Source organism: Vanessa atalanta, chromosome 12 (assembly GCF_905147765.1).
Source record: "Vanessa atalanta chromosome 12, ilVanAtal1.2, whole genome shotgun sequence".
Taxonomy (NCBI): domain Eukaryota; kingdom Metazoa; phylum Arthropoda; class Insecta; order Lepidoptera; family Nymphalidae; genus Vanessa; species Vanessa atalanta.
In genome coordinates this window covers 4,340,097-4,412,185 of record NC_061882.1, presented here as the reverse complement: position 1 = coordinate 4,412,185, position 72,089 = coordinate 4,340,097, and the positions used below count along the sequence as shown (strand labels likewise).

The following is a 72,089-nucleotide window of genomic DNA, read 5'->3' as shown; positions in this document are numbered from 1 at the left end:
TAGAAAGATATAACGATATTTTGATTACATTCAAATAATACAAATTTATTTGAATTCTAGCAACGTAATAAATTACAACCATTAAAAATTGTTCGTTATCATTTTCGGGTGACAATTGATAACACAGCCTCACTCGTTCATCAATTGTAAAGAGATGAATGTCACGTCAACTGTGAAAATGATAAATGTTTACTAATTACCTATTTGTCGAAAATCGTATAATTTATTGAATATTTCATTAGTCTTGAATTGGAAATCACTTTAAATATTTAAAGAAACACTTTATGATAATGGCCTACCACAATTTGTAAATGGTAAGTGGTCACCACTGCCCATAGACATTGGTATTATAAGTAATCTTAATCATTCCCCATATCACCAACCACCACCACCTTTACACATTTTTTTTAAATTATGTCTTAGCTATATTATTAAATATATATATAAAATTACTTACTTAACAAATCATGGGAGAAAGGTATAATTTGGATTGAGCTACAAATATTTGGATCATTAGTGCCCTTCAGATTAATATATTGTTGATAACAGAAGTCGAACAGACCATTCGATGCTAATCAAAAATAGCATGCTGCTTCAATTTATTATAGCTATTAAATTTACCTTTAAACGTTATTCTAAACCTTTGTAAAGCGTCATAATAATATTATTAATTCAGGGAGAACGTTTATCTCCAGTGGAAGAGCCCTCATCCGTTACGTCTGACCTTTATCATCGTGTTGGCCCTAACTTAATATAACCTACCCGACGTATACTCCATATATTGAACATCGAAATAACCATACAATAAAATTTAAGAGCCAAATATAATATTTATTTGAGATTCCATGCAGAATTAATAACGCTTTTCGAAGATAAAAAAATGCTTATCTTAGTTTATACTCGAAAGTTCTAAAGCCTATAACCTTATAAACTTTGTTTAGCGAGTGTTTAGTTAATGATTTTTTCTATTTTCGCCAACAACGATTTGACACCCGAAAGAAGACAGTATTATTTTACCAAACAGTTTTCTCTAAACGGTGTTTAGAGAAAATAACATTCATATAATTTTTTTTTTTAATTAAGTGATAATAGCAGTATCTTAATATCATTTAACATTTTAGAATTAAATTTCGTTTGAGCATAGTTTTATGAGAAGAAAAGATTTTGAAACCATACTATATACTAGTATTAATATGTATAAATCTCTCATCAACATCTATTTTCGGAATATTGTTATATATTTTGATTAAAGACTCTGTTGATACGAACGTCAGTTACAATTTTTTTATTTTTTTTATTTTGGCTTTTGTTTGTGCCAAGAGAGCACAGATTATTTCGCCAATGTCACGTGCGACAGTTACAATTTAAAAAAAATATATATATTGGAAATTATAGGGACTGCCAATAGAAATGAAAACAGAAGTTTTAGTATTAAAATTTTAAATTTCCTAATGTTTTAATTAAAATCATTAACATCACTCGGGTTTTCAAATCTGTTCCATCATTTACAGTACAATATTTCAGTAGGTACAAGTTCATGACAAAATATGAATACAATTTAATTGACTAACCTAACCTAACAATTAAAATACAATCCCATTATTTATGGATACTGGATAGTATTTGTATTGACATAAATGTCAATTGTACTTGATTTTTAACGTTATTTTCATTGTTTGCGTCATTGTCATCATTAATATACCCTACTCGACGTATACTTAAGACTTTTTGTACTTTATATTATGAAATTGTCTTCCAAAAAATATACAATTGGCTTATGGTAACTAAAGTAAGAAATGAAAATATTTTTTTCAAAACTATGTAAGTATCGCGTAAAAAACGCATCGATTGCTGTTTTATATTTGTAGTACAATCATTGGACATATTTAAATTGTATCATTTAGAAATTCTATTATTTCTTTCACAACCGTCTGAAGACATCCTTAGAATCAAGGATATAAACAAATATGTAAAATGTCGATTCAAAAGTCCTTATAAAAGCCTACATGAGTAAAGTATATTTTGATTTTAAAATAAGCCTAATTCCATAACAAGATTTTTTCGAAACAAAACCACTATTAAAATCAAATGATATAAAGTTATAGTTATAATCATTTTCCAAAGAAATAGCAAAGTACATATTTTATTTTTCACAATTTAAATTAATAACTAATGATTTCGAATTATTAATTGTTTAAATAATTTTTTTTTAATGAAATGTTCTTTTTTTTATAATTTTTAAGATTTTAATAATTTAAGGTCATGGACTATAATTTTGCACTAATAAACATATTTTAAGCTGTGTAATGTGTTGAACATTAGTTTTAAATTATTGTTAGATGTTACGATATACAATTATGTTTTATCACGGTAGTAAGAAAAAGTCCCAGCGACTCTGAAATAGGTACTACATATTTTAAATTATTAGAAAAAAAATATATAATTTTCAAACGGCAAACTATATACGAAGGCTTAAAATAACTTTCTGTTATTTATTTTTCATCTTAAAAATATTGGTATATTTATTGTGTACTCACTATGGTACTACACAGTGATTCTACAATTAAATTAAACAATTCAAATAACAATCAAACGAAAACATAAAATACCTAATGTTTCACAATACGTCAGATGTATCTATAGCTACAGAGAGACTGTTATTAAGCATGTCGGTGACGCGAACACACGATATTTCACCCATACAAAAAGCGTCTAACGCGCATAGCAGACGGCCGCCGCGCATGCGCCCGTCTTGAGCATGTCGGTGACGCAAAGCTATAAGATTTTCCTCTACCAAAAAGTGCCCAACGCGGCTATAGAAGCTTACACTTCAAAAATGTAACACGTTTTTTGCCTAAGCTGTTGACCGTTGATGGGTTCCGTTTGTCTGAAACAAATCCTGGGTGCAAAGTCAAGTCATAGTAACCATTAAAATGAATTGCCCTAGGATCTGAACTGGCATGAAACTTCAACTCCGTAAGTTAAGAGAAAGTGTTTTCCATTTTGGTTTACAAGATTTGAACTAAACAAACAAACACTACAAATTAAATAAAAGCTACGCTTTATCTCTGGCTCCGATAGCTTCAACTCTGAGAATCGAACTAGCAACTTTTTTGAAAAAATAATATTAATGATTTTTCGATCGTGAAAGTCGTAATAAATAATATATTAAAATAAATTAAACATAAAGTAAATAATATAATACAAAAGAAATTATTCAATAAATAAATTAATATATATTATAAATAATTACTGATGAAATTTTAATTTAAAATTTTCTCTCTCAAAAATTATAATAATTATATACTGATAACATCAATATGTAGTTTGTTACACCAAATATCGGCCGAAGACAGAAGTTTACGGACGTAACTCTTTTTATATTCGTACTATGTACTAAAGATTTCGTTACTTTAGATTAAGCCAGTTTCGCTTCACATACAACATTACGTGGTTACACGCCATTAGCAGAGATTCGGAGTTTCATTTTGTCTTAAATTCATGGGCTATAAAAGAGGAAATTTCATTATACGAATCGTTCTCCTGAATGAGCGATAAACACATTGTGGAACGTCTGAAACTTTACTAGGAATAAGTATGTCAACTCTTGAAATATTTAACATAACAGTATACGTACATATTACACGAATTGCAGAAACTCTTTTTATAATTTACATTTACATTTGCATAGACAAATTCATCAAATACTTAAATGGGTCAAATAGCCTAGACGTGTAAGTGATTACCTCTATCCGTAGACACTAGAAATGTCAGGTATATTAAATATTCCTTACACGGTCATTGAACAATATGTCATGACCGTCGTCTCTATAATTAAAGGGTTTTACTCATCCTTTAGACAGACTAACGGCATTACAAAGTATTGTTATATGCAATAAAAGTACATTACAGAGCTGAGAGGGCACAATAATTAAAACATGTTTTCATACGCTTATTTTTTGTTTATGATAAAGGAAAATATCGTAAGGAACCTGTTAATCCACAAGCCGCATTGAATCAGTGTGGTGTAACCAGCTCCACAACTTCTCCTCGAGAGAGGGGGGGCATTACTCAACAATAGGACATTTCCAGTTAGTTAATACTATATAAGAACTTACAGTCAATCTATACTAATATTTTAAATGCGAAAGTAACTTTGAGTATCTGTTAAGCTTCCACGGCCAAATCACAGAATCGAATTTCATTAAATTTGCTATCAAACAAATTTAAACCCCATAAGATATAGGAAACTTTTTTAACTAACCAAATGACCAACCCCTAAAACGCGAGCGAAGTCGCAGGCAACACCTAGTAATATATACAAAAAACTATACAACATCTGTCACTATACAGTTTTTATTGTATTATATTTTTTACAACTAAATACTTAGACTAGAATATAAAAATGATGTTAATTCGACCTTCGTATATATCTCGAAGGCCATATTGCTTTCAGAGATAAACGTATATGCTGACCCAGGCTCTAAACCTTGTTAGCCTGTAGCTTATGTTAGCCATCGGATTAAATAAACAGTCACATTAATATTTATGATATAGATTATCCTTAACGGGTATACAAACAAACTGAAAAAAATACTATATCATATAAAACTAGTTGCCGCCTGCGGCCTCGCTCGTGTTTTAGGAATCGTCACGTCTTGTGTTAGGGATAAAAAGGAGCTTATGTTCTTCCTTGGAGTTCAAGCTTGCTTCATACCAAACGTCATTAAATTGTGAATGAGCAATAGACAGATATGTAAAGATTATATTATTTGTTCTTGTTATAATTATCATTACATAGTATAAAACAAAGTCGCTTACTGCTGTCTATATAAATGGATTTTAATGCAGGTTTTTTTTTTATAGATAGATTGATTCAAGAGGAAGGTTTATGTTTACACGCACAATATAGTAGAAAAATATTGAATATATTAGAGGTTTCTAAAAGGATGTCGTAAATATATGTAATAACAATAATAAATGTATTGGTGACGTCACACGATAACGACGCCTTACTCACATTATCTATGTGAAAGACGAGCAGCATTTGCTTTGAAAGCAGAGTCCGTTGAACGACCGAGCTTAACGTGCCTCCCGTTCACAAGCTGTGAATATGTGTTGAAGGGTCTATTGCTGGAATTCTTAAATTAGGCAATTTGATATTGTATATGAAAAGATTAACTAATGAGTTTCTTGCCGGTTTTTCTCGATGGAATTTAAATTTCGAACCGGTGGCAGCTTACATTGAAAAAAAATATACGTATTACGTAAACGAGTATTCGTTACTCTTATTCGTGTCTACCCACTGATAACATATATTGGAACTGACATAATTCCTAATTCAATACTTAATTAATAACCCTTATTATTTATGATAAATGTTTCACAAATCTTGAAATAAATATCATAAATGTAACGCCCTTGTATCAATAATAAAATAGATCAATGTTTTAATTTCCAGCAAAGACGTTAACTCTACGGTCGTTTTATATAAAGATACTTATTAGCCAACATTACAACCCAAATAACACCTACCTCTAACAGCTTAATCTAACAAATGATTTAATTACATTAAATTAATTAGTTTCGGTAGAATGTTAACTTGGTACAATGAAGTCGATTTGGTCTTAGACTAACTTCAGCTACTAACCTTTCCTACCGCAAACAAATGTACCTAATTTAGTATAGGCCTGTTTAGTTTAATTTCTTGAATGAGGCACTTTAAATATTTAAACTAAAATAAAATAAATATATTCATTAAATAATTCTGAAAAAACTTCATGCACATATTTCATACGTGATATTTTTTATGCTTTACAAAGGTGTTCGATTTAAGCTTATAAAAAAAAATACTTTAATTCTAACCGCTCATTGAGCTCAAATCTAACTTAACAGTTTCAATAAATTTTTTTTTTATTAAAATTTTAATTACAACTTCAGTATTACACGATCATATATATAGATAAGATGACTTTTGAAGCTTATTTAATCAATTCAAGAAGTAGTAAAGCTACTTTAGTCTTACTATAAATTATACAAACACATCTATAAAATTAAAAGTATTTATTTAATTTCACTGAGTAAATGTACACTATCAGTGCATCGCAATGCAAGATTTACCACACTATGGCTGTGGGTGTGATCGAATTTAATTGGCGGTAAGTTAGACCAATCAACTATTCAATTTAAGCTTGATAAAATAATAGTAACAGTAGTGACGTTTACTTCATATTGAAATAAAAAAAAAAACTTTAATTGTAAATACAAGTTTGCATCCACTTCTTAGTATAAGATTTTTCTTTTATGTTATATATAACTCTGACTGTTAGAAACAGTCTATAGCAGTGGTGAGTAAATATTAATAAATGATTAATATTTATCGCCAATGTTATTCTTAACACAGGCTATTTAATTAACCTAGCTAGGATAGCCATAGCCAGTACCTGATTTATATTTCGTTTGATGACCATGTCATTATACACTAAGATCTATATTGTTCTTATTTTTTATCTCGCTGGAAAAACGCCTTATGCGTTTCTTCCACGTGGAAGGTGGGGGTATGTGGGACTCGTAGGTGCCCTGAACTCCGAGTGAGTCCCGGTACACTGGAATACCCACTAAAAACCCGCGGTACCCTCTCCATCTCTTCGGCGGGCGTCACGGGATAGCTTTCGCATGGTACCGTGTCGTATGACGTATATTGTCCTAGATTAACCATGATTTTTCATAAAGTTTTTTTGAGGGAATATATTATTTATTATTAAATAAATATTTAATTAAGGTTGGTGGGACATAAACTTTGTGAACTATGATATTATATCGCTTGTGCCTGTAGCTCAGAGTAGCTACAGGCTCAAGCTATATTTATTAAGCTTATCATACTGCAAATTGGAACACAATTGGAACTAATTTCAGTAATGCTGGTAGGCGGTAGAATATATCATGATAAGGTGGTACATGCTCAGACGGGCTTGTATTATATAAGTAAAATAACTAACAATGGCCGTCAGCAATTGGTTTATCACAACAACAAACTTGCGTTCATTGTTTTGTGCGTAATCAAATATCTCTAGTAATTGAATTTCTAATTTTCATCTGTGTCAACTTCAAATAAAATCAACATCATTCGAACACTGTATTAGACATCATAATATTTTCGTATAATTTCTGATCTTTTCTTCCTGGAAGAAATTTTAATGTATTTTAAATTTCCATTAATAATAACTCCTAGAGAAGTTTTCGTCATAATTAAATAACAAAATATAGAGATTGATTTTTTTTCCATACATATGTCTATTTGGACATTAAATTTTCATGGTACTTAAATAATACACAACTTGCATTTGCTTACATAAAATATATATTTTTATGATTATCAAACTTCGTGCTTGATTTCATAACTAAAAGAATCTGAAAATTTTAATGAAAAAAGTTTAAATGATCTCGGCCGAAAATCTTCAGCCCTTTGGATTAAAGTCTGATAGATTTATATAAGAATAATTACTTTAGGAGGCAGTCCTAATTACTTTACCAGTGTTGTCGTATTGGAAAAAGTTAGTAAATAATTAACATATCTGAGGGCGACTGAAAACTCATCGATGTGTTCTAGTAAATAATCTGATCCAAATGAACTTGTAAACTACTTCTGAACGAAGACTCTTCAGTTCCATTATATAAAATTCCATACCGTTAGATTGTGTGTAAAAAATAAAACGGTATTTCAAGTCTATTCAGCTACATCTGACCTAAAATACGAAATTTGTTTACGCTAATTGTAAAGACTCGGTTATAATAGATTACAATCAATTCCTAACGAAACTTGCTTATCGGTTCTGTTTTTCTTGAGATAATTGCACTATCAACCTCAATTCAACATCGATTCGATCACAAGGAACCTGAAAAGCAGGTATTTTTCAAAAGCAACGAGAAGTTAAAAGTTGACATAATTACAATTCTAGTCCCTCTAAATTCAAATATAGTCGTGTCAAATTGGCGTCCCATCATTTTGTTGAAGTAAGGGATTGGAGATTTTTTACTGTGCACTCTCTGGTATAAATAACTTCAAAATAGAGTATCTAGAGTTCAGTCTCAAGGATTGCCTACTGTCGAATTGGTTTAGAAGGACAATAGTATTTTACAACTAACCGTGTCACCCATGTGTCCCATCGGAGATATAATTCAGACACCCAAAATCATTTCTTAAATATTTCAGTTTTTGGGTAACCTGAATTGTCCATACTAACATTTTGCCTCGATTACGACACGTTATCATTTTCAAACATCACCAATTTCACCAAGAACAGAATCAGTGTTTATGCATTTGTTTATGAATATATTTTATTACTAACTTTCTAACATCCATACAAATATTTTATCCTAAGTTTCGTCCTCATTTATTTATTTATCTCTTAGGTTATGTTTTTTTTTAAAGTTTTAACAACTATTTTTAAGTCATTTACATAAAACTTAAATCCTTAAGGAAATTTTGTGTAAAATTACAAGTTTGGGCTATGCGTTGAATGTTTGTCAGTAAATTGAGTCGTGAGTAACTCTATAGTTACTCACGACTCAGTTTTAACTCTATGAGTTATAATGGTATAATGCGTTCATCTGATGATAATGAACTAACTTTGATTAGTCGTTCTGCGTAATCCCGCAGTGGTTCATTATTCAAAATGAAGTGTTTTTCAATATATCAGTACAAATCGTTTTAGAGAAGCCCTCATTCTATCCATATATTGTCGTAACGGATAAGTAGTTTGCTAAAAACTAGGTGAACTTGATAATCATATTTCATTAAAGAATAGGAATTAGTGAAATATAATTATCTACATATATTCTATAATATATATAATAAATTGTGTCAAAATGAACTCTTTATAAGTAGAAGGCACATTTGAAATTCATCTGATAATTTCTCTGTAATAAGTTACTAGTCGATATTTTTTAAAACGTATAATAATTTAAAATAAATGAAATGGACTGACTAGGCCATATTATATTTTTATGTATTCAGTTATACCTTGCGACATGAAGACAAAGAAACTTATCAAACAGAATCAGTAACTCTATTTACGCAAGCTTACATTATTTAACCAAAACGGCGCCAATTTGTAACTTAGTTAATGATTTATTCATGAACAATGTTTTACCTTGTTACTTGGTACAAGTGAATTAAAGCTAATACCTTAATTTTGGTCAATGAATTTTGTTTGGTACTGAATTTAAAACAATGGTTTGTTCAAATATGATATATTATTAAAAAAATATATTTAGTATTGCATTCAAAAATTAAGTATACGACGTATGAAGGTTATTTTGAAGTCTCAGCCTTTTATGATAGTCGAAAAGTAAATTCTTGATATTAAGACGTATTATAGTATCTTCGCGTTTTGTGTCAAGCGCACTTAATATAAACGCCGAGTATGTGCTATCATTACAGTATGTTATTTACTGCACTGCAATAAGTTAGCAAACTGGGTCAAAATAACTGTTTATCATGTATCTATATTTTACCCATTCCCTCAGTAATCTAATAACTAAATAATTGAGTCCGGTCAGTCACCTCGTCGCAAAGTACTCACCGGAGTGTATTCCTGCAAACTTATAGAACTGATTGAACGAATCTATTGCATAGCTTTCCTTCGGAAATAGTGTAATGCCTAATCTAGTGTCATTTCTGAGAATGTCATATTCAGAAGGAGATTGCAGAGCAGGATTGGTGAAAGAAACTGATCGGCGTCTAGGAAGCCTACGACCTCAAGTGAAGAGAAAAGAGAGAGAAAGATAGAGAGAAACAGAGAGAGAAGGAGAAGAAGAGATAGAACGGGTATGCACTCGTACACATCATCACATACTTGTGGTTACAATGACATTAAAAAAATGTCAATCTAAATTATACAAGATACACGTTACGTCTGTGGAGATACATAATTATATTAGCAAAAACTAGGATATTTTTGAAGTCGACCGCTATGGCTAAGATCCAGTACCCACTAAAATGACTAATGATTACAATTTTTATATTTATATAATGAAAGTCGCAACCAAAATTTTCCATAATTATTATCGTTTATATGCATATAAGCGCCTCAACAACAAATTTGTTTGACGGACTCCAATCCACTAGCAAGTCTTCTCGGTATTTTTTTTTTATTTTATTGTAGTATAAACAAGGGTCCAAATAAATAGTATATATATTATAATAGTATATATAAATAGAAAGAGTGACTGATGATGAAAAACGATTTTAATACATTTTTTTTATGGCATCGGTTGGTGGACGTGCATATGGGCCAACTGATGGTAAGTGGTCACCACCGCCCCTATTCAAAGGCGCTGTAAGAAATATTAACCGTTCCTTGCATCACCTATGCGTCACCAACCATGAGAACTAAGATATTATGTCCCTTGTGCCTGTGATTACACTAGCTCACTCACCCTTCCAACCGAAACCTTCTAACCGGAACACAAAAATACAGAGTACTGTTATTTGGCGGTAGAATATGTAATGAGTGGGTGGTACCTACCCAGACGGGCTTGCACAAAGCGCTACCACCAAGTAAAATAGACTTTAATTCTTAATCTATTCATGATAAATCACACAAAATACCCACTGGCCGTATTGGCCAGAGTAACACAATTTATATAATAATAGTAGTAATATATTACGTGTAATATTAATATTTTTCCAATAATTAAATAGTAAATAACATCACGGTAATGCTTGCCTCGAGACAAAGGTAATTAATTAAACGTGATGTTCACAGTACACGTGTGATAAGTAAGCGAAAGGCGATAAATATTCCACCGCTGAGTAGAAGCTTATCTTGTGAAGGAGATACGGTGCTCCACTTCTTATTAGATTCAACATGTATAATATAGTGTAGTTATATTTAAAAATTTCTTGAAGAATACAATTATATTATGATGTTTTTCTTTCAGAAAAATAAATTCACTCGGTGATACGGCTTTTTGCAAGCCCAAGCAATACTTAGTAGTGCATTAGTGAGTCAGTAGCATCTTAGCTTCCAAGGATGATGGCGCTGTGGCTATAGAAGGCATGGTTAATATATCTAACAGCGCCAACGTCTACGTGCGGTAGTGACGACTGACGACTATCCATCAGGTAGCCAATCCAATTATAGTAACAAAAATGAATATCAATCATAAATACAATAGGATAAGCACATGTTGGTTTGACGACCTCCGTGGTCGAGTAGTGTGTACACCAGTTTTCATGGGTATGCCACTCTGAGGTCCCGGTTCCCGGTTCGATTCCCGGCCTAGTCGATGTAGAAAAAGTTTATTAGTTTTCTATGTTGTCTTCGGTCTGGGTGTTTGTGGTACCGTCGTTACTTCTGATTTTCCATAACACAAGTGCTTTAGTTACTTACATTGGGATCAGAGTAATGTATCTGATGTTGTCCAATATTTATTTATTTAATTTTAATGCGAGAATATTTTGCTCTTAAAATACCGTTGAATTTTGTCCCAATATGAAATGAAAAAGGAATTGTTCTCATTTGTATTTGTATACTAATCACTTTATTTCACTGGAGACATAAAGTCGTACCTAAAATGCACTCATGTACACATATAAATTGAAGTTCTTGGCTCCACAGCAGTAACCGCAGGTTTTAATTTCGCTTCTTGTGCGCTTAGTTTAGTATTCTAGAGCGCACGTTTAAGAGATCGTATTCTTTAAGATATTGCCCTGGAATCCAATTACATACGAATTAGATTTTAAAAGGACGTTTTAATTTTCATATATATAAAACTTGAACAATGTTTCATTATTTGAAATACTCAGTTTGAATATATTAATTATTAATATTATTTATTATTATAATATTTAATATTTAAAAGATTTGAATCATCATAATAAATATTAAATGAAATGTAAAGCTAATACCGGTTCGAAATCTAGATTCTATCGATGAAACTCACGAAACTTAGTTTTCGCCATTTTTAAATTGTATGTTAATTAAATACAATTAAATTACGGACAATCAACGATAATTAACACAGAGTGATTAAGGGGCCTGTATGGAAACAAGTACATTGGTGGCCATTAGCATCAAGGCATGCTTGCCGACCCATAGGAGCAGAAGCAGGGCTCCAAAATCAAACATATATTTGGTCTGCTTGGAGATCGGGCTTTCTGTAAGCTCGTATACTATATTCAAATATTCTACCGTTCTTTATATTGTCGTGTTCCGGTTTACAGGGTAAGTGAGCCAGTATAACTATAGGAACAAGGGATATGACATTTAAACCAAGGTTGGTGGCGCTTTCACAATGTAATGTATGTTTAAAATTTCTTAGGCGGTGACCACATACCATCTGGTGGCATATTTGCTTGTCCGTATATCTATACTGAAGAAATGTATTCAATTAATTTATTTAAAAAAATAACTGCTGCATGGAAATAATAAAAATAGTGCCCAGTTTACTACTTCAGTACTTCCATTACGAGACTTCCGTTACGAAAAGTGTCAATAGATAAAATTTTGAGCGTGGAATTATCACATTTTACTCTTAATAATCCTAACACACTTTTTAAGTAAGTTTTTTTTTAATTCGTAATAGTATTAACGAAGCAGTTTTTAGGCCACAGTTATTTTCCATGAAGAAAAATATATATAGTGCGTGAAATTAAAACATGCTTGATAATATTTTCATTTCATGTGAATTTGACCGTCCATAGAGTTAGAATCGAATTCTTAATAGATCACATGTCATCAAATGAAACATGAATGTTCAATCACTTGACTATCGATATATTTTTGCTCGAAAGGATCCGTCATTTTTATTAAACCCTCGTTACATCTTTTCAAATGGACCGTTTCAACCTTTATACGAAAAGGTATAATTATATAACGTTTACAAATAAAACAAAGTATGTCATTAAAATTTTTTAAAAAGTTTCTTATTCTATTCGATATTTTTATACGTTTTTCGTGAAAACCACTCAAAACGATTTTGAACCAAAGACGAAAGTAAACATACAACTAACGAAGCTGGAAACCAGTCTCAATAACGAGCGGTGCCGTTCCAGTTGTATTTAGAAAAGAGAATTTTTAAAATTCACCAAAGTTCGACGTATGCATTGTTATGAATAATAATAATATTTCGAAATGAAGATGCCGTATTGTTTAGGTCACATCCATCACTGTCAGACTCCGAGATAACTATTACTTGATATATGGGCTGCGGCGAAGGAAACTATACCCTTGAGGATACATTGAATAGTTTAAACAAGTCTCGAAATTTGCATAAAGTTACATATTGACGAATGTATTACGTAGTTAAAGGACAAGCTATGAATGTTCGATCGGTATAAAATTAAAAATAAATTTACCAAACAATTAATAAAATATTAATTCAACGTACCACTGAATAAAATTGATAATTGTTTTGCTTGAACTTATGGCTAATTTTAATTACATACTGAATGCAAAGGCTACAAATGGCGTATACATTTCATTTTTAAAATATTTAAATAATGAGAGTCATATTCATTTGACCTTCAACCTTTCATAGTATAATTATAAAGTTCCAATGTATAAATCAAAACTAAACTGAATTATAACAAAGAAAATTATAATTTTGTTTTCTTGTTCTTATAAAGAGACAAACAAATTTACCTCTTTGTAATATTAGTATACTTACATCAAATGGGATTGTAATGTAAGTACGTCTTAAATTTATTTGTCTCTATTTATTTGTCAACTCTGTTGCTGTGTGAAACAAAGACAAAAAAAACGAGCACATTTCCTTATTTACAATATTAAAAAAGGTTTGTTAAAAAAAAATTGGAATGAATTTAATGTCGCGAATTTCGAATGTATTCAATAATATTAATTTTACGTGTTAATTTTAAGTACCCGAACGATATTAAAATTTTCATTAAAATATCAATCATATTTACTAGATATATTTGTAAATGCAATTTATTACAAATATTCAAATAAATAAAAAAAAAAAACAAATAAATACCTTCGTTTAAATTTAGTTTTGTTATCAAGCTATTTTTATTTAAAATTTAATTACGACGGTAAATATTTTATCTACACTTTTTAAAAGGCAAACGAAAATCTTCATCTAAATTACGACAAAGATTACAGAGGTGTTAAAATTTTCCCGGGAAAGCGACTTTCCGCATTTCTATTTAAATTTTACTTTAACGTGACTCCGAAATACAAATTTGTGATCAAGGAAGGAATCACCAAAACTTTGTTATTTCAAGTTTTATAAGGCAACCGACGATAAATTTATGTTTTTATTTCGAATATTCTCACAAATACAAAGTCGTAATCGATAGCAATAATGAATTTCATTTACGTTGCTTGAAATCGTTGCATTCTTTCTGAAAGTTTCCTAAGGTTTTTCGTGTTTATCTGAATTATATATTAATACATAAAGCAAAATATTAGATCTTTAAGAAAAAAATAAAATAAAATTAGTAAACAGTTCATATGGGACAGTTAAAGTTTATATGGAGGAATGCAGTACATTAGATGAAATCAATACTTGACACGTGCTTCCATGTGTTTGACAAGCACACACATAATAAGCAATACTTAGTATTATTGAATACCGATTTGAAGGGTGAATAAGCTAGTGTAACTGAGGCACAAGAGATTTTGAAAAAAAATGTTTACTTCTATACCATAAAAAATATAATTTCCTGTAAACCTGTCTTGGATGCCTTTTTAAAAGCATGCTTGAAGCGAGATGCATTTGTTAACAATCATAGCGGGTGTGCTATCCGCACCTGCACCTTTAAAAGGATCCATTACTTTACATACTTAACGAACCATAAAAGCTGTTTAATTATTGTCTATTGTTATATGATTTTAATTAATCACATACTTATATACACAAACAAACATTTAGATACTAACAAGAAGAACGAAACATTTTTTTATTAAAAAAAAATCAAACACTCGTATTCCAAAGTAACCGTATGTTTGATATATTATATCGATAACATGATTAAGTATATCAAAATAGATTACAGATTTAAACTAGTTAATTTGCCCCAATAAGGAAGATTACTAACAAAAGTTTAATTTACTTTTAAATTAAAAGCAAAGCAAGATTTTATCAAAACATAATTCAGGTGACATTTTTATGTTAAGAAAGTTTTCACACTTCATTAGTCTGAACGCTCGTTACGAGGAGTATCAAATTATAAAAAAGTATATTTAACTAGTTCATTGACATCAATGAACTTATTAACAAAATATTCTTTACATTTTAGTATCATTCTTGTAAGCGACTATTAAAGATATGATCAGTCAGATCAGACCAGTCTACCTAGACTCACCCGTAAACTTATGGTCGTAAAAATCTCTCTCTCTCTCTCTCTATTGAACTGAATCCATTAGTTATTAATCTTTCGTAGAGCAATTATACAGCCATAAAAAAACTCTTATTAACTCTATAACATCAGGAATTCCAAACTATTTATTTCCTTTTGCCACATGAATATAAATAAGGAGTAAGCGTTAGGCAAGCAGACAAGTAACTTTTCGGGTACAAAAGTTTAAGCCTGAATATTTTGGTCGTGTTTCTTATTTAATGACTTCTTATTAACATTTGATTTATAACTTTATTTTGATAACAAAGTAAATATTTACTGCGTATTCTTAAACAAATCAGAAAATTATAAAACAGTCACAATAAACGTTTGCATAAATATGTTTAAAAGGATACAGACAGTATTTCATAGTTGTTTTTTTTTTGTTAATAAAATTCGTGAAGTTGGTTTTTAAATATGGAGAATATAGATTGAAATAATACTATTTAGACTTTTATAATTCATTAGCCTATGAAAGCTAATCAAAATGTGTTTGTGCGGCTTTACTAACTATCTTGCTCTATTATCAAATCAACTTCATGATACCATGTTTATATATTGCTAAATAACATTCTTGCATAGTGGTAAGTAAAACAGAATAATATTTGCATTAGCATTATTAGCATTAGCAGCCCGTAAATGTCCCACTGCTGGGATAAAGGCCTCCTCTCCCTTTGAGGAGAAGGTTTGGAGCATATTCCACCACGCTGCTCCAATGCGGGTTGGCGGAATACACATGTGGCAGAATTTCGTTGAAATTAGACACATGGAGGTTTCCTTACGATGTTTTCTTTCACCGCCGAGCACGAGATGAATTATAAACACAAATTAAGCACATGAAATTTCAGTGGTGCTTGCCTGAGTTTGAACCCATCATCATCGGTTAAGATGCACGCGTTCTAACCACTGGGCCATCTCGGCTCTTAATAATATAAAAAAAATATATATTTGAGGTAATTATAAATACCTACTTAATTTACGCTTTACTTAAATACAAATATTTTAAATGCGATAGTAACTCTAGTAGTCTGTTACCTCTTCACACTTAAATCACTGAACCGATTTGAATGAAATTTGCTACGGAGATAATTTAGGTACCGGGAAGGATATAGGGTAATTTTTTTTAATTCAACCCTCGAGGGTATGAAATTCAGGTGAGGGTGATATAACTAAAGTTTATTTTTATTTCGGCGGGTATAGTCGTAGGTTCAGCTAGTACGTTCATAAGGAAAAATTTTAACTTATTAAAAATATCCCACCAAACAAAACCCATAATATTTTACAATAAAAATTATGAAGATTCGTTTCCATAACGACTTGTAATACGCTTGGTACACGTGTGTAATGTTGTATTACGGAGGTTATTACCTGAGCCAGAACCTTTGCAGTCTAATAGCGAAGGAGGCCGTGTATCACGTGCGTTTTATTACTGAATATAAAAACCCTTAGGCAACCTTTTTACTAAGAGGCTTAATAGAACTTTATGTTTTACCCGTTAGTTGTACTAACAAAGTAAACTATTATCATATCATATATAAATATAAGGTCTATAATTGTTTTATAACAATTTAAAACAAAGTATACTTATATTTTATTAATGATTAGGTACATGTGCTACCTGTAATAAATAATAGTTTTATTATAGAGGTAATTTCAATGGTATGTTTATGCGCACAAGGCGATTATTTGTGTCACAGGGTGTAGATTTTGTATCATTGTGTTTTGGTTTGAAGGGTGAATGACCCAATGCAACTATAAGCGCAAAGGTAATTATAATTATATCTTAGATAGTTCAGTGGACGGTATGACGTTGTAGACAGTTTATTACTTCTTACAGTATCTATAGACTTAAGTGCCTACTTAGTATCTAGTGATTCATATCAGATCATACAGTGGTGATCAGCAAAAATAATGAAATTGAACATGTTCAATAAGAGTTTAATTTAAGCAAAACAAAGAAATTATGAGCAAATGCTTTGTATTTTTTTTAAATGCATATTGTCGTATGTAACGTAATATATTATGTAGAGTAGCTTAAATATTATCTATTTTTTATACATAAATATCGTTTTGATATTGAGCACGTCACGTTGCCTACGTATTAGGATACCACTTGATTTATCGAACATTTTATTGGTGGTTTAATAAGTTACACATTAAAGAATCATAATATTATTTATTTTTTTGACCTTAAAATATATTGTGTCTGTCAAGGGTGAGACCTCACATTGCTTGACTCAACGTAGTTTTTATTGTAATATCAATATATTTATATAAATATTAACTGTTACCCGCCCGCTTCGCTAGGCGTTTAAAAATGTATTTAAAATTAGTTATTAAGCCATAGCTGTATGACCATGCCAAGAACTTTAAGTTCATCATGAACTATAATGAAAAGAGTGTGGCTCCAGCCATATATGATGATGGAGAAACAAAAATAGGGGGTAAATAAATAATCCACATGATCAGTGACATAGACAACTCAACCGAAAAATCTGTTATCAAAAACGAATTTATCAATTACATGAATATAGAAATAATAATTCAAGAAAACATTTACAATATAGTGTAAATATAATTTTTCACTTATGGCAGATAAACAGATAGTGAACAGTTTTTATAAAAGAACTTTATTCAGTTTACAAACAAAAACAAAGTACATTCTGCAATCGACTTCAGAAGAGTCGAATTTATTTTTGAGAATACTTTTTAACTTCCCGCGATGAAAATTGAGATTTTCAAAAAAAAACAATTATGCAAACAATTTGATGTTATTAAATATTTATAAATTATTCGAATATTCACTACAAACTTAAATTTATATATTAAGTATAACTAATTTTAATTTAGTCAAAAAACTAATTATAGAACATTAAAAAATTGAAATTTTAAAAGACAGGTTCGTATTAAACTGTTTTGTGAAATTGATAATTTTTTTACTCACTTTTGTATTTTCTCATAAGATGAGAAAAATTTAAGTTGAGAAAATTCTTATGGCTCTGATCTCCTTCTGATAAATCCATCTTGTTGTTCTTGGAATCTAAATCAAAAATAAATTATTCGAATATTCACTACATTTTAGTCAATTACCTTAAATTAATATCTTCCGTAACTCTGACATAAGATTGAGGGTCATAGTTACATTTCAAAATCCAATGACTTTGTTTTTCTTTACGCCTCAGAATGCGAGTTTCTCTTTCTCTTTCTGCTTATTCAATATTTTCGCGCATTTCTTCAAAATAAATAAAAATGTTGTAGGATCCTGTTATAGAATTTTTTGCGCTTATATCCACCCGTTTTTGTCTCTTTTCTCAAAATCTATCAATATATACATTTCATTAATATGTCAACGATAGAATAATAAGTGACGAAAATATTTTCAATTTGCATAACTCAAGTTTACTTATACTATAAATTAAAATAAGCCTACCTATGGTTTGCCTATTGATCGTATGTGATCAATTCTCGCATCCAAATACACGATCAGTGAACACACACACATTTTGTTAAGTTAATTTTTTTGCTGCCATATCTGTATTTTTCTTCTTAGTAAAATTTTAAATAGGCGCTCAATTCAGATTGTTTGTTTCAATGATTCGTAGTTATTTACTTACTTTTATTGATAAGTCGTTTTAATTTAATTTGAATATGACGTTCATTTGACTTCTTTTGTTTCAATCTTGTCTTTCATTTTTATTGGCTAGAAAATGAACACGTTATTCATTTGTTTTTTTTTTTTTATTTTAGAATTCACAAAATTTCATATATCAAATATTTAATTTTTTTTTTCTATTTGTATTAAATGCCTCGGAATAAACGACATTTCATGCTGTTCCATTGGTGGATAATACATATTTTACATAAGAGCTGATGAGCCTACTCAAAACAGCGGTACATATAACTGCCCAAGTTAAAAACAATTTGTTCTCAGAACAACTCCAATAGTATTCAAAATTTGTCTTTGTGATTTGTTTATTGTCATTGCTAAACGTATTCGTACTGGAAATTGAATTCGTTTACATTCAAAGGCATAATTATTAGGAATAAGAGGAATTCGAGTAATGAAGACACCTTATGTTATAGCTGCTATGACCATATATAATGCGGGTAAACCCCGCATTATATATGGTCTATCATTTGCGCAATCACATGTTCTTACTGTATACCAATTTTTATAAAGATCGGTTCAACCATTTTTAATTTATAGCCGGGAATAAATACGGACAGACAGACAAAAATTTCAAAAATGGTAAAACCGATGTCAGTCGGTCATAATATGAATATTTATGACGAAATTTTACAAAAAAATTGAGTGTTCCGACAGAGTCTAAAGATTTAAATAGTAGTATAGATTTAATGAGTTTTAATTTTATGTTAATCAATGAAAAGAAATATATTCGAAGCAATTTTCCACGATTTGTTCAAAAATGGATATTGTTGAATTTTGACCACTAGATGAGTACTGAGTTTTATAAATCCCTGCATTCATCAAAAACAAAATTACAATATGAAATAAAGTAAATTCAAGACACCTACGCAAACTCGAGGCGCAGCAGATAATATTTAACTTGGGAATTAAAGATTATATAATAATAGAACAAAGTGTTCCTATTTTGAACAATAAATAAATAATAATACAAAAATAAGCGTTGAAATGCAAGATTTACCTGTTTAATTCTATATTTTAATATAAATTATACACCACTTTGATTTATTTACCAAGAAAAAAAGAGAAACCGAAATTATCAAGAAGTCATAGAGTACGTATCAGAATATATTTACCTAGGCCAATCTATCTCATTCAATGAAAAAGGATTTTGGGTATTAAAATAATTAATGAAAAACAAAGACATTAATATAAAAATTAAAAGTAAATTGCACGACTTAGTTATACCGTCCTGCCTTACATACGGTTGTCAAACATGGTTACTGCGTAAAAAAGATAAATTAGCCGTACATCAAAGGAAACTGGAGAGAAGTATGTTGGGCATCAAAATATCAGACAAAGCTAAAAATGAGACAATAAGGAAAATAACGCAAGTAACCGATATACTGCAAAAAATAAGAACTTTCAAATGGACATGGGCAGGTCATGTATGGACTAGAAAATTAACAGAATGGACACCAAGGGGACCACAAACGGGTACAGGTATCTCGAGCTATTCTTCTCCAGTCTGGTCCACCTCTTTCTCTGAATATAACTTCCCTTCGCTTTCTCAGTCTAAGTAAGTAAAATAATTGTGAACGTGTTTTGTGGTAGACTAAAGGCTATTTTTATTTTTATTTTAAGATTTATTTACATATACATTGTTTCATACTTTATTGGTTTTTGTTAAACAAATGGATTCAGATTTAGAACAATAGAACGTTATACTGAATACAATTGTAACAAGGAATATAATTAACGTTTTAAAATAAATTTAAAATGGTTCTGCATATTTGATCTATATGTTTTAGAAAACGGAAAGTAATATGTATGAAATTTATTTATTTTTTATAAATTAAATAAGTGATTAAAAGTTAGGCTCACATTTTAATTAAAATATACATATATATATTTTTATTTGATGTATTTAGATTGCATTAGTTATAAAATATCTGTACAATTTATATTTTCTTTGTTCAATATTATTTGTTTTGTCGTATTGTAAATTCGACGATTTTTTCAAATGGCAAACTTTGACCAAAATTCGGCGAGGCTATTACGATACAGAAGTTTATTTACATTGATAATATACATAAATATAGTCAAATAGGGAAACATGGAATGATAAGTATGAAGTGATTCAAAATCGAATTAAATAAAGAATATTTCTTTATTCAAGTACGCTCGTAAATTTTAATCGTTATTTTACAGTATAGCATTAAATGTAAAGCTACCACCGGTTCAGAAAGTAGATTCTACCGAGAAGAACCGGCAAGAAATTCAGTAGTTACTCTTCTCCACCAAAACCAGTTCCATTTTCCAGTTAAATAACCCGTGTCTTCTTCTTTCTAATTTGAATGACAGAATGAGAGAAATTATTGTTGAAGGCTTTATTGGTTTGGTGGGACTTTGAGAAACCAAGTATCTTATACTTATTTAATATGGGACATGAATATATATAACACGAAACAATATAAAATACCATAATACCAATATAATTAAGATCATTTTATATAGAACCCTATTTATAAAACTCATTAGCCCATGTATAGGGCATGAAAGTATTAGGTTACTGTTACGAAATATTCAAGTTACTTATAAACGTCCATAGCGGAATAGGACCAGTCAAAATATTTTGTTTGAATAGTGACGATGGAAAAACCGAAGAATGCACAAAGTCTGTCCTTAAGTGAACTGTTTAGGGCATTCGAAAAACGTTTAGGTTTTAAAAATGATGTTAAGTGGACAACCGCTATTTTGTTATTTGTATATCACATAGCGGCAATTTATTGGTGCGCCCTATACGCTTTTCCGGTTAAATTTCAAACCATTGTTTATGGTAAGTGTTCATACATTTAATGTGAAGGTATTTTTATAGTTTATTGCACAATAAGTAAGGAATAAATTACATCAGATTAACAGAAAAAAATACAAATAAACTGAGAAATGCGCAGAGACTGGTTTATATTTGTATATTAAAATCTTTTGACGCGTAATTCAATTACGCCCATTAGTCATATGGTAATACGCCCACAAATTAATTCCAATAAGAGTTCTATGCGAGATTTCCAGATTTAGTTTTGTGTTATGTTAATTTTATATAATATTGAACATATTATGCATATACTCAATCAAATGTTAACTATATCCTCCCTAGCCAAAATGTAACTGTTTCGTGAGAGAAGGTGTAATTCCCGTATGGACGGAAAGTGTAGCCAAGAAACTATTTTTTACTACAACTTGAAATTATGCATTACAGCTTTATTAATGTATATTTATACCGGATTTGGTATCACGGGCGGAGCTCACAGATTATGGACACACAAAGCATATAAAGCAAAACTTCCTCTCAAACTATTTTTACTCATTGGATTTGCAAGCGCAGGACAGGTATGTACCGCTATTCATTACAACTTTCATAAAATGTCAACAAACAGCAATAACTAAAAACTTATTGTTTTATTAACCGCTATAGCTAGAGCTCCTTGAGTCGTGGCGTAAATAGTTTTGTAAACTTATATACTTTTATATAGTCTTAATAAAGAGCCAATAATATTTCTTCAAATCAACTGAATCCAGATCTCTGGATTAGCGCGTCCTAGCAAACAAAGAATAAAAACATTACATTATTTTTTTAGATTAACTTTTTATAATTGATATTTATATTTATAAAATAGCTGGTGCCCGCGAGTCCGTTCGCGTGATTTTAAGCTTCAAAAGGGAGTATTATATGGTTGACATATCTGTGTATCTTTGAGTCTGTCGTGGCGTTGGAAGTATCAAGTAATTATGAAATTCACGTCCAAATCGGTTAAGCCGATTCCGGGATTAGTGGTAATAAACGAATAGATAAACAGACAAAAATTTTAAAAATCATATGAATCTGATTTATTGCTTTAATAGATACGCCCAGTAATATTTTTTGACCCTCGATGCAAAAAGAGAGGGTATATAAGTTTAACGTGTCTGTGTTTCTGTGTATCTGTCTGTGGTATCGCAGCTATTATAATTATTATTGTCACATCTAATATGTAAGTTCAAATATTTTATTTTCCAAGCGTCGTCATTGCGTCGGGGGCCGCACACGGTCGTCGGCATTGCATAGACCGTACTATGCATGAAACCAGGGCCGGATCTACCATATGACTTTTTGGGCTTCAGCCCAGGGCCCCCAGCTGAGTCTAGTCAAAGTCAAGAATATATGATAATGCGAAAAAATCCATAATTTTATTAAATTAAACAGATCATATGGTTTGCAGCCCTGCGAGTCCTGTAATTAGTCAAACCCATTCAATTAATTTAATTCAAGTCTACGTTCGTCTACGTACGGTATGTCTTAGGTGGGCCCCTATGTAGTATTAGCCCAGGGCCCTGTATGAAACCTGCGATCGCTCGTACCTAAATGTAATTAATTCGTAATAATTAAATAGGTAATTGTTGGAAAAAATCTTATAAAATTTAGCGGTAGCGGTTTTTGATAGAAGAAGACTAAACTAAATTTTCACACATTCACACACATCAAAGTAGAAATTCAGAAAGCCAATTGACCAACTAAACTAATTATTGATAGCGCAGATTTTTAAGAAACAATATACCTATGTAATAATGAAGTAAGTCTACTTAACTATCCGTGTTAACGGAAATAATGCTTCCATAAAAGATTTTCAATATAACACATGGCAACCAAACTAACTATTAAACGAAAACTTAACCTATTCTATAATATATTTATATTCAAGCAAAGTTATGTGTACATATAGATTTTTTTTTATTATAAATCTAACCTAACCTGTAATATATTCGACTATTCAAACAAGATATTTTTTTATAAACTAAACTCATCGTTTTGTTGCAAAGATTTTTAACACAGAAAATATTTATTAATTAAGGCTACTTATCTATCCCAATAATCGACAGTAATACTTACTTATATATAAAATATTTTTAAATATAACACACAACAACCAAATTAACGAATAAACTAAGACACAAAAGTTTAACCTATTCTATAATTTATATAGTATCTATGCCAAGTAATATGTACCTAAAATATTTTTTTACGATAAAATGGTACTAACCTATCTTATTAAATATTTTACGAAGACTTTGGTTTTTAAAAATAGAATTTAGACATTGGTTTTTAAAAATAGAATTGTAACCGCGAGCGTTTGAAATATTATTGTAATATGCGTGCACACGCTTGAAGTCATTCAATACTACAGGCAGCGCCGCTTTTTTTCGAACTGTGTATGATCAAGTATGATGTTGCCCTAATGGCCTCTACAGCGTCACCGGGCGGGGGCAGCGGCGCGGGCGCGGCTTGTATTGGCTGGGCCGTGACCGAAAATGACCAGTATAAGTTAAACCTTATTTCATAATATCGACTACATTGCTAAAAGCTCAACTTACAATGGTCTTTGATATTCTCAGTTTTTTAACTTTGTGTTCACATTAACTGTCAATTATAACCCTTTTTACAGACTATAGTTAACCAAAGTTTCAACCAAATCAACTTGACGACATTTTATCAATAAATATTTTGACGTCTTTTTTTTTTAAATTGATATATCTTTTTTTATTTGTTAACCGATTTTAATAACACAAAACCTATATGTTACCCCGAGTTAACTACAGTATATTAGTGAAAACCGCATCTAAATCGGTAAAGCCGTTTCCGAGAATAGCGGTAACGAACAGATAAACAGACAGACAAACAGACAAAAATTCAAAAAAATCACATTTTTGTGATGTATTGCGTTAATAAATAGCCACTATGTTTTTCTTATTCGTACTAATTTCGTTACCTAAATTCTTACTAAATTCGTTTCTAATTCATACGTGTACCATACTCATTATTAAATCTGCGAAACTAAAGGTCTGATTGCTTGAAATTTAACATCGTTACTCCTTTCGGAACGCTACTAAGAAAGGATTTATGGAAATTTTAACATCAATGTTTGGGAATAGGAGGTTAGTTTTGTAGGAACTTTACCTGTACGTACAATCAAGACAACTACTATGATATAGTAATCAAATATTGCAATCAAATAAATACGTTCTGTATTTTAGTAGATATAAAACAGACCAACAGAATTTAGTCCATTTTCCGTATTTTGAGACCGCCTTAAATTAACGTCCAGTGAAATACAGTATTATTTCAATTCTACCAATAATTATAGTTCATTCAACTTATAAGTAATTTTACGAACTTTCAACGAGCGCACTGCTTGTTCTCATTAGCTTTATGGATGTCAAATGATATATCAATGACAAATACTTTTATAATCATCAACTCCCTAAAACTATAAGATTACAAGAATAGATTTTTAATAGCAAACTTGGAGTGAACAATTATATTAAAGCTAAGTTTAGTTAGGTTAGGCCTCTAAATATCACTGCTGGGCTAAGGCCTCATCTCCTGTTTTTTTGAGGAGAAGATTGAAGCACAATTGACCATGCTGTTCCTTAGCGGGATGGTATATGCGCATGTGACATATTTACAGGTTTCTAACACATATAGGTTTTATTGTGATGTTTTCCTTTATCAACATACATAAGATGTAATCATCTTATGTATGTTGATAAAGGAAAACATAAACACAAATTATACATATGAGATATTCGACATGCTTGTCTGCCTTTAAATTTGCTATCATCAGCTCAATTACGCGTATTTTAACAACTGAACCATATCGGTTCTTTCCCTAGCGTGTACAAAATAATATACAAAGTAATATGGGATTAACTAATTTTCTTAGAATTCCCTGGAACAATGGGTACGCGATCACCGTGTACACCATAAGTACAGCGATACAGAGGCCGACCCGCATGATTCTAATCGTGGCTTGTTCTTCTCTCACATTGGATGGCTGATGATGAAAAAAAATAGCCATGTATTGACGCGTGGAAAACAAATGGATATGAGCGACATTACTGACGACTCATTGCTCCGATTTTATAACAAGTAAGAAATCATTACATATATTAATATCAGGGTATTGGCTACTTTTAATTTGGTGGAAGGGACTTTTGCAAGCCCTTCTCGGTAGGCACCACCCACTCATCAGATATTCTACCGTCAAACAGCAATACTTATTATAGATGTGTTCCATTTTGAAGGGTTAGTAAGCCAGTGTAACTGGAGTCACTAGGAACATGGTTGGCGATGCATTGGTGTGATGTAAGGAATGATTAATATTTCTTACAGCACCAATGTCTTGATTGATTAGATACTTCAAGCTTATTTAATAATTTTACATTATTTCAGATATTTTACATACTTCAAACTGGTGTTTTGCTACTTGCTACCGTTGTATGTCAACGTTCACTTATTAGGTGAAACATGGCGATGTGCTATAGCCTGGCAATGGTTCATCCGTTTCTTAAGCATGTTCCACAGTGAACTCACAGTGAACAGCCTCGCTCATGCGTATGGTAACAGGCCTTATAACAAGTAAGTAATTTGAAACTCATTAGTATAATAGGCTTCTAATTAACTCTCTTGTTAATGTGTAGGTAAAATTCGAGTGTGAACCAGTTACATTACATTTAAATAGGTTTATTTAATATCAAATTACATTGTATATTATCCATCCTTATCGAATTTGGCTACGTCTGCCTATCTCAAGAAAGACGAGTCAATTTTACTGAAGGTAATGCAGTGCACAAGTATGTACTATCCCCGCAAGTTGATATTGCGATTGGCGGCCATTTTGGTGACGTCGTCGACGCGCACCGTCAGTACCGTTCGCAGGGCCAGCCCGCGCTTACGTGCATCGAGTACTTGTTACCTATAGCTTTTTGTTTTTGTTATCCTGTTTTATTGTTAAGTTTTGTTGTTTAGTTTTGTTACCTGTTACCCGTTAAAATGAGTAAGAAATTAATTAACAGTCGTGCTCGTGAAATGATAATTAAAGTGGACAATTATTTTGTAAAAGAGAAAGAGGACTCTAAGTTAATTATCCAAAATATAAACCGTGCCTTAAAAAGTGCTTCGGACACCACTGAGGACATTTTAATGTCGAAGCAACTAGTAATAGACATTTTGAATATTTTACAAAATTCTACCAAAGTCACGGAACGGGTGGCTTGTGCCACAGGCGTTGCAAAAAATACTGTGACGAAATTACGACGAGAGCATGAGTCAGCAACAGCAAGTGGCAGCAAAATGAGAACTCCTACCAAAGCAAAAAGGCAAAGGAAGGAATATTTCGACGGATTTTCACTAACAGCATTAAGAAATATCATTCATTCAATGTATACGGTGAGAAAAGAAATTCCTACAATGCGCAAAATCTTGGCGGCTGCAAAAGTAGACCTTAATTATACTGGTAGTGAAACTACATTAAGAAAAATAATTAAAAGTGATTTAGGCTACCAATTTAAAAGATGTTATCAAAAAAGACTGGCTCTAATTGAAAGACCCCAAATACAAGCGTGGAGGGCTAAATATTTACGCCGTATGAAACAAAATGACTCGCTTGGTGCTAACAAAAGACCCGTTATTTATCTCGACGAAACGTGGATACACGCGCACTACACAGTAAAAAAATGTTGGCAAACAGCAACCGATGTTGGAGTGAGACGGAACGACAGCCCCGGCCGCCGATGGATAATAGTTCACGCGGGAAGCGAAACTGGCTTTGTTGACAATGCCCTTTTAATGTTTAAGGCAGACACCAAAACGGGGGATTATCACGACCAAATGAATGCGGAGAATTTTACAAAGTGGCTTATAGAAAAATTACTACCCAATATACCCCGCAACTCCATAATTGTGATGGACAACGCCCCTTATCACAGTAAGGAAGAGAATAAGCCACCAAACATGAATAATAGAAAACAGGTGATGGTTGAGTGGCTACAAGCTAACAACATCGAATTTCCCAGCGAGAGTACAAAACCAGAACTATATTTATTAATTAAACAGCACAAACCGCCAAAAAATTATAAAATCGACAAGTTATTAGCTGACAATGGCCATGAGGTCGTTAGATTGCCGCCGTACAACTGCGACCTCAACCCTATTGAGTACATCTGGAACCTAGTCAAAATGAGGGTGTCAGAAAAGAATGTGGAGCAGTTAGAGAGTCGAATTGAATCTCTGACGTTGGAGGCGTTGGCATCAATAACTCCAGGTGACTGGCGTAAGGAAGTAAACCACGTGAAAAGACTCGAAGAGGAATATTGGCAGAAAGATAGAATAACTGATGAGTTAATTATCATAAATACGGCAGACGACAGTGAATCTGAAACAACTGATACAGAAAGTAGTTCTGATTCGGAAGACAATATGAGTGGGATTGAAAAAATAGGCTAATATTTTAAATAAACATACACTTTTTACATACCAACCTGGTTTTATTTATAATTATTTACCACATAACCCACACATTAATGAACTGCAATTTTGCAGTCGGAATGCAGTCTGTCTGTCTAGAGCCTTACAAATAAACCCATAACCCTAGCTTATTTACTTTTTATTAATTTTTTTTTTGCTATCTGTACTTTTTTGCGACGGATGACATCACGCAGCTGTTATTGTGACAAGGTTCCATCGCAATATCAACTTGCGGGGCTTATATGCAAACATAGGTTTTCTCACATATTCCAATTGGATGGCATAAACGCAGTATTTAATTTAACTATGCCAATTATCTATTTAAGTGCTCACTTATATACCACACCAATAATATGTTAAGTATATTCCACTTTCTGTTTTTTTTTTTTTGGTAAATTTGTCGAATCACGGCTCCACCTCGAAGGTGCTCCAATTTTTTATCTATCGTTCTTTACCAGTAGTATGAATAATTCTAAACCCAACCCGTACCTAAGCCTGTGAAAATCTAACCTAACCTAACCAACCCCTTTTTTGAGGAGTCCAAAGCCATGCGCCTCCTTAATATTACTTAGGATACTACATACTACTGGTAAAGAACGATAAAAAAAAATGGGAGTACTTTCGAGGTGGAGCCGTGATTCGTCATATTTACCTTTTTTAATGGTATAGGTTGTGATATCAATGAATTGTTTTTCAGAAATATCATACCAAGAGAAAACCGGTTCGTAGCCACGTGTACACTCGGCGAAGGTTGGCATAATTACCACCACGCATTTCCCTTCGACTACAAAGCCGCTGAGCATTTTGATGCTTTTAATTTTGGAACGTTCATAATTGATTTTTTCGAAAAAATCGGCTGGGCTTATGACTTGCGACAAGCTACTCCGACGATGATCAACTCTATAGCACAGCGATCAGGCGATGGATCTCCCATACATTTTCCGATACCGGATAATGCACCCGAATAAATTTATAGTTGGAAATTATATAAATATAGGATTTTGTCATTAAATTAATTAGCTTTAAAAATATATTCTAATTCGAAAGAAATAATTCATAAGTTAGGAACTCTGAAAAATACATTATGTATTTTATAAACAATACGTTATTATAATATGATATTAATTTATGTGAAAATAAATATGTAGTTAAAACAATTTCAAGTCGTTTAATTTCCACAAAACATATGGAAACACAAAATATTGTTTACACTCCAAACGAATGCATTACTTTTCAGTTTCATGTCTCAAGTTATTATATTCGTTTTATTCATTACTAAATTCTGTAGATATAAATGTAAATATATACTTAAACATAAATGAATACATTAAATAACGTACATTTTTAATAAAGTTATGTGATAAAAACTCAACTTGACTTTGCCCGTCTTTAAAATAGCTATAAAACGTTGCGTCTTCACTCTCCTACAAACATTTCATAACAGCTGTCTGGGGACAAAAACTTTTATTATCTGCCCATGTTGTTCGCGTTTATGCTTTTAAAACTTTATTTCTCTACTAAGCAGTGTTTGCAAGGCCAGCGGCATAACAATCTATGAGACAATTACCACAATTTAAATTTTCACTTTGAATTTTTGCTTTGACATAATCTGATATACACAAATTTTATTTAAAAAAATGTATGACGATAAAGCCGAGATGGTCTAATGGTTGAAACAAGTAAATAACCGAAACATTGCAGGTACTAACTTAAGGCAAACGCTTCTGAATTCTAATTATAATTTTTTTTTTTGCGTCGCTTTATAGCAATCCATCTTAAAGAAACTTACGAATGGGATATAAAATATATCTCATGTATTTTCAACGTCCCGCATTGGAGGAATGTGGAGCTGTATGAACGCAGAGCAGTCCTGTTAAATAATAATAGTAAATATAACGTATTTATTCTCTATATAATATGACACATTAACATAATCGCTAGATAATAACTACTTCACGGTGCTATCTGTCGGATAGAATCCATATTATTATATATATAATATTATAAATGCGAAAGTAACTCTGTTTGTCTGTCTGTCTCGCTTACACGCCAAAACTACTGGACCGATTTAAATGAAATTTGGTACACAAATAGTCTAGAGCCTAAGAAAGGACATAGGCTACTTTTTATTTGGAAAAAAGGGCTGTAAAAGGTTGAAAAGAGGCATGAAAGGTTGTAAGTTGTTGAAAGTATTGTTATTTTTAGAACTAGAAGCATAAAACTTATATGTACACTTACTTATAAACTAACATATCATGACACCCACTAAGGAGCGAATTTTGGAAATTCTACCCCTAAAGGGGTGAAATAGGGGTTGAATGTTTGTATGGAAGTCCGTAATTTTTTTATGTTACAAACATGAAACTTTATTTTTGTGACACTGATTAAAATGAGTAAATACGTATTTAAGTGTTTTTTGATATTCTACCTCTGAGGGGGGTGAAATAAGGGATAAAAGTTTTTATGAAAGTCCATCATTTTTTAAATTAAAAACGTAAAACTTTTTTTGGGATACTGATTAAAAATGAATAGATACGTATTTAAGCGTTTCTTGATATTTTAAGCCTAAAGGAATAATGGCAGTCCGTCATTTTTGAAGTTAGAAGGTCAAAACATTATTTTTGAGGTACCGATTAAAAATGAGTTGATTTTAAGCGTTTCTGAATATTCTACCTTAAGGGCTGATATACACACCAATGTAGTGTACAAAGAGGTCTTACATTAACTTAATATTATAAGTTAATTTGTAAATATATTCATATACTACGCGAGCGAAGCCGCTGGTAACAACTAGTCCACTTATAAATTGTAATAATGTAGTAACTGCTGTAAGTAGGTATTATATTAGTTTGTAATAAACAATAACCTTACACAACACTATCAGTTTTAGTCTATCCTAACTGATACACGTAATAAGAAAAACAATTAAAAAGATGACTTATTCAAATGAAAAAGTACATTAACATTAAACTACCTATCAAATATAAATCAGCTGAAAACTTTACCGGTCTCGTCTTGAAGTAAAGGCCTTGAATATCAAAGTTTTTAACGATAGAAGTGCTTTCATAAACCGGTTAAAATAGCCGTTTCTATCGTATCTAGATCGTGATCAATCTAGAGTTCCTATAAGTCCACTTATACGAACCCGCTCAGTAGTTTGCATAATGTAGCTAACTTATCCTTAAGAATATTAGCTGCCGATATGATAGGTGAAACGGATTGATCAACAACTACATGATATTTCCCCGGTAAACATCGTAATCCTTCAAAAACATTATTATAATTCGATAATTCAATTGTTCGTATACGTTTAACTAAGCCTAAAATCTCACAAGATTTTTGAACCAGCACACTATTACACTCCATGTCAGCTATTGCCAATTTTAATTTATATGTCACATTTTTATATGACCAAGGAAGAAAACAAATTCCTTTTATTGGTATCTTGGTACGTGTATATGACACTAAAGGTATTTATTTTTTAATTATAATATTATCATTAAAACCTAACTCTTTAAATCTACGATAAGGCATTACGTTATAATCAGCTCCTGTATCCAACTTAAAATTTTCTTTCCCGTTTTCAGAAATAAGTTCCTGACTCCAGTCCTCTGAAGTATTATTCATACACATACGAACAACGTGTGATTACCGCATGAAAAAACACCAAAGATGTCGTGCCGGACACTCGCCGTTTATACCACATTGTGTCTAACCACACCTTGGACAGGGACTTATACCCGCATTAATATTTTGTCGTCCTGGAACTGAAGTCGTAGTCTTACTAATCCACGCTTGAGCCCTCCAATCCGCTACTACACCTTGGCTGCAACTTCTCACTTTAACGCTATCGACGTACGCGGAACCTCCGACACCACTCTTGCTACTTATTTGACGTTCACTTTCTTTTGATATTTCTTCTGAGCTCATAAATCTTTATCGCTTTATCTAAATTTAACTCATCGCATCTCAGTAAACGATCCCTGACCGTAATTTTATTAATACCGCATACAAGGCGATCTTTAATCAAATCTTTTTCTCATATCAAAAATTCACAATTTTTACTTGAAAGGTATAGGTAAAGGTATGTATGCAGCGCTGTATAAATGTACTCTTGAATTGACACACCAATTTCATGGTTTATTGAGAAAAAATTGTATCTCTTCAATGTGATACTTGATTTAATGCCAAAATGGTTATCAAACTTTTTTTAATAATACATTAACATCATCGCGATCTTGTTCTTGAACAAATCAGATCCGTCTGAGCCTATTAGACTGATCAATAAACTAGCTTGAACAGTCGTTGACTCAGCATGAACTCCTGAAGCTTTAAAAAGTAATAAATGCTACTTCCATTTTTTCCACGCCTCAGTGCGGCAAACGGGACCGCCAACTTCGTCCATATTTAACTCAGATAGACTTCGCGCGTGTTCCATATTGAATATTGCAAACTAACAAATAATTATAAAAATTATATTTAGCGCATTTAAAGTATTTTAAACATTATATATTAATATTTAATAAAACCGCTGCCACCATGTTGTGGTTAAAATATAGTCCGTTCACAGTTATTTTACCTCTGGCCATTAAGTTGGCTAGCTTGTGCGATGTGTTTCTATAGCTAGTCTCTAAAAATACTTTGTATAAAATTAGGAAATCGTGATAGATGAGGGAATATTTGGTGGTTGTTCGCGCCTACAACCATTTAAGGGACAAGCAACTCCTTAAGAACATTTTTGCTATTTTTTATAATCAGGCGCTTCATAGCTCTACATACAATTATAATCGCACCAGTTTTCTAAATCTACCGACCACATTATTTTAACTTTTATAAAATGTAATTTCTATTAATTCAAATTATTGCTGTGTCACTTCTAACTTTGCACTCGAACCGTTGTACACCTTTCTAGTAATTAAAGGCAGAATCAAGATTATTTTGGGTTTAATTTCAACAAAATTAGGCTCCATAGTGTTCACTACGAAACAGTGGTAGTGGCAGAATGACATGAAGCTGTCCTTCATATAAAATACCTATTTACTTATACCTGAGCCAAATGGAGAATTATATTTTTAACCCGTATACAGATGTAAGCGGGGCTTGGTGTGTTATACATATAATTATATATGTACCAATGCTCATATATTCTAACAATATAATTGTTTTTTGGTAATAAATAAAAACAAGTATGGATTAGTCAAAGTTTTTATTTATAATAAGAATGATCTAAATGGGCATCATCAGAAGAGAACGAATAATCAGAAGTGCTATCAGACTCAGTATCCGAGCCATCGTTTACTTGTCTAATATATTTTTTTCAATTTCATCTACTACCGCTGCTAAAAGTTTCGTTAAAGTTGGAACCTCTTTCATGACTGCATACATTTCGTGTATTTTATTTCTAACACCACAAAGATCAATATCGATTATCTGTATTACTTTTTATTAAATGTGTCTTTACCTCGGTATAGAGATTTTTGGAGACGTGGAAGCAACAATTTCATCTTCTTTAGTAATGGTGCTGATGATTTTCTCAGACAAACCTGAAATTTAAAAAACCTTAATGAATAAACATACAACATTTAATTTATACTCACAGATAAAGGTAACGTTTACTACTAAATTAAGGATTTCACTTGTACGCACTTAGAAAATACTTTTACTACATATAGTGTGTGCCGTGGATGGAAGGTGAATAATCTTAAATTATAACATTTCACTGAAGTAGAGAATTATTTATCAACATACGGGAAATGTGTAATAGGAGGTAACATTATTTTACATACCTGTCATGGCAGCTACACGCTTCAAACCGAATTACAGGACCTTTTTAGCTTCTTCCTTTTCACAAAATTCATTCCACTACTCCGAATTCTTTTTGACATGATTAAATTTAATTAATCGCTAAATTTATCATTTAACTCGAGGAGCTCTGAACAATTAGACATTCAATAATGCCAATCCAACGCGCAGCCTTTTTGATAGATGTCAGAGGTAAAAATAACTGTGAACGGACTGTACATCGAGTTTGACAACTGACTTTAGTCTTCTCTAACCAGCCAAGTGTAACCTTAACTAAGTACAACGGATACGATCTAATTGCCATCCCATCGGAATATAGATAAAATAAAGGTGAATTTGGGTGTTTTATGGCTGTCTTTGATGCCTTTTTAAAAGCATGCTAGAAGCGAGATGCATTTGCTAACAATCATAGCGGGTACGCTATCCGCACCTGCACCTTTAAAGGGATCCATTACTTTGAATACTAAAGGAACCATAACAGCTGTTTAATTATTGCCATACATCACATATATATATTAAACATTTAGATACTAACAAGAAGAACGAAACATTTTTTTATTTAAAAAAATTATTAAGCTCTCGTATTACAAAGTAACCGTATGTTTGATATATTATATCGATAATATGATTAAGTATATCAAGATAGATTACAGATTTAGACTAGTTAATTTTCCCCAATAAAGAAATAAAGATTAGTAACTCTAGTTTAATTTACTTTTAAATTAAAAATTCAAAGCAAGATTTTATCAAAACATAATTTAGGTGACATTTTTTTGTTAAGAAAGTTTTCACACTTCATTAGTCTGAACGCTAGTTACGTACGAGGAGTATCAAATTATAAAAAAGTATATTTAACTAGTTCATTGACATCAATGAACTTATTAACAAAATATTTTTTGTATTTTAGTATCATTCTTGTAAGCGACTATTAAAGATATGATCAGTCAGATCAGACTAGTCTACCTATACTCACCCGTAAACTTAGGGTCGTGCAAAGCATGCAATCGATTGGAGCAATGCAGAAAGTATCTGGTCCTTGAAAGACACAATCAAAATCTTTGCGTCTTCTCTGAAAAATTTTTAATATAATATAATATCTAAAATATTATTCAGAGAAGACCTAACGTTACTGTTTACCTATAAGACTGATGACACAAAATAGATAGCAAAATAGATTTTTTATGTTATAGTTGGCAAACGTGCAGGAGGCTCACCTGATGGATAGTGACTAACACCGCCCATGGACATCTGCAACACCGGGGAGCTTGCAGATGCGTTGGCGGCCTTTAAGGAAGGCTATTTCCAGCTGTTCACTGGTATATGCCGAACAGAAGGAAGGAACCATCGCGATATCATCATAGAGATATCACCAATGGTTGATGGTTGATCTTGGTGGTTTTCATGCGCCCCGTGGATCTAAGGTCATTTAATTGTTGTGTAGTCTATTTATACAGGGTTATCTTGCAAATTCAATCTCAGCAATACAAGGTATCACGGTTTGCTGGTAAAACAATTAGTGTACTCAATGTGACGCAAGAAGTCGCCAATGATAACACTATCAATGTAATTTAATATTATCTCCATTATTTATTGTATTAATCTTTCGTAGAACAATTATACAGCCATAAAAAAACTCTTATTAACTTTATAACATCAAGAATTCCAAACTATTTATTTCCTTTTGCCTTTTTGAATATAAATAAGGAGTAAGCGTTAGGCAAGCAGACAAGTAACTTCTCGTCGCTATGGAATGAAATAATACCATTTAGACTGTTATAATTGATTAGCCTATGAAAGCTAATCAAAAAGTGTTTGCGCGGCTGTACTCACTATTTATTGTTTTATTATCACATCAACTTCATGATACCAAGTTTATATATTGCTAAATAACATACTTGCATAATGAAAGATAGCGAGTAAAACAGAATAATATTTGAGGTAATTATAAATACCTACTTAATTTACGCTTTACTTAAATACAAATATTTTAAATGCGATAGTAACCCTGTCTGTTACCTCATATGAGTAAAAATTTTAAATTTAAAGAATGTAAAGATATTGTGAGCCTTTCTATTGAGCAAACTATATAAATAGCTTGTGCAGAGCTTAAGCGTGTCATTGTTGTTTGCGTATACAGGCATAGTGGATTATATGAATTGTTTGAAAATGTATTAGAAAATATTTTATCGAAATTATCTGAATCTAATAAAGAAATTATTGTTATTGTAAATTATTGTAGATTTTAATATAAATGTACTACATAATTCAACCACGAATACCAGAATCAGATCTTTAAGTTCATATAATCTGGTAAATTTGTTCTTAGAACCAACTAGAATAACAGATTCCGCAGCAACCTGTATAGATAACATATTCGCAACCCATAATCCGCAAAATAAAATTATTATTAATAAACTAAATTCTTTAATTTCCATGTTAAAAAAATAAGCAATTTTGAAAAAATAATAATGTTCCTTTGACCTCAAGTCGTATTGAGAAGTTTAGAAGTAATGTTATGCCCACACCCATCTTTTAGTGATAATCCCAATGTTTTGTATAATAATCTATTTAAATTAATTAGAAACAAGTTTTATGCCATATTCACTTCTAAAACAGTTAATACAAAAAACGTTTTAAAATTCAATGATTTGGCGACTATTGGAATTCATAAATGTAGGCAACGAATGTACGAGCTTTATAATGAAAGGACGTACAATCATAGTGTCACTTTTGCCAATTATGTATGTAACTATTCAAAATTATTTAGAAAAGTGAATATATAAATAAAAAATAGAATTAAGAATGCACCTGACAAGATAAAAATGATTTGGAAAATTATTAAGTGAAACTGGTAGATGCGGCAGTCGCAGCTCCGAATTGATCTTAAATTATAATAATAAAGTTGTAAATAGTGAACGGGAAGTTGCTTCAGTGTTTGAAAAAAATTTTGCTGACATACCAGTTTCGACAACTAAGCTACTTATTTCTTCTCCATCTCTTGCCGAATCATTGATAAAAGACAATGTAAGAGTTTACCCCTGTAAACACCAATGACATTATTTGTGCGTTTTAAGTCTTTAGACATTAAGAAAACTGCTGATCTATAGGGTATTTCTGTGAAGGTGTTAAATTCAATTATTGTTGGGATTGCACCTTATCTTGCAATAATATTTAATAGTAGTGTTCAACATAGTATATTTCCCGACCTGATGAAACATAGTAAAGTCATTCCAATATTTAAATCTGGTATTTCTTCAGACCTTATATATAATCTTAGGCTGAATAATTAAAAACAAAAATTGTAAAATTTAGTACACCAAATGTGCAAAATTTAAAAGCTGGTGTACTTATCAATGGGAAATCAATGGATCCAGTTGAATCAACTGAATTTCTTGGCCTTACTCTTGATGCCAAGTTGCAATGGGTCCCCCATGTTAACGGATTGGCGAGTAGACTGAGTTCTGCGGCAAAAAAAGGCTATTCGCACAATCTATAACCCAGGAACCAAAGAATCACTAAGGTATAAATTTAAAGATATCAAGATATTAACTGTTGCTTCTTAATATACAGGGTTATTGGTAATTCGACGTATTCCCGTTAGGAGGTGATAGAGATAAAACTTGTTCTGCAGATTATTTTAAAAACATAATCGTTTACTTAGCTTTCCGTAGATGTATAAAAACTAGGAATTTATTTCAAAGCAACCGAAATAAAATGATCAGAAAAGACGCTGGTGGAAATTCGTATTCGAACGTAACCGAATTCGTACTAAAGGTCGCTCTTTAAAATTCCCAAAAATTGATTTAAAATAATAACCAATGTAAAAAATCTTACTTAATTAATACAAATTTAAAGATACATAAGCAGTTCAGTAGCTAAGTTTCAGTTACGCTGTATATTCTGTAATTTTATATAGTAAAAAAAAATTGATGGAATGGAATGAGACAACAGTTTGCTTATAATACTATTTATTACAATTAATTGTAGCTCTTTACTTAGTTTACAGTTATATTACATTTAGTTAAAGTGTAATCACTGTAAATACTAATCTTTATATTGGATGATATCTAATAAATTAATCTGAAACGATGCGAAATGACTTCCAAACAGATATAGCAAACGAATTAGATAATAAAATCCAATTGTAATAATTATTTCACTAAACCGATAAAATAAATGTAATTTATTTTATTATGTAAATGATAAGAAAATGAAAATTAACTATTGGGTTAGCAACACCATTATATGGGAAGTAGTAAATAGGCTAACGGTAACGGCAAGGAATTTAGCGAATTGATACTTTTCTGACGTTTTCGAAAATAAAAAAAAAAATATGTTAAAATTATAAAAATAATTTTTAATGTAACAGTATGTACGGAAAAATATTAATGATTTTATGAAAAAATGTAATTCTCATAGCATAGAAAAAATGTGATACTCGACTGCATAGAGTCAGTAACTCTTTTGTGGGGCAATGTATACGGTTTTACAACAGGATCCCAGAAAGCGTTCAAAATGCTTCTGTTGCCAAATTAAAAAAAAAATGTTAAGGAACGCTTGTGTCCGAAAGATTACTTTACAATTAGTGAGTTTATAGTTGAAACCACACCTTGGGAACACACAGATATTGAATAGCCTCCTGGCTATTTCTATTCATATTCATTATATGCATTTAATTAGATTGACAAAAAAAAGACCCGCTGAGTTTCTTTCGCCGGTTCTTCTCAGGTCAAGGTGTTTCCTTTTCCGAACCGGTGGTCGTACTTAATTTAATTATCAATAAGTAAGTGTAATGCTTCTAGCGTATTGAATAAATTAATTTGAGTTTGCGCTTCACACTTAAATCACTGAACCGATTTAAATGAAATTTGCTACGGAGATAATTTAGGTTCCGGGAAGGATATAGGTTACTTTTTTTAAATTCAACCCTCGAGGGTATGAAATTCAGGTGAGGGTGATATAATTAAAGTTTTTCGACGGGTATAGCCGTAGGTTCAGCTAGTATATTCATAAGCAAACATTTTAAGTTATTAAAAATCCCAACAACAATCCCAAAATATTTTACAATAAATTCGTTTCCATAACGACTTGTAATACGCTTGGTACACGTGTGTAATATTGTATTACGGAGGTTATTACCTGAGCCAGAACCTTTGCAGTCTAATAGCGAAGGAGGCCGTGTATCACGTGCGTTTAATTACTGAATATAAAAACCCTTAATCAACCTTTTTACTAAATGGCTTAATAGAACTTTATGTTTTACCCGTTAGTTATACTAAAAAGTAAACTATTATCATATCATATATAAATATAAGGTCTATAATTGTTTTATAACAATTTAAAACAAAGTATACTTACATTTTATTAATTATTAGGTACATGTGCTACCTTTAATAAATAATCAGCCAAAGCGATACGCTTGCAAGAACTTTGCTATATTCGGAGATGCCGCGTTATTACACTTGGAATGCTTCATCGAAGAATTTTCAACGACGAAAAGCAAGGCAAGGCACGGTTTCCGGCAGATAGGTTATCACAAGGCTAATTGTTGAAAGTTTGTGGTCTGAATCTGGAAAATGAATGTTTTTCACATGGTTAAGTATATGTGGCATGTTCACGGGTCGGAAGACCATCTGCGCTGTTTGTACTTGCACCTGAAATAAAACGAAAAATGTCATGTACCACAAAGTGCTTAACATATGCGCCAAAATACATGAACAATGAAAAATCATTAAAATACTTGATTTTTTTTTTATATTTATATTTTCTAATAAGGAATTGAATTAAATAAAATCATAAGCCATATGTTTATGTATAGGCGGAACAGAGTTCGTCGGGTCAGCTATTTTTGTAGTATTTACTAATACAAAAATAAATGCGTAAATTATTTAGTTTTTGTTAAACAAATTGTGTTAGATTTTGAAAAATAGAACGTCATATTGAATACAATTTTAACTAGTAATATATATATTTCTTATAAGTATTATTATTAACGTTTTAAAATAAAATTGTAATGGTTCTGCATATTTGATCTATATGTTTTAGAAAACGGAATGTAATATGTATAAATTTTATTTATTATTCATAAATTAAATAATTAATTAAAAGTTAGGCTCACATTTTAATTAAAATATACATATATATATTTTTATTTGATGTATTTAGATTGCATTAGTTATAAAATATCTGTACAATTTATATTTTCTTTGTTCAATATTATTTGTTTTGTCGTATTGTAAATTCGACGAGTTTTTCAAATGGCAAACTTCTTTCACTTTCACAACACTCACTGACCAACATTCGGCGAGGCTATTACGGTACATACGTTTATTTACATTGACAATATACATACATATAGTTAAATAGGGAAATACGGAATGATTAGTATTCAACCAAAACCAGTTCCATTTTCCAGTTAAATAACCCGTGTCTTCTTCATTCTATTTTTTTTTTATGGCGTAGGTGGCAAACGAGCAGGCGGCTCACCTGATGGAAAGTGACTACCACCGCCCATGGACATCTGCAACACCGGGGGGCTTGCTTGCTTTGCTTGCTATTTTGAAGTTAATGGTGACAGATGGAGAGAAATTATTGTTTAACTAAACAGAACTAAAGATAAAGAACGTTGATCAGAATTTCAATTATTTAAACTTCAAGCTTGTCTGCCCAATTTGATGAACAAATATATAGTAGGTGTACGTATTAAAAATACAATTAGTAACCTAAAACCAAAAAAATAAAAGTTACAGTTTACAGTTTACAGTTACAGTGGCAAGTTTCCTCTGGAAATTTCTTTACCGCCAAGCATAAGATGAATTATATTGACAAATTAAACACATGAAAACTCAGTATGCTTGTCCGAGTATGAACTTCTTTTGACAATCTTTTGACCATTAGGCTAATGTTTTTTAAGAAATAGGTGGGTAGACTTCGATTTTGGCCGGAATATTAAGTGGTCGAACAATTGCGATCAGGAATATTAACCATTCCTTACATGGCCAATGCTAAACTCTGTCAACTATAATGTTATGTCCCTTGAGTCAGTAGTTACAATAACTCATTTTATCTTCAACTTGGAATACAATAATACTCAGTCTTACTTTTTGTCGATTGAATCTTTGATTAGTGGATGGTAACTACCCAAACGGGTTTTATAGGTACTTAAAAAGCTTTATTGGCTTGGTGGGACTTTGAGCAACCAAGTATCTTATACTTATTTAATATGGAACATGAATATATATAACACGAAACAATATAAAATACCATAATATATATAATTAATTTCAATTTATATTGAACCCTATTTGTAAAACTCACTAGCCCATGTATAGGGCATGAAAGTATTAGGTTAGGTTAGGTTAGGTTAGTTACGAAATATTCAAGTTACTTATAAACGTCCACAGCGGAATAGGACCAGTCAAAATATTTTTTTTGAATAGTGACGATGGAAAAACCGAAGAATGCACAAAGTCTGTCCTTAAGTGAATTGTTTAAGGCATTCGAAAAACGTTTAGGTTTTAAAAATGATGTTAAGTGGACAACCGCTATTTTTATATTTGTATATCACATGGCGGCAATTTATTGGTGCGCCCTATACGCTTTTCCGGTTAAATTTCAAACCATTGTTTATGGTAAGTTTTCATACATTTAATGTGAAGGTATTTTTATACTTTATTGCACAATAAGTAAGGATTAAATTACATCAGATTAACAGAAAAAAATACAAATAAACTGAGAAATGCGCGAAGAGTAGTTTATATTTATATATAAAAATCTTTTGACGCGTAATTCAATTACGCCCATTGGTCATATGGTAATACGCCCACAGATTAATTCCAATAAGATTCCATATACAAAAAAAAAAAACACGAAGAAAAATAAATATATAAGATAAATATATTTGATATATTGTATAAACAAAATGTAACTATTATGTTAGAGAAGGTATAATTCCCGTTTGGTCCTAATTAAATTTGAAACAAATAGAAATCATTTTTATAGTTGTTAAAATTTTACACTGTTTGCTTTCAAATCTTTTGTCAAATAAAAATAGTCAGTATAAAGTGTAGCCAAGAAACTATATTTTTTACTACAAATTGAAATTATGCATTACAGCTTTAGTAATGTATATTTATGCCGGATTTGGTATCACGGGCGGAGCTCACAGATTATGGACACACAAAGCATATAAAGCAAAACTCCCTCTCAAACTATTTTTACTTACTGCATTTGCAAGCGCAGGTCAGGTATGTACCGCTATTCATTATAACTTTTATAAGATGTCAACAAATAGTAATAACTAAAAACTTATTATTTCATTAACCGCTATAGCTAGAGCTCCTTGAGTCGTAGCGTAAATAGTTTTGTAAGCTTATATACTTTTATATAGTCCTTAATAAAGGGCCAATAATATTTCTATAAATCAACCGGATCCAGATCATGTTATTAGCGCGTTCAAACAAACAAAGAATCAAAATGCTTACATTATTATTTTAGCTTAACTTTTTATAATTGATATTTATATTTATAGACTAGCTAGTGCTTGTTCGCGTGATTTTAAGCCTCAAAAGTGGGAGTATTATATGGTTGACATATCTGTGTATCTTCGAGTCTGTCATGGCATTGTAGTTCCCAATAAGTACATATTTGTCTAACTGCATAATCTTTATTACACGATATTGCACGTAGTGCCATCGGGGTTTAAAGCATAGAATTTTTGCAGTCGCGAACACGCGACAGAGCCTCATAAAGCAAGCCGTGTGCACTGGACTCGTTTGAAAGTAAACATATATATTTTTTGGAATTAGAAGGAACCGGGGCATAAACATAAAATCATCTCCGTCGCACCCATTTATACTTGTAGTATATATATTTTCAAACGCAAAGGGATGATGTAACACCACTGGAACTCTTTAAAAAGTTTTAACCTCATCAACCCTTTATTTTTCTTTAGTTCCATAACATCTCGATTTTTATTAAATAATACTACAGTATAAATCATTGAAAATCACATCCAAATCGGTTAAGTCGAAACCAAGATTAGCGCTAAAAAATGAATAGCTTTAAATTCACTATCATCAGCTCAATTACACGTATTCTAACAACTCAACCATCTCGGTTCTTTCCCTAGCGTGTACAAAATAATATACAAAGTAATATGGGATTAACTAATTTTCTTAGAATTCCCTGGAACAATGGGTACGCGATCACCGTGTACACCATAAGTACAGCGATACAGAGGCCGACCCGCACGATTCTAATCGTGGCTTGTTCTTCTCTCACATTGGATGGCTGATGATGAAAAAAAATAGCCATGTATTGACTCGTGGAAAACAAATGGATATGAGCGACATTACTGACGACTCATTGCTCCGATTTTATAACAAGTAAGAAATCATTACATATATTAATTTCAGGGTATAGGCCGCTTTTAATTTGGTGGAAGGGACTTTTGCAAGCCCTTCTCAGTAGGCACCACCCACTCATCAGATGTTCATCATAGATGTGTTCCGTTTTGAAGGATTAGTAAGCCAGTGTAGCTGGAGTCACTAGGAACATGGTTGGCGACGCATTGGTGTGATGTAAGGAATGATTAATATTTCTTACTGCGCCAATGTCTTGATTGATTAGATACTTCAAGCTTATTTAATAATTTTACATTATTTCAGATACTTTACATACTTCAAACTGGTGTTTTGCTTCTTGCTACCGTTGTATGTCAACGTTCACTTATTAGGTGAAACATGGCGATGTGCTATAGCCTGGCAATGGTTCATCCGTTTCTTAAGTATGTTCCACAGTGAACTCACAGTAAACAGCCTCGCACATGCGTATGGTAACAGGCCTTATAACAAGTAAGTAATTTGAAACTCATTTTGACTTTGTTTAGTATAATACTCATTATACTAATTAACTCTCTTGTTAATGTGTAGGTCAAATTCGAGTGTGAACCAGTTACATAAATAGGTTTATTTAATATCAAATTACATTGTATATTATCCATCCTTATCGAATTTGGCTACGTCTGCCTATCTCAAGAAAGACGAGTCAATTTTACTGAAGGTTGTTTTGCAGTGCACAAGTATGTATAATGTATGCAAACATAGGTTTTCTCACTCTCATATTCCGAACCGGACTTCCGAAATATTTCCTAGAAAATAAAATTTCTCTGTATTAAAACCACGTCGAACATATAACTGTTTATCGATCCAATGCAAAATTTCAACACAGGATTTCATCGAAACAAGACCAATAGATGAAATAAACCGCATTCATTAATATAAACGCAGTATTTAATGTCAATTATCTATTTAAATGCTCACCTACATACCACACTTAACTAATATGTTAATTATATTCCACCTTCTGTTTTTTTTTTGGTAAATTTGTCAAATCACGGCTCCACCTCGAAGGTGATCCAATTTTTTATCTATCGTTCTTAAACCCAACCCGTACCTAAGCCTGTGAAAATGATTAGTCAAATTTACCTTTTTATGGTATAGGTTGGTGGACGAGCATATAGGCCACCTAATGGTAAGTGGTCATCACCCCCTTTAAAAAAATGGCGCTGAGAAATATTAACCATTCCTTACATCATCAACGCGCAACCAAACGTGTGAACTAAGATGCTATGTCCATTGTGCCTGTAGTTACACTGGCTAACTCACTCTTCGAAACGGAACACTACAATACTGAGTACTGGTGTTTGGCGGTAGAATATCTAATGAGTGGGTGGTACCTATCCAGACAGGCTTGCACAAAGCCCTACTACCAAGCTAATTTCGTGTTATCGATGAATTGTTTTTCAGAAATATCAATCCAAGAGAAAACCTATTCGTAGCCACGTGTACATTCGGCGAAGGTTGGCATAATTACCACCACGCATTTCCCTTCGACTACAAAGCCGCTGAGCATTTTGATGCTCTTAATTTTGGAACGTTGCTGATTGATTGTTTCGAAAAAATCGGTTGGGCTTATGACTTGCGACAAGCTACTCCAACGATGATCAACTCCATAGCACAGCGATCAGGCGATGGATCTCCCATACATTTTCCGATACCGGATAATGCACCCGAATAAATTTTTAGCTGGAAATTATACAAATATAAGTTTTTTTCATTATAAATTAACTAGCTTTAAAAATATATTCTAATTGGAAAGAAATAATTCATGAGTTAGAAACTCTGATAAATACATTATGTATTTTATAAATAATACGTTATTTTATTAATTTATAATATATATTTTTAATATAATATGATATAAATTTATGTGAAAATAAATATTTATTTAAAACAATTTCAGCTCGTTTAATTTCCACAAAACGTATAAAAACACAAAATATTGTTTACGCTCCAAACGAATACATTACTTTTCAGTTTTATGTCTCAAGTTCTTATAGTCGTTTTATTCATTACTAAATTCTGTAGATCTATATGTAAACATATACTGAAACACAAATGAATAAATTAAATAACGTACATTTTTAATAAAGTTATGTGATAAAAACTCAACTTGACTTTGCCCGTCTTTAAAATCGCTATAAAACGTTGCGTCTCCACTCTCCTACAAACATTTCATAACAGCTGTCTGGGGACAAAAACTTTTATTATCTGGCCACGTTGTTCGCGTTTATGCTTTTAAAACTTTATTTCTCTACTAAGCAGTGTTTGCAAGGCCAGCGGCATAACAATCTATGAGACAATTACCACAATTTAAATTTTCACTTTGAATTTTTGTTTTGACATAATATGATATACACAAATTTTATTTTAAAAAATGTATGACGGTAGAGCCGTGATGGGCTAGTGGTTGAAACAAGTAAATAACCGAAACATTGCAAAAACTTAGGGCAAACGCTTCCGAATTCTAATTATAATTTTTTTTTGCTTCGCTTTAAAACAATCCATCTTATAGAAACTTGCGAATGCGATATAAAAATATGTCTCATGTGTATTCAACGCATTGGAGGAATGTAGAGGCGTATGAACGCAGAGCAGGCCTGTTAAATGATAATAGTAAATAGAACTTACTTATTCTCTATATAAATTGACATACTAACATAATCGCTAGATAATAGCAACTTCATGGTGCTATCTGTCGGATAGAATCCACTTATAAATTGTAATAATGTAGTAACTGCTGTAAGTAGGTATTATATTAGTTTGTAATAAACAATAACCTTACACAACACTATCAGTTTTAGTCTATCCTAACTGATACACGTAATAAGATAAACAATTAAAAAGATGACTTATTCAAATGAAAAAGTACATTAACATTAAACTACCTATCAAATATAAATCAGCTGAAAACTTTACCGGTCTCGTCTTGAAGTAAAGGCCTTGAATATAAAAGTTTTTAACGATAGAAGTGCTTTCATAAACCGGTTAAAATAGCCGTTTCTATCGTATCTAGATCGTGATCAATCTAGAGTTCCTATAAGTCCACTTATACGAACCCGCTCAGTAGTTTGCATAATGTAGCTAACTTATCCTTAAGAATATTAGCTGCAAAATTAGCTACGCTTTTATTCCCGTTGAGTGGAAGTGTAAAATATCCAGGCTCGTGAAACTAGTGAAAATATTAAGTAATTCCTGCGTTAAAACAAGACTAATAACCTTTATCAACTCAGTTAATGCTTGAAAGTTTTTTTAAATAAAAAATTTTGGTGTTTCTACATAATCTAAGGGGTTTAATAGGGGTTGACATTTCTTATATAGGTTAATCTGAAAGTCCATAAGTTTTGAAGTTAAAAGCATGAAACTTGATTTATGTGCTATTCATTAAAAACGAGTACATACGTATTTAAGCGTTTCTTGATATTCTACCTCTGAAGGGGTCAAATCATGGAGGAAATAAGGGATGAAATAATAATAAAAACATGAAACTTGTTTTTTGGGATACTGATTAAAAATGAGTAAATGTATTTAAGCGTTTCTGGATATTTTACGCTTAAGAGGAGAAATAGGGGTTGACATTTCTTATATGTTCGTTTTTAGTCGTTCGCCAGGACGGTATAAACTAAGTTTGTATAAAAATAAAAGTGGGTACATCACCAAATTTCCAGCTACATGTGGATATTGCTAATATGTAAGGGAACAGGCATGCCATCCTTAGAGTTGCACCAGCAGCTATCTGGACATACTCAACCAGGAAACAGCAGCCGTCCACCACCAACAATACCCTAAATTAAAAAGGAATTATATACTTAAATAATATATTTAAATAAATAAAAGCCAATTGTAAGGCAAAAGAAACCTGTCATAACAAATAATTCAACAATTTTCAAAAAAGTACTAACCTTTATATGGGGTGACGGCTAATAAATTAATCTGAAGCGATGCAAAATGACTTCCAAACAAATATAGCAAACGAATTAGATAATAAAATCTAATTGTAATAATTATCCCATCAAAAACATAAATGTAAAAATGAGAGCCAAGTTAAATATTATGATATATACCTTGGTTGTTGTCTTCAACGACAAAAGAAGTGAGATCTAAATTTGTGCCAAGTTAAATAGTCCTTTCTGAATTTTTTTATAACTACATAAAATATCATTTCTTCTTATAACTTGGGGTAATATATTGTTGCCGAAGGTCTGACTTGGCTAGTTCTTATATGTTTATAAACACAAATTGTAGTTTGTGTTTAGAATAACAAATTATAACTCAGAACATCTAAGAAGAATGGAGGACAGCTCAGTATTGCTTAGTTAGTATTAACGTACATTAAGAGCTGTGATGGTCCAGTCACTAGAAAACATGAATCTTAACCAGATATTGCGAGTTCATATCCAGACAAGTACCATTGAATATTTGCGTGCTTAATTTGTGTTTATAATTCATTTGTAACAGGCTTAGAACTTACGAAGGCTATAATATAATTTGTATATGAGAACTAGCCAAGTCAGACCTTAGGTAACAATATATTATCCCAAGTTATAAGAAGAAATGATATTTTATGTAGTTAAAAAAAAATTTCAGAAAGGACTATTTAACTTGGCACAAATTTAGATCTCACTTCTTTTGTCGTTGAAGACAACAACCAAGGTATATATCATAATATTTAACTTGGCTCTCATTTTTACATTTATGTTTTTGATGGGATATCACTACTTTTTGTATATAAATTATTAGTAGGTACTTATTAATAACAAAATTAATACCAAATGGTTTTTGTTAAGCTATTCTATTTTCTTATGTTTACGGGGTATAATTGTCTTTTTTTTGATACGTTCTTATTTTTCTTGTAGGTACCTCTTAAATGTTCGAGTGAATTGCCCATTCAGTGTCCGGATATTTTTTACGCGTTTTCTGTTTATACTTAATTTGCCCAAGTAGGGGTGGTATAATGTGCGCAGACGGTTGTACTCTACAATAGAGCTCTCTTGTGTCTTGATTTGACTTGGACCTAAATTGATAAGATGTATTCCATCTAAGTTTTTAACTCTAGAGAGGCCAACGTAAGCCTGCTCTTTACTTAATATAGAGGAGCCTATGTCGAAAAGAGCACCGTCAAGGCGAAGGCCTTGTGATTTGTGTTTAGTAGTAGAATATGCTAAGCAAATAGAGAATTGTTTCCTTTGAACATATATGTACATTACTTAATATCTGTAACTTGGTTTGGCTTCTAGTTCGCAAATTAAATTATGTTTAAATTGAATTGTTATTTTACGTGCGCTATTGCTGTTGTCGACGTCCTCAATGTACTTTCTTTATTTTTCTATTGGATCCATTCACCAGTCCTTTGCTGACATCAGCATGCTCGCTCGATACTGTTCTTCCAAGCAATAAGGATCCCCGTTTGTAGCGCTAGAGTACAAACTTAAATCATTCCAGTTACGATATACATACTCTACTACAGTCTCACGAAACCTATTTTATTGTTGTATACTAGTATACTCAAACAAAAAATATGCAGTCGAATAGACTAGGCAGCTTCCATCGGAAGGCATTGAAATAATTCTTATGAGCGCGGTTGCCACTCACTCAGACACGTCCGCGTTAAGGTTTAATCACAACGCTTCTATCCCCCTGCTTCGGCGTCACGTCGCGCGCCGTGTACCGAAATGCCTATTATTTTATTTTTTTATATATATAGATTTTGCACCATTGATGTGCGCTAAATGCTAGTTAATAACGTAATAAATACCAAAGTCGGCTATACTAATAAGTAATAAAACGGAAATATTTGGATTTAAAAAACTTAAGGGTGGTATTCAACTTGTTATATATTCACGTGAAGACCTTAAAATCCACATTGAGACCGGCTGTCATAAGTTTTGATTGCTGGTTCTTACATCATTTTTTATTACAGTTATTACAGGAACTAAGTATATAAGTGTTCCTATAGACCCAATAAAATGAAAAATTATAATAAAATGATAAAAAATTACAAGTTTCAGATTTTTTCCTTTATATTGGCCTAATTATCTACCTGCATGCCAAATTTCAACTTTCTAGGTCACCTGGAAGTAGGTTATAGTTTTGATCTATAGGTCAGTCAGTGATAAAAATGTCGATTTTTAGACGTTAATATCTAAATAACCATTTGAGATGCGTTTATGAAATTTGGAACACGTATGTATCTCGTGAGTCTCAATATATGAGCCAAATTTGACACATTTATGTCAAATAGTTTTTGAGTTATGAGGAGGTCAAAAGTGGCTCCAAATGGTTCGTGTAATATTACACACGGTGCTGCACGCCAGTTCTGTTACTAGAACTTGGCTGACACGCTACCGCGTGTCTAGATTTCACCGAACCGATAAAATAAATGTAATTTATTTTATTATTTAAATTATAAGAAAATGCCAAAATGAAGTATTGGGTTAGCAACACCAATATATGGGAAGAAGGAAATGGGTTAACGGCACGGGTTCCAGCGTATTGACACTTTTATGACGTTTTAGATAATTTAAAAAAAATATATAAAAATATTTTTTAATATTATGTCTCTCGAGGGCGAGACCACAAATTGCTTGGCACAATATTCTTTGTATTGTAATATCTACATATTTATATAAATATTTAGTGAGTTTTAATGTTATGTTAATCAATAAAAAGAAATATATTTTAAGCAATTTTCCACAATTTGTTCAAAAATGAATATTGTCGACAACTAGACGAGTACTGATTTTTATAAATCTCTGCACTCAGCAAAAACAAAATTACAATATGAAATAAAGGAAAATCGAGACACTTACCTCGAAGTCGAGGCGCGTTTGATAATATTTAACTTAGGATTTAAAGATTAATAAAAGGTTCCTATTTTGAGCAATCTATGTATATCTTCTATACATAATTAATAAAATCGTACGTGATCGAATGCTGTACATGGAAGATATTTGCGAATAAAAATAAAATTAAAAATTGTAAAAAAATATTATTTGTTTATTTTTAAAGTGTATCTTTTGTGTCGGGGCTAGAACAATAGAACGTTATACTGAATACAATAAAATTGTAACAAGGAAAATTCCTTGTTACAGTTTTAATTAATTACAATATTAATTTTAATTATATAATTAACGTTTTAAAATAAAATTTAAATATTTCTGCATATTTGATCTATGTTTTAGAAAAGGGAACGTAATATGTATGAAAATTATTTACTATTTATTTAAAAATTAATTCATTGAATAAAATTGAGGCTCGTGCTGCAATTTAAAAAAAAAAAAAAAAATTATGTATCTAGATTGCATTAGTTATAAAATATCTGTACAATTTATATACATACATATGTATGACTATATAGTCAATTAGGGAAATAAGGAATGATTAGCATGAAGTCAAAATCATAATAAAGTTCAATAATTGAATACCTAAAGAATATTTATTTATTCAAGTACGCTCGTAAATTTGAATCATCATTTTACAGTGTAGTGTTAAATGTAAAGCTAACACCGGAAAGTAGATTCTACCGAGAAGAAACGGCAAAAAATTCAGTAGTTACTCTTCTCCACCAAAACCAGTTCCATTTTCCATTTAAATAACACGTGTCTTCTTCTTTCTATTTTGAAATTAATGATGATAGAATGAGAGAAATTATAAAACATAAAGAACGTTGATAAAAATTTCAATTATTTAAACTTCAAGTATGCCTTCCCAATTTGATGAACAAATATAAAATAGATGTACGTATTAAAAATACAATTAGTATACTTAATACCAAAAGCATAAAATTCTTGTGTTTTTTTTTCAGTCAGAGCAAACCTCATCTCTTGAGGAAATTATTATACCTTAATTGGTAGATCAACACAAGCAAGGACAAGCAAAGCAAATGTTTATGATGACTTAACAAAGCTGTCGTCGTTGCTATTCTAACAATAATCAAAAAATAGGCCCTAGAACTCATTCTTTAACCAAGATACCGTTCTTATATTCACTTAATGTTATGAAAAAATAAAACAATACATTCGTATTCATAGAAACCTTTATTTTACATGATAATTTAAATTAAGCAATATGTTTTCTTTTAGCCGACGGTCTGTCGAAGACTTGCTTCATACCTCCACGGAAGTTGGCAAGTCGCGCAGCTGAGCCTTCGTTGCTCCAAGCTGAATCAAACTCAGTAGTGTCTTGATCGACCAAATGTGTGTACTTGGTTCGACCTGATCTACCGAACTTCTTCACTTGCATAACCTAAATTAAAAAAATATATTAGTTACATTATTTCTAATTTAACCACAGCGCTAATAACCACTTCAATAGCGGATTTTGTTTAAAAATGGTGTATATATTTTTTTATAAATCTAGGCGCGTTGATTGATTTACTTAGAGCTGTGTGCAAGCCCATCTGGATAGATAATACACACTCATCAAATATTCTACAGCCAAATAGCAATACTTTGTATTCTTGAGTTCTGGTGTAAAAGGTGAGTAAGTGAGAGTAACTACAGGCACAAGAGACCTAACATCTTAGCTCCCAAGATTGTGTAGCATTGGTGTGATGTAAGAAATGTTTAATTTTTCTTACAGCGTCAATGTCTATGAGCGGTGCTGACCACTTACCATTAACGGTCCGCCTACAAATGACATTAAAAAAAAATGTAACACGGTTATCACCAATGCGCCGCATTGGCACACATTACTACAGTTTCTGAAACTGGAACATTTTAGATTTAGTATTTCAACTAAATACCGAACGCTCATTGGTCGCTTATTACGTCATCGGCTGCAATCGACCAATGACCTTAAAGTGTAATAACTTAATCTGACTTTGATCAGCATTTCGGAAACGGAACTTGTACACCTATGAAAAAAAATGATACAGACCAGAAATAAGTACCAGAGTCGGCCGTATCTCTAAGACAGCTATCGACGTAATTATTTATCAATGGTTTAAAATAAACAGCCTACCTTTGGTAAAACTGTCTTATCAAAGTGATCGTCCAATGTTGGTCCAGAAAAATCTTGCTTAAACACATCTTCCTCTTTATCCAAGTAGAAAGCACCTCTGTAAACAAATAAGTTAGTAAAATTATTATTTATTTATATAATATACCATATAAAACAGCCATTTAATATGGCATACAAGTCAAAAATCGATCACAGTGAACTGCACAATACGAGGACCATATTGACTTCCAATATACACCAAACCACGGTTTGAAAAATATGTATACAATTTGATTTCTAAATATCTCTTGACGACCTTAAGATATATCCCACCAAACCGTTGCATATAACAATAACATAATTGTAGTTAACGTCTCTAAACGTCGAAACTAGAACATTTTACAAGTAACATATAGTTTGACTCACCTGTGGTAATACTTTTGTAAAAACTTGTATTTGCCCTTAACGGACTTGTTAGTGACCAGCTTAGGATTGAGACGTTGCTCGACGCGCCTTTCTTCCTCAGTCATGTTGCGCATGCGCTCCACCGCCAACAGCTCTTTCTCGATCCTATATATACAATAAAGGAAAATTGTCATAAAATTAAATTTGTCTTTCTTTATTAATAATTTGATTGCATGCTTAGAAGATCAATAAATTTGTCCTTGAAATGGCATACATTTATTCCAGATCTTAACAAATATATTATAAAATTGCATGAAATATGTAAATTATGCTGGTGGTAGGGCTTTGTCAAAGCTCGGCTGGGAAGGTAGCACCCATTCATCAGATATTCTACCGTCAAACAACAATACTTAATTACTTAGTATTGCTGAGTTCCGGTTTAAAGAGTGAGTGAGCCAGTGTAACTGCAGGCACAGGTATCTTAGCTCTTCAGGTACATTGACGCTGTTGGAACGGTTAATATTTCACAGGGCGTCAATGTCTATGGCACCCACCTTTATCATAAAAAACATATATTTACTCCTCCTGCCATAAAATAATACACTTAAATACATAGATAATATAACATATATTACCGTAACAAAATTATTAATTAATTAAAAATAACTGCTTACAATGCAATTAGCATAGTTATTATGATAAATACTAAAATTATGAATATAATAAAAAACTAAAGCTTACGCTTCTCTCTCTTCCTTGTCCCGCTTGATACGTTTCATTTCACGCAACTTCCACGCTTCATATTCCAACTCGTCGTTTTCGTCGTCCGTACAGATGTCGTTAATATTACCTTCCTTATTTTCTGACTATAACACAAATATAAACACATAAGTTATACTGAAATATGAAAAATAAATGAATACTGTGTAAAATGAAAGTACAATATCGATATCATAATTATAATTAATCAATTGTTTTCGATAGAGAATTTAAAAGATATGTACCCTAAAAGGCTGCCCCCAGTAGATAGTTTGTGAAATTTCAGAGGAAACGGGCTAATTGTTGACTAGAAAATTACTTTACATTTAGTTTAAATATATGTTATTAATGTAGAAAATTTACTTGATTGACTTAATATAAGATGTGTAATAAAAAACGAGTACCATATAATAAAATATATGCGTATATGTATTGTTGACAGTCTCGGTTAAACCACATAGAATTATTTAATAAGAAATAACAGGTGATATGAACAAACCTGTGTATTTCTTTGTTCTGAGCGAATCGTCTCTTCAACTAACTTCAGTGCTTCTCTTCTCCTTTCCTCTTTTTCTTTTCTAGCGTCTGACTCTTCTTTTTTCTGTTGTTTCTGTTTACGTTCCCTTTCGGCCACTGTCATCCGGTCTGAGGCTCTCACAAATACAGGTTTTACTCTAGGACCTATAAACAACATGAAATTTTATTAGGAAATATGTTTCTTGATTAATCTGTTGGTAACCGGCCTGTTCTAGAGTTAAAAGATTAACATGATTAAATACCTGTATCTTCTTCACTATCTGTGTACTCTGTGTCCGACGAACCACTCTCTTCTCGGTCACCATCCAACATTTCTTCATCATCATCTCTTCCAAGAACCTCCTTTTCTGCTTCTCTGGTAATTTAATAACAAACACCTATATTAATGATGATTTGGTTAAGATTCATTATAGAATTAAAGTAATGTATTAGTAAATTATGTTGGAATATTTGCCCCTTGGCAAGTAATTACTGTCATCATTGGCCATTCCCGTATTAAATTCAATTATTCATAATTGATAGCAATACCACGGCAGCAAGGAAATACATCACGAATGTTAATTATGTTTTATAAAAAATAATAATTACTATCATATAAACCTATTTGAAAGCTAAAAATTTAGGTGCATATTTGGAAATTTATATCTTAACAAAGATCTTTCCTCTAATTTGGAAAATTTATTTGTTATAGAATTTCATGGAACCCATGCTGGTTTCCTCACAATGTTTTCCCAAATCCCCCAATCATGAAACAAACGCAGACTCAGTATGTGAGTTACAGTACTGAGTATCTTTGTTCATTTGCAACAGAATAATCAAATTACCTTGCAGCAAGTTTAGCTTTTACAGCTTGTCGACGTCGTTCAATTTCTTCTTCATCTAATTCATCCTCACTTTCTGAACTATGCCTTATTTCTTCTTCACTAGACTCTGACTCTGGTTCCGGCTCCGCATCAATGATTTCAGGTTTATGTTCAGCACGACGTGGGGGCGAGTGTGCCGCGACTCGTAAACGACGTAAGCGAGGATCATCTTTCTGTAAAATTTAATTTTCAAAAACCTTAAGAATAGCGCTATGTCAGCAAAATAAAAATTATATTTTATGAAGCATTAAGAAAGCTAGACAAAAGTGAATATAGGACAGAGTAAAAAGAATTAGTCAGTGATCACTTTCATACACAGACACTAGATATGTAGGAATGATAAACTATTTCATATACTGCCAAGGCAAGTCCATGCAATCATTAAGAAAAATACCAAGGGAGATTGGACAACTACAAACTACAAAACTACAAAGGGCAGATTTTAATGCATACATGTACACAAACACAGGTGTACTCCCAATATTTAAGGGCAAATCTGACACAAAGGAAAAGAGTTTGGACGCAGGACCAACTGCTTTACATGCTTTCCGAGGCATGGGATTATACACAATCATACATTGAGAACTGGACTGAAAACTTTATATCGGCCTGACCCCCTGGGTGTTTGCCACATTGTACTTAAGTAACTGCAGCCTTATATCTAGCCACTAGACCAACGTGGCAGGAAATTCCTAGCAAACAATCTAAGATCTAAGTCCCTTTGATCTGTGAAACAACTGTCTCACTCACATTAAAATTATGGATTGCTGTTTGCCAGTTTTGCAGCATTTATGGGCCTGCACAAACCCTATTGTAATTGCTAATTACAATGGGCTTTGTGCCTTTTAACTGCGCATTGTAATTTGAGACCCATATTCATCAGTCATTTTTAAAATGTGGCTAAATGGTACTTATTGGCCAATGTAGCATGGTTGTATTTAAACAAAGTATTCAAGTGTATGAACTATTCTACACTTGTTTTATTTATTTTCTATCTCGTATCAGCATACATGTTTCAATAATTAAACATGTTTGAATCAGTTTGAACTATGATATGTTAGTTATGCTTGTCCAATAATTACATGAGAACTTTTTTATGACCTATTATATGTATATGTTATAAGAAATACTAAATAATTTAAATAAAATTATATGAAGACATAAAAATGACATAAAAAATGGTTTAGTAATTACTTCAGTATCTGAATCACTGTGCAAATCTTCTTTTCTTGTGATAATTTGAGCAATCTGATGTTTTCGTTCGGGTCTTTGTTGTTCTATAAAATCTTCTACATCTGATTCTTCAGAAGATGAGACACCTTGGGCATAATCTGGTCTTTTACCTGATATATATCTTTGCACTTTTACTTTTTGCATAGATATTTCACCTGTAACAAGAAATAACATAACATATTAGTTCTAAAAAATCTCAATTTCATTGAATAGACATTTGTATATTTATAGATATATTTTATATTGTTTACTCCTTTATTAATTATATATTTATTACCTTTCTCATTTCGAACAGGAACAGCTCCTGCTGTACTCTGAATTCCAATCGGTTGAGCAGGTAGCACATTCATCTTTACGTTTGTTATTTATTATTTATATTGATATTGAATATGCCAATGCTCAATGCTAAATAACTCTCACAAAGTGCGCAAATTCTAGTTTATTATATCAAAGGAAAAAAGACATCCATGTTAATAACATAACGGAACCATTCGCAGCTTCTCAAATAATTAATTATTATCTATTTAGAAATTTGTAATACACGAGTCAAAACTCACTCTAAAACTCATAACCATAAGCATAACACAGATGAGTGATGACAGATTACCTAACCACAGACTATAGAGTAGTAATGTAGTCTATAGTGTAGTATTTTCATCAAAACGCAGGTTTTTCAATCAAATTATTTAATTAATTCAACTTTCAAGTATGATCACAAGAGACCGAATGTGAACTCAGGCATGATAATATCATATTCAGATTAAGGTGAAAAGCAGAAGAGAACTAGAATATTTATAAATTAATTCATTAAATTATCAGATTTAAATATATTTCCTATTTAATATATTGCCATATTAACCTATATAAAAATAAATATTTATTACATTAAATTGAATTGACCTATATTTGACATGAAACTATAATAAGCAGAAGTAGTTTTATGTGAAACCTAAAAAAATAAACAAAACGAATTATACCTTGTTATTTATAGACTATAAGAAAACTATGTTGTCAACATGGTTCTGTATATACAATATACAGAACGATGATGTAAAATTAATTTTGTGATCCCTGAATTTATTAAGATTTTTTATGAGAATAATATTTTTTCTAACAATACTGTGATTTAAATCAATTTTATAAGATTGATTTCTTTTTCCATTAAAATCTATGGTTTGATAATTTTGCCTTACGTTATCTGTTTGTAAACTTAAAAATAACATTTTCTATGCCAAGTGCCAACTGCCAACAGCCATCTGCCAACAGCCATCTGCCAATTTGCCATGCTATTGCTAATCGAAAAAAATTGATCTACCATCGTTTTGCCAATAATAATAGAATACTGTAGATTTTATTAGTAATAATATTTGATTTCATTTACTGAATCAATCTCTAACATTACTTTAAACAGTTATTTTGAGTTTAAATGTGTTAAATTCAGTTTCTTAATCATTTTATGGAGGGCAAAAGTTTAGTTTAAAACCGAAAGACAAATATGGAATTGGTAAGTGTTTGAAATTTATTGCATCTGCATCTTTGATGTGATTAATTTATTCAAAATAACCTTTACATTAAAATTAGTTGGCCTGAAAGAAATTTAAAGAAACAATTAGGCTTTACAGCAAATTGCTTATATTTTAAAAAGGTTTATAACAATAAAAAAAAAACTTTTACGTTAATTTATTTGGTTTTTATCATTACGTAACAATGCATATTGTAAAAAGATCATACATATGAAAACGAATGCTTAGCAATAATGTTTGGTCTACAGACTTCTATCACACCAGTTCAATTTTATTAAATTTTTAATTTTTGGTTTTTGGACCATTGCTTAAGCAAGCAAAGTATGTAACGATATATTTGTTTTCATATTCCATGAAAATTATTGATATTTCTATTCTGCTTGCTTCAAAATCACATTAAAATTCAACTGATGTTTCATTTAATAACACAGATAAGATCTTTACAACTATAAACATGAAATAAATGAAGATTGGATATACCTTAATATCTTAAAAAGGACAGCCACAATTTTATATATTACAGTATTAAATGAATTAGCAACTACTTGCAAGATTTTGATGCAAAGTAAAACCTTTTTACTTTTCTTACCATATGAGTTAAATATTTATTAAAATGAAATCATGAAATATTCTAAATGTATGTGCTAAAGATTTTTTTGGATTTTCTAGTATTTCAAGTAACCTAACCTTAGTTGGTTCCCTAGAGACTTGATCCTTATAAGAATCAAATGGCATTATTTTCTTTTTTTTCTGTTGATACCATTTTTCTAAAATTTTGGTCAAAGCTCCGACAACAACCTTAGTTGACATTCACTTATACTATAGTTTATTCACAATACATGACAGATTATTCCAGATTCATCATTATTTAACTCAATTAATTATATAGTATCCGTATTACCTAAGTTGCTTATTTGTCTTTGCTCCTATGGTTTTAATAGGCTATAGTTGTTACAGGATATTCATCCAGTCTTAAATACCTATCTTTATTTTAATCATTTTGATAAGTAGAAATCTATCAATTGATATGAGTTTGATAGTATGTATACTTAGTAAGTATACTTTTGCTTGTGAAATTTAGACGTAGAATAAAATTTGACCCTCATAATTAATGAAGCTTTGTGAATGGAGCTAATATATAGATACTTTCACAGTTTCAAGTTTGTTTTGTGAAAGCATTACAGTAACAGCCACACATGCAGGTTTCCTCACGATGTATTCCTTTTGCCCCTAGCATAATATGAATTAGAAACACAAATTAAGCATATCAAAATTTGGTGTTTCCCTGGGTTTGAACCCGCAATCATCGGTTAAGATGTATGCTTTCTAACCACTGGGCCTTCTCGCCTCGTAAAGCATTAAATATATAGTAATTTAATTGATATTAATTTTTATTAAAAATTGGTAAACTCTTGATTTACTAAAGTGAAACATTTTTAAATTAGATTTTATTCAATGTTAATTGAGAAATAACGCTTTCATAATAATCTCATCTTGATTTGTAGGTATCAATGACTGAACACATTGGCTTGTCACAAGTACAGTTTATTAATAAAGAAAATGATAGAATATATTTCTTTTATCTATAGCACTCAGGAATGTTTAGCTTTCTATCAATGAAAAAACTTTTGAATATAATCATTACTTTTGGAGATTACCCATTAAATGCAAAACAAGCCTATCTTTAATTTTTAGTATATTTATCTTAGGATTTTTTGCTTATTAATTTTTAGAATTTCGATTAATATCATCTCTTCTATATAATAGCTGTAGTTTTTTAATCTATTATGAAATACAATTTAAAAATTGAAACAATAAATAGCTTAGTTATTGTATTTTCCATTCATTCCATTTCAATGTAGTAGTTGTACAGTTAGATGATTGTATTGCTTAAATATTTAAAGTAACAAACTAATACCTATATATTGATAACTACTAATTTTAGAGAAATATATGTAATCAACTACTCTGAGGTTGACATAGTGATACCTAATTATGTTAAAAAATGTGTGATCTGAAATTTTTATAATTCTTGGGTACAGCATAAATCGAGGCACAAGCTTGTGAAACATTCTAGAATACTTAATTACCATAGAGAAATTAGATCATAGATATGTATATGTGTGCCCAGTGTGCTGTATATAAATTAAATTTTTATTATAAAAAATATCTTTTTTCGCAAAGCAAAGCATGTTTTGTATTTTCTCATAACATGTTGTCTTTCCTCGCCGACATAAGTTTATAGCGTTAAATATTTCAGTTGCAGGGCGTCGAAAACGCTGCGTTGTCTGGGATGGTCAACATGGCGACGGTGCCGGGCGTGGGTGCAGGCGCGGGCGCGGGCGTGGTCATGGCCAGCGGTGAGTAGCGCGTGTGCGAGCCGGCAGGCAGTCGCTAGTGCAGCACGTCTAACGCCCCGGCGTGTGCTCGCTGTTGCAGGCGCGGCGGCGGCGCGGTGCGGCCTCGGCGCGTTCTCCGCCGGACCAGGCCTCGCACCACTCGTGTCGCCTCTTTCTGACTTCTGTACCTTTTTCGCCCCTCAGTTATCAGTGTTCTGCTTTCTGTTTCAGGCTAGATATAAGTTAGGTTATTGGTAAAGGCTTAGGCGATGGCCGCGACGGCGCGCCCCGGCGCCTTGGCTGCTCCCCGCCGGTTTCACAATGTACCTACTTCATTATATCACGTTGTCCCCGGGTGCTTGATGACGGTTTGAGTGCGCTGCCGCGGCTTCGTCGGTTTCTTTCGCGACATTTACTGAGTACATTTAGGATTATGAGGATGGACGAATTATATGATGTGCGATTTTTATTAATTTGGAATATTTTGTCGAACTTCAACTGATTGAGATGATGTACCATCATTTTCTTTACTATTAGTCAAACGATTTCAGCTCATATAAAACGGCAAAACAAAAATGGAACGTGCGTCAAAATCAGCTCGGACGAATTTTTGACATCATTTCCAATGTTTTTCAACCAAAAATATCGGTGTGCGATCAGGAATATATAATCATTTGATAATGTACAAAGAACCGAAAATCGTACGTGAACGAAAGGGACCGGTATGGACGAGTGCGTAGCCGCGGCGAATGCGTGTCGTGGAGTGGCAGCGTGAGGCGTGGCCGCGTCCCCCCGCCCGTGTGCATTGCCTCCCCCTTATTCGATCCTATGTTGCAGGTTTCCTCGGTGCACCCGTGTACGACCTCCGGCAGGTGGGCGACGTGTACACAGGTAGGTGCGTGTGCGAGCAGTCTGGTGCGCGCGCGTGTGGCGGCGACCTAACGAGAGCGTGCGCAGGTCCGGGCGCCAAGTGCTCGACGCTCCCGGCTATCCTCGGCGGCACGCTGCCGCGCTTGTCAACGGAGCAGGCGGATGCGGTGGCCCGGGCCAAGAAGTACGCTATGGAGCAGAGCATCAAGATGGTACTTATGAAGCAGACACTGGCGCACCAGCAGCAGCAGATGGCGACGCAGCGCACGCAGGTGCAACGGCAGCAGGCGCTAGCTCTCATGTGCAGGTCAGAATTAACACGTTGAAAATATACATATTATGATTATTGCCGTTCAATGTAGAAAGCGTGATGAGAGCGATTTTTTGAGATTCCCGCTATGGCTGGTCGAGTCCATGATTTTTTGCTGAAAAGATCTGAGATTTAATTTTTCAAAACATATAGTTACTTTAATTGATATAACATCAATTTATCAAATACTTTTTATTTACAGGGTGTATGTGGGGTCGATTTCATTCGAGCTGAAGGAAGATACAATTAGACAAGCGTTTTTGCCATTCGGACCCATTAAATCCATTAACATGTCATGGGATCCTGTGACGCAGAAACACAAAGGTTTTGCTTTCGTGGAGTATGAAATACCAGAAGCGGCACAACTCAGCCTCGAGCAGATGAACGGGGTTATGCTCGGAGGAAGGTACGACTATTATCATCAACTTGTAAAATTGAACTTATTTAAATAAAATATGTACAAAATAACAGATAAAAAAAAACAATGTGTTTTTAGGAATATAAAGGTTGTAGGACGTCCGTCTAATATGCCACAAGCACAGGCGGTAATTGACGAAATTCAAGAAGAAGCTAAACAATATAACCGTATCTATGTGGCTTCCATACACCCAGAACTCACCGAGGACGATATAAAAAAGTAAGAAGTCATGTTTAATTCGAAAACGTCATGGGTGTTTGCAATCGCAATTATATGAATGACTTTTTTATGTTTTTTTAAATGTATAAGTTTAAGTGTTAACCATTTTACAGTGTTTTCGAGGCGTTCGGACCGATCACGTACTGTAAATTAGCATATGGCGCGTCGGCGCACAAACACAAAGGATATGGATTCATAGAATATGCCACGCTACCCGCCGCTCTCGAGGCCATCGCTTCCATGAACCTATTCGACCTTGGAGGTAAGCCCGCGGCTCGAGTTCTGTTCTATCCAACCGCATTTCGTCTTTCGCTTCTGACTTAGTTCCTTCCTCGCAGGTCAGTACTTACGTGTGGGCCGAGCCATTACTCCTCCCAACGCACTGGCTGGTCCGCCCCAGGCGTCGGCGATGCCCACGGCTGCCGCCGTAGCCGCCGCCGCTGCGACCGCCAAGATTCAAGCCATGGACGCGGTGGCCAGTAACGCAGTCGCGCTTGGCCTCACCAAGCTCAACGCGCTCGGCTTGTCACCGGCAGCCGCGCTGCCTTCACTTGCAGCCGCGCTACCTGTCGCGCTCCCGGCCGCATTGCCAGCTGCACTTCCAGCCGCGCTTCCTGCCGTCCTGCCAGGTGCCATACCAGCGGCACTGCCAGGAGCATTGCCCGTGGCGATCCCGGCAGCCTTACCGGGTGCGTTACCCACGACCCTGGCAGGCGGCGTGAGTGCGGCGCTGCCGGCTCAAGTCATCCCACCGCCTGGTGTAGTGATACCGCCACCACCACGGGCACGGGGCCCGACAGCGGTACGGCCATTTTATATATTTATTCGAGTATGCTTACCTCTATGTATCAATAATTATGTTTAAAATGACACAAATTTCGTTTTAATCGTTCAGGCGGAAACTGCAGCAGCGGCTGAAGGTGGCGTTCAGCAAGCGGCGCTACAACGTAAATTACTCGATAGCTCGCCAGATACGCTGCAGCAGCAAGAGTCGCTGTCAATATCCGGTCAGTCCGCGCGTCACCTCGTCATGCAGGTATGACTCGCTCGTCGCTGTTGTCGCGTGTTATGTTTTGTATCGCCAAATGTAACAAATCTCTTTCCTTCCAGCGCTTGATGCGGCGTCGCGCTTCTCGCACGGTGCTTCTGTGCAATATGGTGTCAGCCGAGGAGGTGGATGAGGCATTGCATCACGAGATTCAGGTGAGTACACTCATTACTTTCAGTTATCTTGCAAACTTTTAATTTGCTTATAGTTAAGTTAATATAATAAAATATATATAAACATATACATTGCCAACTAAAAACGCAGGAGGAGTGCTCGAAATGGGGTCGAGTGGATCGACTCGTGATATACAACGAGAGGCAAAACGAGGACGATGACCCCGCACACGCCAACGTCAAGATTTTTGTACAATTCGCCGAGCCTGAAGGTGTGTACCGTTAAACCGTATATCCTCATTGTCAGGACAACGAATGTCGTGTTTCGCTAATAGTAGTAACTTTATAAGTAGAACTCTGCAGACTGTCCTAAATATGTATAACAATATTTAATAATTGTCGTTTATACATGCTAAAGTTAAAACAGTCTCAAAGTCTATTAATATAAAAGATATATAACCATCCAATTTAAAAAAAAAAATTATAACATATATGTATTTCTAAAAGAGCAACTATGCGAGTTTCTTGCCGTTTCTTCTCGCTGGAGGCTGCTTTCCGAAACGGTGGTAGTATTTTAATATTGACGGTTCATAAGCACTTCATTGTCAAGTTTACTGGAATAAAATTGATTTGAAAGGCACAACAGTAAATAAATGTATACTAAATTAAAATGTACCATAATTAAATGTATGACCACGCTTGCGTGTCACAGAGGCGGGCGCGGCAGCGGGCGCGCTGGACGGGCGCTACTTCGGCGGCCGAACGGTGCGCGCCGCGCTCTACGACCAGGACCTCTTCGACCACGGAGACCTCTCGGGGTAGACTTCACATCGCAACGTCTCGCCTCACATTCTTACTTTTAATATATCGATACGCCCCTCTGTCGTTTTTTATTCTCCTGAGTTTATTGTATGTGAAATATGACTTCATTAATTTTGAATAATATTTAAAAATAATAATATTTATTAGAATTCTGTATTCCATTGATTTTTGGAAAAGTCAAGTGACAGTAAATAAATTAATAACTACGATGTAACATTACAATTCCTATCGGATTTAAAAAAATACCAATCTTATTATTTCACCCAAACACTAAGTCGACATATGTTAAAGATTACAACTACATATTTTGTTTATTATCTATTTTAAAGTAAGGATCCCCAACAACCGCTGAATACAATTTTTTACCCGGATTTGATCAATTTACATAATTATTAAGCTAGGTAACTAATTTTTTACATGTTCTGATTCACTTCAATCTACTTCCAAAGATTTTTTAAATATAAGCTTGCAACACTAACCGATTCCTGTTGAGGTTTTGATTTCCTCGTCATAAGTACATAAAAAATAATGTAAAAAGATAACAAATTACAATGGCATAATGAGTATTCGTATACTGATGCAAAAAAATAAATTGCAATTTGTGATCTTAACCTATAATTTATACACAATTACCGAACCGTTGCGGCTTCGCACGGATGCAGTTTATTAAAAAAAAAAAAGTGGTATACAAATATTTATACCTTAAAGCACAGAAATAACGTAGTTCTCGACCAATGAAAACATTTTTGGCATTTGATTTTTAGTTTCGGAGATTATTATCCTACATAAAAATAAACAAATTTTACTTCATAATATTAGTAAAGATATAATCACTATAATATAGAACTCGTGATTGTGTTAAAAAGACTGAGCTTAAGGAATAACCGGTAAATTGCGTACGCTTTTGTTGATTTACTACAATGTACCGCGCACACTTATATTGTATTTCCTTTCGTGGCATAATTCGACTAAGGCATAAATAAAAGTATATCATACATAATTATTATAATAATATTATCTAAAATCTTTAATAAAAATATACCTACTGACATTAGTAACACAATCTTGCCTTAATCACAGCAAGCATTCAGTGGCGAGTCCATTGACTGAAAACCGGCATCGGTCAAGCAACCTGTTTACGTATTAACGCGCGAGGTCTGGCACCTTTCACGCCGAAGATAGACAATACACATATCTGTACTTTTTTGTAATATTGAGGCTCTATATAAATTTTAGCTATTATTTATTAAACTAGTCTCACAGAGCAAACGTTAAAATGACTTTTTAAAAGAATATGCATGTAACTATCGGACTGTATAATGGACAAATAACAATCAACAATAACATTAATTAATTTAAATGAATAATAATTGATAATATACGCGGCATATTTTCTGTCTCAGAAATTGTATATCTGAAGCACTCAAAATTCGTGCTAAAAAGTATGTCGGGCGATAGCGTGTTTTTTTTTAATTTATTTATTACTCCAAAAGGTATTGATGTATTAGGCGATAAAACTTGATTATAAACCGTTCTAGTAATTCAAAATAGTAGTGACCCATATAATTTTTTAAATAAAAATAAATAATAAACTACCTAATTAGTTATTCGTCATTTGTTTTTATGAGTTCTTAAGTCCTTACCTCCAGAAACGGTTAAACTTATCAACAAAAGTCCGTTGTAAACAGGATAAGCAAATTATTTTGAGGAGTATTTTATGAAATGTATAAATGCGAAAGTTGAGATGGAGGGACGTTTCTTACTCAAACATGGCCGAATGGATAAAAGGATCTGAATGAAATTTAACAGCACATATAATACTTTTTATCTTGAAAAAAATTACCAATAATTTGCACGGAACCTTCCCAATCAAACTAATATTAGCTATTATTTCGATGTGTTAACAATAATCTTAATTACTAGAGATTTATTAAACAAGTAGCGCTATCTTGGCGCTCGATATATCAAGCAATATTTTGATCGAGTTTCTTCATGACTTATGTGTATGTTATGATTATGGATACCATAGTGGCGTATGAGTGGATTGAGTTTATGAAACACGCCCCTTATTCAAATATCTCATTAGGTATACCTACTATTTTTTTAAAATACGGTTCCAAGTGTAAAACGCAATTCATATCCGTAACACGTTTACAATTAATGAATGTGTTATTTATTTTGTTAAGATTTAATACTTTGTAATAAAAATAAACTACGCTTGTGACTATTTTTCTATGTATAAAAGCTATCGATAACAGGTAAGTACCTATTCGAGTATATACCTATGCTATTTTTTTCTATTAAGTCTGTAATAGTTTTAAGAGCGTTTTCTTTAAAAGCCCCTGGACCGAAAATTTTCTCTCCAACTATGCGTTAAGTTGTAATATTTTGGATTAATTCATTATTTAGTTTCCAGAGGTATCTAGAACAAAACTTATCTTAGAAAAATATAGATATCATTAGATTGATTCGTTTATAGTTAAGAGGTAAATTATTTATGAGACCTAAGTGGTTAAGAATTTGACTAATTAGGATGACATACGAAACTTCATCAACTAGCATTTTTAAAAGAATAATTAATAATAAATGTACTTATAGACACATTTGTTGTCGTTGACCCAAAAAGATATATTTAAAGAGTTTTATAATTAATCAAATCATAAACAAACATCACAATAACAGTGGCTTAATTGAGGTTAAGCTAGTTTTAAATAAAATAGCGTTTTATGTAGAAAATACAAAAAAATCTGTTTAGTTTATTTATGAGTTTTTAGCTGTGTTTGTTTTTAAATTGAAGTCGCACTATTTTGTATCACTTGTTTTACGAGTATGAGTGTTTATGAAGTGCAAACTTCATAATCACACATCTTATCTCTCATGAAGCAAACTCCACGCTAGCCAACTTATCTTTCGCGTATTATATGAGTGTATATTTGTAATAAAATTTATTCTTTTGTGTATATTATAATATAATGATACGGATCAAGCGTGTAGTATGTGAAATGTCGTGTATATAGATATTTAGATAATAAAACGTTAAGTTTTATATTTTTTATTAATTCGTACATACTCGTACACGCATTTGCAAAATGCAAAAAGCAATTCGATAAGAACTCGAAATCGATATCGATCTAGTTTTGGGTTTTCCCCAATCGTCGACTACGCAATAAATGATTTGTAGAGACTAGAGAGTAATAATTGCTCGCCGTTAAAAAATAAATTAAAAATAACTAAATTAACTCACTTCTGTTCTTTCCTTATTATATATGTTCACGAATATTATGTTATTTCCACACTTATTAAATATCTAAGTACATATAAAGGAAATTAAAACAATAATATAAGAAATATACATTTTAGCTTTATTTAATTATTATAGCTTTATATTTTAAATAGTTTAATTAATTATATTAGCTTTATATTTTAAATAGTTTATTTAGTATTAATGTTTGTTTATTTTGTTATACACTTATAAAATACCTTATTCTATCTCAAAATATACAAAATAAACAGTGATCGTCAACTAATTTATGTCGAAGGGAATAATTTTCGACCGGATGTAATTTTCCACTCTCTAAATACATATGTGTAAACCAAGATTTATTAAATTGCAATAATTTTAGGCTGAAATTCTATCAACAAAAATTAAAATATAAGAAATTGTTAAGGATAATATTTTGCAGGTCAAAAACTTATTTAGGTAATTATATTATTATATTAAAAAAAAAAAAATGCCGTGTATACAAGTTAACTAACCGTATTTAGTCGTAACAGCTTAACTACTCGTATCAAAAATATTTTTCAGTAGGTACAATTATCGTAATTTGACACAACGATTGTTGTGTTGTTTTAACAGTTATTCCATTTATGGACGATATATTCACAAAGTATCGTTCCTGTTAATTAAAATCACAAAGATTTTTCTTAATTAATGCATGATAGTATAATATTTTATAATATGTAATAACATTTTTGACCGAACCGCTCAAGTCAAAATCCTTCAGCATCTAGGCTTCCTTTCTAGGAACAATAGTGGCAAGCCACCTTTTACAGTTTGTACGATGCCCGAGGTAGGGTTAATTATTGGGTGTCGTAGTGTAGAGGGTGCGGGTCGCACGGTGAAACGTGACAGAACTGCGGCCAGCCCCGCCAGCGATTGCATCAGGCCAAGCCGCTCACCTAGATTACACACGTCAATTGATTAATATTAATCCAAACAATATAAACTTTATTCAAACAGTATACTAAAAATAACTCATTAAAAGAGATGCCTAAAACTTATTTGGACCCAAATTGAACTGTGAAATGATATCTATGTCAGGTCGTTTTTACATGAATACGAACGGTGTGAACATCAATATTATAAATACAATATGTTAATAATATGTGTACCAAAAAATTCAGACAGTCGAAGATATCGGACGACCTTATTGTACTGTCAAAGTTTTTTACATGTATATTTATATTGTATGCTAAAATTTGTTTTATTTATTTGCAAGTACCTAGTGATTTTTTTTTTACTACAAATGTTGTTGCGGTGACCGTTGTTTCCGACGTTGCCATTTTGTCACTTGAACTTTTTATGAGATTTATTATTGTTTGTAATCTTAATATGTAATAATAATATACCCAAAAAGACTATTTTCACCTTGCATTGATTATTTTTCTTGTAACCATTGAATCATGTTATCGAACCTTTAAATAAAATAAATTTTAAAGAACGCATTTCGAATTTTGAAAATAGGTCTTTTCTGATAATAAGGCTTTTTAATTGATGCTCATAATGCTCTCGACAATACTTATTAATTTGCATCCCAAAAGTTGGATGTTTTTCCGTTTAGCCGATACTTCCGGCTGTCTGATATTTGGTACGCATACGACGCACTTAAATCGAATATGATAGGCAAAATAACCGCATATTTAATTATTTTCAAGGGCAAATTTAGAATATAACGATTATGCCGTCATATATATTTTCACGTCAATTGTAATAAATATATACAGATCTCGGAGGAAATCGTTTCCTAGAACAGTTGTAAGCCTTGAAAAATTTGTAAATTTTTGATTAATAAAATTTTCGTGTCGAGTCAGTTGTCAGAAAAAAGGCAATTTTGCTCCTATAATAATATGATAGATTACGATAGGCACAAAAACAAGCCGATGCTGCGGAGGCGAGCGTTGGCGCTTTAATACACAAGGTCAGAGGGTTATCACTTTACAATTCGAATTTTGAAATTGGAAGATTTTGATTGTAGTATTGTAATTTTTATTACCTACCAATTTTATGGAACACATTTTTTTCTACCTCTATGAAGCATTAATAAAAAGTAATAATTAATAATACTAGTTATTCGGTGGTAGAGCTTTTTGCAAGCCCAGTCTAGGTAGGTACCACCCACTTATCAAATATTCTACCAGCAGTACTCAGTATTGTTGTGTTTCAGTTGGAAGGATGAGTAAGCCATTGTAACTACAGGCACAAGGGACATAACATTTTAATTACCATAGTTATTCGCGCATTGGTAATGTAAGGAATGGTAAATATTTTTAGCATTATTACGTAGTGTAGTAGTTTATGGGCGGTGGTGACCACTTACCATCAGGTGTGTCATTTGCTTATACATCTAAATATATAATAAAAAACTTTACTACTATAACACCTGACATTAACCGCGATGAACTAATCGTAGGGAAACCGGTATATAAACTTTTTGCATAGTTATACATACATATATTTATTTAATTTTTTAATGTGATATCGCAAGACTTACCAATACAAGCTCGAGGTCCAACACCAAATGGTAAGTATACATATTTGTTGTCAGCATTAAAATTATTCGGATCAAATCTTTCAGGGCGGAATTCTTTCGGATTATCAAAGTACTTAGAATCATTTTGCATTGCTTGAATGGGTATTATTACTCTTACTCCTTCATCAATAGTTAGATTTAAGTCTTCGAAAGTGTATTTTTTGGCACTTTGTCTTATCAAGAAACCAAGCGAAGGAAATATTCTCATTGCTTCTTTAAATGTCCACTCTAGGTAGTGCATTTCCTTAATGGCATCGTAGCTTAGTTTGTTATCATACCTTTCCAAAACGCTATCAATCTCCTCTTGTACCTTATTTTGTACATCAGGATGATGAGCTAGTTCGTGTAGGGTAAAACTGGTTGCTGAGGAGGATGTTTCAAAACCAGCAGCGAAAAAGACAAATACTTGAGCCGCTATGAGATCCTCATTCATTTCTAAAGTTGCAATTTCTGGTTTTCCATCTGGTTTCATTCTTTCTATCGAGTCCCCAACAATTGTGCCTTTTTTCTTACATTCAAGCAAAAGATCTATGAAGTCATTTCTACCCGATGGTTCATAGTTTCGTTGTCGTAGTACTTCGTTCACTAGTTGATAAATACCTTTTTCCACGCGAGTCATAAGTTTTAATTTGTTGAATATGCTGGGAAAGAGTTCTTTTAAAATAACGACGAAAATTTCTTTAGGTCCCGCTTGAAATATAGTAGCTCCAAGTTTTCTAAAAGCGGAGTTTTCTTCTTTGAGTGAGTCCGAGTCAAGTCCGAAGCCGCAGGCACCAATGAAATCAGTCGTGTATCGTGCCATGAGGTCGCGAGCGTCGATCTCCTGTCCTTCGGAAGCGGCGTTGAGTGCCCTGGCCTGCAGCCGTTCAGCTCGTTCCACGATTAATGGAAACATAGCTTTCAGTTTGCCACTGGTAAAAGCGGGTGTCATCCGTTGACGTAGTAACCGCCAAAGGTCACCGTCAGCGAAAAATAAATTCCGAAGCAAAGGTTCTATCTCATCGGTGTTCATGTTCAGTCCACGCGGATAAAAGCTAGCAAAGTCTGTTGTGAGTATTCGTTTGGCAATATCAGGGTCCCTAATAATAAGTTCAGGACGAGATGCTCGATAAAAACCTACCACTTTCTCATTTGGATACTTCCAGTACATCTCCACTGCCAACTGGCATACACTTTGTTGCATTAAATAATTTCTTGTATTGTTACCGAAAAAGATTACTGGCTCGTCATGTTTAACTTGTTTTCGTTCCCAGTACTTAAAGTTTCTTGTTCCGTATAAGTATAGAACCAAAACCACAATTACCACTATAATGACCGCAAGCATTTTACCGTCTTAAATTAGACTTGCACAAAGTGTATATTATAAGAATGAAGTCTAAAAGCGAACAAATACAACAACAAACTAATGGAGTGTGGAAATAGGAGTGGGAAGCGTGCGAACACTAGCGCGGACTCAAGTATACTAAGTTGATCACAGTCCTCGTCGGAAACGACTTATATATATCGCGAATCATAAGGCGTACTCGTAATATGTAGCGAATGATAATGTGTTGATGCGTACTTCAATAAGATAAGATTTAAACTTTTATTATACCATATGGCCAGTCTAAAGTTAATTGATAAATCTGATGTAAAGCTATAGTAAATAGAACAAAATTTAAATAAAAATCATTTCATCATTCTTTATCAATTGGTTATCAGACATAATAATAAAATCAGCCATCGAAAATGAGAGATATTGTGAATTTTGACGCAATGTTTAATATTATAGTGATACAACATACTTAAATCTTTTTCAACGTAAAAAACATCATATTCATATTTTTGAGATGCAAAAATAATTCAATAAAAGTTAGAGTAAATTACTAAATGTAAATATCTAGTGAACGAATTCTATGTAAGTACATGATGTATCTAATTTGAAAATATATTTATTCGGGCTGTACTTCGTTTCTGTCTCAGGGCCTCCAAGCCTTTAAATCCGGTCGTGATGGTATTCTTAATCACCAAGCACGATATGAATTAAACTAAATAAATACCAGCGTTTAAGAACGGGACCATCGTGACAAAACACCAAGTTATTGCCTATTTGTGTCATGATACTATGATTGGTTTCATATAGGTACTAATTTTATGAATAGGTAGCTTTTGTTTTGATTTGTTAATATAATTTTATTAAATATCGTCGTTGCGCCTGCAAAAGTCGCTATGTGTTTTTTCTTATTTTTAGTTTTTTATTTCGGTTATTTCAATATGCACGTACTGTAAAAACAGTTATGTGATAAATTCAATAATAAAAAAAGTTTTAAAATTTACATCAAAAG

At 32.3% G+C, this 72,089-nt stretch overlaps 5 protein-coding genes across 9 annotated transcripts; 3 read left to right on the top strand and 2 right to left on the bottom strand.

The window, feature by feature from the left end:
* The first annotated feature begins 21,771 nt into the window (after window positions 1-21,771).
* Window positions 21,772-29,321, top strand: LOC125067911 (acyl-CoA Delta(11) desaturase-like). The gene is made up of 5 exons (XM_047676807.1): window positions 21,772-21,852; window positions 22,273-22,403; window positions 25,772-25,977; window positions 26,281-26,466; window positions 29,051-29,321. The coding sequence occupies exons 2-5, from the start codon at window positions 22,281-22,283 to the stop codon at window positions 29,319-29,321; spliced, it is 786 nt and encodes a 261-aa protein (XP_047532763.1). The 5' UTR covers window positions 21,772-21,852; window positions 22,273-22,280.
* Window positions 29,322-41,685: 12,364 nt separating this feature from the next.
* On the top strand, window positions 41,686-45,234 carry LOC125067910 (acyl-CoA Delta-9 desaturase-like). The gene is made up of 5 exons (XM_047676806.1): window positions 41,686-41,786; window positions 42,271-42,401; window positions 43,336-43,541; window positions 43,824-44,009; window positions 44,964-45,234. The coding sequence occupies exons 1-5, from the start codon at window positions 41,723-41,725 to the stop codon at window positions 45,232-45,234; spliced, it is 858 nt and encodes a 285-aa protein (XP_047532762.1). The 5' UTR covers window positions 41,686-41,722.
* Window positions 45,235-51,573: 6,339 nt separating this feature from the next.
* LOC125067666 (microfibrillar-associated protein 1) lies at window positions 51,574-56,882 on the bottom strand. Its single transcript, XM_047676372.1, has 9 exons — window positions 56,571-56,882; window positions 56,255-56,448; window positions 55,022-55,233; window positions 54,440-54,552; window positions 54,160-54,341; window positions 53,643-53,767; window positions 52,923-53,066; window positions 52,518-52,614; window positions 51,574-51,800 (listed from the first exon to the last, which is right to left on the bottom strand). The coding sequence occupies exons 1-9, from the start codon at window positions 56,641-56,643 to the stop codon at window positions 51,615-51,617; spliced, it is 1,326 nt and encodes a 441-aa protein (XP_047532328.1). The 5' UTR covers window positions 56,644-56,882; the 3' UTR covers window positions 51,574-51,614.
* A 663-nt stretch (window positions 56,883-57,545) lies between these two features.
* LOC125067746 (poly(U)-binding-splicing factor half pint) lies at window positions 57,546-64,014 on the top strand. Of its 5 annotated transcripts, XM_047676485.1 has the most exons (13): window positions 57,546-57,797; window positions 60,077-60,176; window positions 60,256-60,478; window positions 60,993-61,046; window positions 61,113-61,332; window positions 61,538-61,741; window positions 61,832-61,972; window positions 62,086-62,234; window positions 62,311-62,774; window positions 62,868-63,008; window positions 63,083-63,175; window positions 63,285-63,405; window positions 63,846-64,014. In XM_047676485.1, exons 5-13 carry the CDS (start codon window positions 61,217-61,219, stop codon window positions 63,953-63,955), a joined length of 1,539 nt encoding a protein of 512 aa, XP_047532441.1. In that variant the 5' UTR covers window positions 57,546-57,797; window positions 60,077-60,176; window positions 60,256-60,478; window positions 60,993-61,046; window positions 61,113-61,216; the 3' UTR covers window positions 63,956-64,014. The 5 variants fall into 5 exon arrangements, with proteins under 5 accessions (XP_047532441.1, XP_047532440.1, XP_047532444.1 ...); XM_047676484.1 differs by lacking the exon at window positions 60,256-60,478; XM_047676488.1 differs by having other exon boundaries at window positions 60,993-61,332.
* A 3,381-nt stretch (window positions 64,015-67,395) lies between these two features.
* LOC125067670 (cytochrome P450 6B6-like) lies at window positions 67,396-71,242 on the bottom strand. The gene is made up of 2 exons (XM_047676378.1): window positions 69,727-71,242; window positions 67,396-68,134 (listed from the first exon to the last, which is right to left on the bottom strand). Exons 1-2 carry the CDS (start codon window positions 71,087-71,089, stop codon window positions 67,956-67,958), a joined length of 1,542 nt encoding a protein of 513 aa, XP_047532334.1. The 5' UTR covers window positions 71,090-71,242; the 3' UTR covers window positions 67,396-67,955.
* Between the last annotated feature and the right edge of the window lie 847 nt (window positions 71,243-72,089).

Bases quoted from the DNA above. Each gene is read 5' to 3' on its own strand.
- LOC125067911 (XM_047676807.1), top strand. From the start codon at position 22,281: ATGTATATTTATACCGGATTTGGTATCACGGGCGGAGCTCACAGATTA. The intron at 25,978-26,280 runs GTAAGAAATCAT...ACATTATTTCAG, and splicing joins TTGCTCCGATTTTATAACAA to ATATTTTACATACTTCAAAC. The intron at 26,467-29,050 runs GTAAGTAATTTG...ATTGTTTTTCAG, and splicing joins GGTAACAGGCCTTATAACAA to AAATATCATACCAAGAGAAA.
- LOC125067910 (XM_047676806.1), top strand. From the start codon at position 41,723: ATGGCGGCAATTTATTGGTGCGCCCTATACGCTTTTCCGGTTAAATTT. The intron at 41,787-42,270 runs GTAAGTTTTCAT...TATGCATTACAG, and splicing joins ATTTCAAACCATTGTTTATG to CTTTAGTAATGTATATTTAT. The intron at 44,010-44,963 runs GTAAGTAATTTG...ATTGTTTTTCAG, and splicing joins GGTAACAGGCCTTATAACAA to AAATATCAATCCAAGAGAAA.
- LOC125067666 (XM_047676372.1), bottom strand. From the start codon at position 56,643: ATGAATGTGCTACCTGCTCAACCGATTGGAATTCAGAGTACAGCAGGA. The intron at 54,342-54,439 runs GTATTTAATCAT...TGTTGTTTATAG, and splicing joins AGATAGTGAAGAAGATACAG to GTCCTAGAGTAAAACCTGTA. The intron at 53,067-53,642 runs GTAAGCTTTAGT...TTGTATATATAG, and splicing joins GACAAGGAAGAGAGAGAAGC to GATCGAGAAAGAGCTGTTGG.
- LOC125067746 (XM_047676483.1), top strand. The intron at 61,742-61,831 runs GTACGACTATTA...ATGTGTTTTTAG, and splicing joins GGGGTTATGCTCGGAGGAAG to GAATATAAAGGTTGTAGGAC. The intron at 63,009-63,082 runs GTATGACTCGCT...CTTTCCTTCCAG, and splicing joins CGCGTCACCTCGTCATGCAG to CGCTTGATGCGGCGTCGCGC.
- LOC125067670 (XM_047676378.1), bottom strand. From the start codon at position 71,089: ATGCTTGCGGTCATTATAGTGGTAATTGTGGTTTTGGTTCTATACTTA. The intron at 68,135-69,726 runs GTAAGTCTTGCG...TGTGTAATCTAG, and splicing joins TGGACCTCGAGCTTGTATTG to GTGAGCGGCTTGGCCTGATG.